This window comes from Physella acuta, unplaced genomic scaffold, assembly GCF_028476545.2.
Source record: "Physella acuta isolate Inbredline_101_S28 unplaced genomic scaffold, ASM2847654v3 ptg000129l, whole genome shotgun sequence".
Classification (NCBI taxonomy): domain Eukaryota; kingdom Metazoa; phylum Mollusca; class Gastropoda; family Physidae; genus Physella; species Physella acuta.
The window spans coordinates 560,583-632,671 of record NW_026731648.1 but is presented as its reverse complement, the minus strand read 5'-3'; the positions used below and the strand labels follow the sequence as shown (position 1 = coordinate 632,671).

The 72,089-nt window shown below is 33.4% G+C and overlaps 6 protein-coding genes across 6 annotated transcripts in view; 4 read left to right on the top strand and 2 right to left on the bottom strand.

The window, feature by feature from the left end:
* Nucleotides 1-2,255, top strand: part of LOC131935045 (MMS19 nucleotide excision repair protein homolog) — an 11,623-nt gene extending 9,368 nt beyond the window's left edge. The window contains exons 21-26 of the mRNA XM_059291323.1: nt 1-117; nt 234-423; nt 838-920; nt 1,080-1,247; nt 1,343-1,503; nt 1,761-2,255. The exon at nt 1-117 is cut by the window's left edge and continues 50 nt beyond it. Coding sequence (XP_059147306.1) covers nt 1-117; nt 234-423; nt 838-920; nt 1,080-1,247; nt 1,343-1,503; nt 1,761-1,788 — 747 coding nt within the window. The 3' untranslated portion in view covers nt 1,789-2,255. The remainder of the gene's footprint in view (nt 118-233; nt 424-837; nt 921-1,079; nt 1,248-1,342; nt 1,504-1,760) is intronic.
* A 9,755-nt stretch (nt 2,256-12,010) lies between these two features.
* Nucleotides 12,011-29,548, top strand: LOC131935037 (ATP-dependent translocase ABCB1). The gene is made up of 24 exons (XM_059291312.1): nt 12,011-12,130; nt 13,348-13,544; nt 13,660-13,730; nt 14,053-14,224; nt 14,488-14,659; nt 14,836-14,960; nt 15,080-15,251; nt 15,542-15,655; nt 15,845-15,955; nt 16,360-16,485; nt 16,764-16,967; nt 17,886-18,056; nt 18,428-18,589; nt 22,219-22,323; nt 24,514-24,591; nt 24,869-24,952; nt 25,104-25,234; nt 25,597-25,669; nt 26,256-26,497; nt 26,847-27,009; nt 27,597-27,794; nt 28,072-28,278; nt 28,867-29,013; nt 29,333-29,548. The coding sequence occupies exons 1-24, from the start codon at nt 12,011-12,013 to the stop codon at nt 29,546-29,548; spliced, it is 3,561 nt and encodes a 1,186-aa protein (XP_059147295.1).
* An 8,478-nt stretch (nt 29,549-38,026) lies between these two features.
* Nucleotides 38,027-46,361, top strand: LOC131935038 (nucleolar complex protein 3 homolog). The gene is made up of 21 exons (XM_059291314.1): nt 38,027-38,142; nt 40,461-40,789; nt 40,890-41,080; nt 41,177-41,415; nt 41,513-41,674; nt 41,917-42,010; nt 42,147-42,223; nt 42,398-42,517; nt 42,673-42,744; nt 42,850-42,906; nt 43,066-43,185; nt 43,282-43,362; nt 43,493-43,593; nt 43,772-43,844; nt 43,969-44,104; nt 44,465-44,535; nt 44,773-44,883; nt 45,088-45,216; nt 45,344-45,441; nt 46,017-46,098; nt 46,189-46,361. The coding sequence occupies exons 1-21, from the start codon at nt 38,140-38,142 to the stop codon at nt 46,297-46,299; spliced, it is 2,457 nt and encodes an 818-aa protein (XP_059147297.1). The 5' UTR covers nt 38,027-38,139; the 3' UTR covers nt 46,300-46,361.
* An 819-nt stretch (nt 46,362-47,180) lies between these two features.
* Nucleotides 47,181-54,122, bottom strand: LOC131935039 (lanosterol synthase). The gene is made up of 18 exons (XM_059291315.1): nt 54,069-54,122; nt 53,357-53,586; nt 53,082-53,220; nt 52,793-52,901; nt 52,547-52,668; nt 52,291-52,387; nt 52,018-52,153; nt 51,710-51,818; nt 51,232-51,350; nt 51,043-51,140; nt 50,744-50,771; nt 50,559-50,615; nt 50,277-50,399; nt 49,973-50,119; nt 49,619-49,715; nt 48,714-49,140; nt 47,857-47,935; nt 47,181-47,603 (listed from the first exon to the last, which is right to left on the bottom strand). Exons 2-18 carry the CDS (start codon nt 53,546-53,548, stop codon nt 47,475-47,477), a joined length of 2,208 nt encoding a protein of 735 aa, XP_059147298.1. The 5' UTR covers nt 53,549-53,586; nt 54,069-54,122; the 3' UTR covers nt 47,181-47,474.
* A 63-nt stretch (nt 54,123-54,185) lies between these two features.
* Nucleotides 54,186-58,931, top strand: LOC131935040 (transmembrane protein 180). Its single transcript, XM_059291316.1, has 7 exons — nt 54,186-54,214; nt 56,087-56,744; nt 56,880-56,994; nt 57,100-57,196; nt 57,468-57,639; nt 58,034-58,227; nt 58,640-58,931. The coding sequence occupies exons 2-7, from the start codon at nt 56,101-56,103 to the stop codon at nt 58,870-58,872; spliced, it is 1,455 nt and encodes a 484-aa protein (XP_059147299.1). The 5' UTR covers nt 54,186-54,214; nt 56,087-56,100; the 3' UTR covers nt 58,873-58,931.
* Nucleotides 58,932-62,751: 3,820 nt separating this feature from the next.
* Nucleotides 62,752-72,089, bottom strand: part of LOC131935036 (neuronal acetylcholine receptor subunit alpha-10) — a 21,580-nt gene continuing 12,242 nt past the window's right edge. Inside the window, exons 5-7 of the mRNA XM_059291311.1 lie at nt 69,896-70,096; nt 66,082-66,218; nt 62,752-63,846 (exon numbers count right to left, since the gene is read on the bottom strand). Of these exons, the coding sequence (XP_059147294.1) occupies nt 63,062-63,846; nt 66,082-66,218; nt 69,896-70,096 (1,123 nt within the window). The 3' untranslated portion in view covers nt 62,752-63,061. The remainder of the gene's footprint in view (nt 63,847-66,081; nt 66,219-69,895; nt 70,097-72,089) is intronic.

Genomic DNA, 72,089 nt, shown 5'->3' with positions numbered 1-72,089 from the left:
ACTTTGACTGCCTCTAGTGATCCTGCAGCAAAAACCAGAGCCCTAAGGATATTAACATGGCTGACCAAAGCTTTAGAAAGTAGAGGGCATTCTGCCACTACAAATCTTTCATCCTTTGTAAGAACATTTCTTAATAATAATACAATCTCTGTGTAATGTAGGTTTATTGATATTATCTTTTATATAAAATTTTCATTCTTATGTGCTCACTTCGTATTTATTGTTTGTTGCAGTTAATTTCAATCTTGAAGGATGTAGACTTGGGCTCAGAAGTAGCTAAAAACTTGGCTCTGATTGTACAAGACATAGATGATGTGTTCAGTATCAAATTTCATAGCAATATTACCCCACTATACAAACAGAGGTTTTTTACTCTAAACCTGAAATCCTTGTTAGAAGGCTACAAAAGTGCCACTTTGAAAGGTATTTTTTACCTGTTAAACATGGTATTTAAAAATGTTGGTTTCATGTTTATAATCAATAAAATATTTATTTAAATTATCTAAATTTTGTGGAAATAATTATGCTAAAAATATATTAAAATACTAATTATGTATCAAACTTACTGCTTCTGTACTATAAAGTAAAATAGTACGCTTTAACATGCATGATTATACACGTGTGTCCTCCAGCTTCATCAGTATTCATGTGTGCACTGTGAGACATACACTATTTAAAACAAATTACAAATTTTTCTTATACAGTTATCTTTTATTTTTACATAGCTCAATATTTCTAGTATAAAATTACTTGAAGTTACTTCCTGTTCTGTTCTGTTTTAGTTCTTGCACAGTTACTTCATATTTCATGTACTGTTGTGTTTTATTTCTTCCACAGTTATAAAAGAAAATCATCTGATGGCTGTGTCCCTGATAACATCCAACCTTCCTCTTCAAGTATTGAAACCCCATTTAGGCAAAGTAAGTTCACATCATTCTTATAACATTCACTTTCTGTGTTGAGAAATAGACTTATTAAAGAAGTAAATTTTTGAGCTTTTACTTGTATAATTTTTACTATTTAAAATCTATACAAATTTCAGTTGCATTATAAAATGTTTACATTTGATCTATTTACAGTTGGTTCCTATCCTGCTCTTATCAATTGATCTTCAAGAAAATGAAAGCCTTGATCACATCTTATCTACTTTGGGTACTGCTATATTGCATTCACCTGATATTATCATTCCAAATGTTGATAATATTATTTCACAATTTTTGGATCTTGCTAAAATGCATTCTTCAATGGTAAACCAAGTTTTTTACAAGGTGTAAACGTTTGTTAAAGATTATTTTTATTTTTAAGTCTGTTTAAAACAAAAAGAATTTTTTATATTTTCTAGAAAGTACGGATCACAGCATTGAAGTGTTTGGAAAATCTGACTTCACTACCTGTTCACATCATCACACCTCACCAGAACAAAGTTGTGCAAGCGTTGGCTAATACACTAGATGATAAGAAGAGATTAGTGAGGAAACAAGCTGTGGACACCAGATCGTCATGGTAATTCATTTTTTCATTTGCTTTCTATTTTCTTATGAAGCAACGTGTTATATAATAGTTGAGCTTTATTATAGTATTTATTTAGTATATTTTCTCTAAAAAAATTATAATTCTTAGAAGTACTAAATGTTTTACCACATTTCTTTAGTCTCCTTGCCCCCTACTCAATATTTAATCAATATCTTAATAAGTGATCAGATAGCCCCTCCACCCCCAAGTAAGTTATTACATTGTTTGTTTTAAATTTTACTTTCCAGGATCCTTTTAGAGAAGGCAGTGAAGTAGTCTCATACATCAGAGTCTAGTCATCAATACATTATTTTAAAAAGAAAATATTTTAGACGATGGATTGTCTGTTTATTTATACTTGTGTTCTCATTGATGATGTTTTAACTTGAATTAAAAAATTATAGCATTATACTAAACAAGTATTTCACATGTGGCCAGACTTCTGTTTTCTTCAGTATCAGAAACTATATTATAACATCTTTTTGTGGCCCTGACATCATAGAGACATATAAAGTAAATCTCTGTAAATATATTCATGCATTTTGTGTGTGATCTTGGAAAAACTAATAAAAGGAAAAAAATGTCACAAAGGCATAATTTTTTATAATTACTGTTTATATTCTTTCAGTTTATAAACCTATATTATATTTTAGTATGATGATATTACATTTAGGAGGAACCTGTTTTCAAATAATTTATTTTTAAAACATTGCTTTTCACCTACATTTACAATAAATTCTTTGATAAAAACATGGGTATAATCTTGTTACTTAATTAATAGTTGTAACTTTATTTAAAATTTCTTTTATTTTATATTTTAAAGTTCCTAGATATTAATAAATACTGACCTGGGCGCTGGGCATTTTCCCAAAAGACACTTTCCCAAATGCCGTTTGGCCATTTTCCCGAATGCACACTTGACCGGATGCTACAAACGCCTGAATGAACACTTGGCCGAAAGGACAATTGCCCAAAGGCTGTTTACCCGCAAAAATGCTAATATTATATATTACCAATTAGACATTGTTAATAAATCTGAATTTCTCATTTTGATAATCAGCACAAATCTAAGCGTAAAAACTGAAAAAATGTATATTAATTACCAAGTAGACATTCATAATTTATTTGCATTGTAAGAAGTGTAAACAAAGAGAAACAGACCATTTTATCTCAGAATTTTTAATGTGAATCTCTATTTCTTTCTTAAGTAATCGCTTTAAAAGGTTTGTTGAATGGCGATGAAATATCAGCGACTACATGTAGTATTTAAATTTGTCATGTAGACAGCCTCATTTTTTAAAAGATGATCTCCACTCAACACAGCTGAACAAGCTGAATCAACTCGCCTTTGTTCCATTTTGCGAGACACCGTATGGCCTAAACCTAAATTTGTAACCACCGCAACACTTCAACCAATCAAGGTGCTCAAGACAGTAATTAAAATAATGTAAAGAAACCACAGACAAAACAGCCCTTACAAAGTTTTAAAGAATTTTTAAAAATATTTTACAGCAATTACTCATTTTTCAAAAATTGAACTAAATTTAAAAAGTATAAACACATTTCTGTTTGTTATGCTTAGAATTGTTTAGATTATCAAAATTTCACATTTAATAAGAACTAGCAGTTGCTCCAGCAATTTATAGCCATGTCCAAACAGTGGCGTAGCTACCGTAAAGCTAGCGTAAGCAAGGCATAGGGGCCCAAGGCAAATAGGGGCCCTTTTTCGAAAGTTTGAGGGGGGGGGGTGCAAATCGAAAGTTTGAGGGGGGTGCAAATCGAAAGTCTGAGGGGGGGGGGCGCAAATCGAAAGTTTGTCCCCGCTACGCCTCTGAGGGGCCCACTAACACTTTTTGAATAGGGGCCCAAAAATCCTAGCTACGCTACTGTGTCCAAATGTTAATGCACATGAATATGTTTGTTTAGAAACTGTTTTAAGAAAAATTAAAGAGCATAACATAATGCTACGCTCAAAACAGTAACAGCATGGGATTCTAAATATAATGGATTGACGAAAGAAGCATGTGGTTGTATATAAAACGTTTATTGGGTCTAACTACATGTTGATAACCAGAGAGGAAGGAAATGACGAGAGACAACTATTTATATATATGTAAGGGACATCACTCAAGATAACAATATAAATATAATACTAATACAAGAAGAGTGAGTTCCCTTGACCTCACAAATCCCAATATGTTACATCCCTTTACCCTTAGTAAACACAACACATCTCTCAATAGAACAATTGATAGTATCCTAAAATCACCAATTATATTGTAACATGAACACTATGGTAGATTACATCCTTACAAACAATGCACAATATGCTACAACATAATCAAGATACAAAACAATGATGTCAAAGTCCTTTTGACCTTTAAAATCATAGGTCTAACTTATTTGGGACTTTGATTGTCCTGCTTGACCTTCTCAGTGGCTTTTGATTTGGTGACTCAAGATTCTGACCATCTGGATTCTCTATCTCAGGAGGTCTAGGATTTAAATCATTAACTCCAGAATTTACATTTTCTGACTCCAGACAACTTGGTTCACTCATATCAACAGAACTTGGTTGTGGAACAAACTGAGTTGGTGTGAACTGTTCAGATTTGGTGGGATTGACAGATTCACACTTATTATCTGCACAAGTTATTTTTAACTGGTCTGCATGTCTACGGACAATAAGTCCATCATTTGTTTTTACTTTATAAGACACAGGTCCTGTACATTGAACAATTTGACCTGGTATCCATTTTTCCCTTCTCCCATAATTTCTTAGATACACATTATCATTAACTGCAAATTCTCTTTCAATGGATGATTTGTCATGATTTAATGGAACTATTTTTGAATTGGCATCTGAAAGTATTAAATGGCAAAAAATCTTTTTTTTTTTTTTTTTTATGTTACCCTTTTAGTTTCTTTAAGTGCTAATGATGTTAGCAAAGTTGTTTGATGATCACATTCCTTCTTACTAATGTATTCTCTCTGAAAGCATTTGAAATTGCCATATCACCATAATCATTTATCAAGTTACAAATACTTTGTTTAGGCAACTCTAACTGATAATGGACTGCATCTTCTCCATCTTTTATATTATCTTCACAAAGGTTTTTATTTCTTATTTAATATGGCCTTAAGTCATCATTCACAGACTCTTCAGGCCAACCATTCTTACAGTACTCATATACTTTTATTAAGCACTCATCTTTTTGTGTTTCTCTTTTAATATCATTCACATTAACATCATTCACATTTATATTGGAGTTATCCATGATAGTGAAGAGAACAAATACTTCTTCTGGTACATAGCTCAGGCTTTGGTTTTTTAAAGGTAATCTACTCAGACTATCTGCACTATTCTCAGATCCAGGTTTGTATTTCAATTCATAAATGTATGCAGTTAGTGTGATAGCCCATCTTTGAATTCTTGGTGAGGCATGCTCAGGTAGGGTTTTGTTTTCTCCAAATAAACCTAGCAATGGTTTATGATCTGTAAAGATGGTGAACTTCCTACCAAACAGAAACTTATGAAATTTCTTAACACCAAAAATGATGCCTAAGCCTTCCCTATCTAACTGAGAATAATTTTTCTCAGCCTGGTTCAAAGATCTACTGGCAAAAGCAATGGGTCTGTCACCCTTCTCATCCATGTGGGACAAGACTGCTCCTACACCATCTGGTGAAGCATCACATGTCAATACAAGTCTTTTCCCTGGGTCATAGTGAGTTAGTAAGGTGTCAGAAGACAAAGCCTCTTTTGCTGTATTAAAAGCAGTATCTTGTTGTTTACCCCAGTGCCAAGTTGCATTTTTCTGTAGCAGCTTGTACAGTGGTGATAGTTTACCAGACAGATTTCCTATGAACTTTGCATAGTAATTTATCAAGCCCAAAAAAGCTCTTAGTTGTTGGGTATTTTCAGGTTTGGGTGCTTCTTTAATGGCTTTTGTTTTCTCAGGTTGAGGTCTGATGCCTTGCTTGCTTAATATATAACCAAGAAAACTAATTTCTGTCAACATGAATTGACATTTATCTTTGTTTATCTTTAAATCTTTTTCACCAACAATTTTCAAGACTTTATCAAGTGTTTTAAGATGTTCAGTGTCATTCTTACCAGTTATGTACACATTGTCAAAGTACACACAAACATTTGGAATGTCCTTAAAAATACTGTCCATGACAGCTTGGAAAATTCCAGGGCTAGATGATATGCCAAAACATAGTCTTTCATATTGGTAGAGTCCTTTATGTGTGTTTATTGTCGTATAGACTTTTGAATCTGGATGCAGTTCTAGTTGAGTGTAAGCATGACTAAAGTCTAATTCAGTGAATTTGTCTCCTCCTGCCAAATTCAAAGAAATTTCCTCAATGTTAGGAATAGGGTACCTATTTAGCTCTATTTGCTTATTCAGTGTAGTTTTATAATCTCCACAAATTCTTATAGAACCATCCTTCTTTAACACTGGCACAATGGGCGTTGCCCAATCAGAATAGTCTACCTTCTTTATGATGCCATTAGATTCCAATCTACTTAGCTCATTTTCAATTTTATTCCTCATTGCATAAGGTGGAACTCTAGCTTTGCAGTATCTTGGATTTGTGTCTTTAATGCTTAACTTCACTGTTCTATCATTTAGTAAACCTGAATTGCCAAAAACACTTTTATTTTCAGATATTACTTTATCTAGTGAAGTAAGACTAGATTCTTTTCCATTGTTCAATGAACAAATACTCTCCCAATTTAACTTAAGATTACTTAACCAGTTCCTACCTAGTAATGGTGGTCCATTTCCTTCAACCACAAGAAGAGGAAGTTTAACACTTTGACCATTATAACTTACATGAACCATACACTCTCCTATTACCGGAACATTGTCACCAGTGTATGTTGTTAGACACTTGTGACATGGCTGTAGAGGCACTGATCCTCCTGTGACAGCGTCAAAATCTTTCTTTGTTATGACTGTTAGAGATGCTCCAGTGTCAAGTTGGAAGCTGATGCTCTTACCGTTGATATTAACTGGTACATTGATGGGAGCATGACTTATTGATTTCACAGAGAACAGGTTGAAATCCGGCTGCGAATCAGTTTGAGCATTTTCACAGGTAGAGTGGTTCATTGGTTGGGTTAGGTAGTCTTGGTGAGAGTTAACATAGTGCTGCCTTTGGTTGCGGTACTGTCTTGACTGGCTAGATTTAGCAACAGACGAAGACTTTGCAAAGCAGGCCTTGGTAATGTGACCTTGCTTACTGCACTTATAACAAGTTGCAGACTTGAACTTGCACCGATGAGATGCATGGGGACCTTTGCATCGATGACATTTTTGATAATTATTACTAGATTTAGATCTAGGATTTGAACGAGCAGGCTGTTTAGCATAAGTTGGAATGCTCTGATGGGGTTGGTGTTTGTTGACTAACCTGCTGTTTACTGCATGGATCTCTGAAGGTGCTAAAGATCTCGCCGCATCTGATGACTGCTGGAATGAAGTTGCAAGTTGTATTGCTTTTTCTAATGTTAGATCTGACTCGAGCAGCAACTTTCTTTGAATATCAGGGCTGTTTACACCTGTCACAAACTTTTCACATAGTCTGTCAGACAGCGTGTCTCCGAATTCACAAAATTCACTTAGATGACGTAAAGCAGCAACATATTCTGATATTGACTCGTTTGGTTGACGAGTCCTACCGTCAAATCTAGCTCGACATAGAAACTTTGATGGGGTAGGCGCATGGTGGTCTGTTAGCAATTTGCTCAGCTCGTTAAAGCTCTTGGTAGTTAGACTAGCTGGTGCGCATAAGTCTTTTAGTAGCCTAAATTGTTGAGGCCCTATGACTGTTAACAAAATAGCTCTCTTTTTGGCTTCTATCGTCACGTTGTTTGCTTCAAGGTAAAAGCTTAACCTATCTAGGTAATCTTGAATGATTTCATCATTAGAATCAAATTCTTTTATTTGGCCATACAGCGCCATTATTCTAGAAATACTTAGCTAATAAGCTCTAGCAAACCTCTTTTTTGCGTAAGTAGGTGCTCTTTCTAGTAGATGTTTATCCTTCGTCGCCAATATAATGGATTGACGATAGAAGCATGTGGTTGTATATAAAACGTTTATTGGGTCTAACTACATGTTGATAACCAGAGAGGAAGGAAATGACGAGAGACAACTATTTATATATATGTAAGGGACATCACTCAAGATAACAATATAAATATAATACTAATACAAGAAGAGTGAGTTCCCTTGACCTCACAAATCCCAATATGTTACACTAAAAATAAAACTTCACACCACCTGCCGTTTCTTATTATCACTGTTTGTTACACAAATATAGTGAGCATCAGAATGCAGTGTTTCTTCCAATTTTTTTTCTCCGGGGGGGGGGGGGGGGCACTTCTTAATTTTCTATATAAATTCCTGGAAGAAACTCTGCATCAGAGTTCAAGAGAAAACAGCTTATTACTTTTCTTGTGGACAATTTAAAAATATATATTTTGTCGTTTCTCTTTTTTAGCATTGAATCAAATCGATAAGTAATTGACCCCAGGATTGATTTCGAGAGAGGAATTGGCTTCCTGAGGGTAATTTGACCGTGTGGGGGTGGGGGGGGGTCCTAGTCCTGAGTACATAGAGGTAAATTTAAAAAGATTTTACATTCTTATTTCTAAACGACAATACACACTCTTTGATTTTTATAAACAACATATCAATAAGCAGCCCTAATCGCTCAATGTGAGCTGTTGTTAACATTAATTACATTATTTGATAATATTTTCGATATATAGATCTATACTCTTTTTCGAGAAGTCCAGAAATAAAAGACGCAGTCCATTGTAAACACAGAAGGTCGTAGACCAGCATTGTCTTCTGTGGACTCTCCCCCTCTTTTTTTCATTCGGCATAGGCTAGTTAGTTAAGTAACAAGCAATACAAGATTAAAACAGCAACCTAGCCAATAAATTTTGATAAAAATCATACAGATTTCCATGTTAATGCTCTAAACACATATTAAGTTAAAAAAAAACAATGCTGAAAATATAAGAATGGTGAAAAAAAAATCTAATCGTAATTACTCACACTAAGGCAATACATACATTATTTTGATTTAAATTGAATATGAGAAATATAATTAAAGTCTTCAATCTTTCACAGTGTTTTTATTTTTAGTGTTTAAGAATCATATTTTAAACCAACGCTTTTAGTTTTAGTAGTTTAATTCCTTCGCTCGTGGATTACTGAAACTTAGGAACGCAGACCAATATGTGTTGCAGCTTAACGTACATTGAGCTAAATCAGTTACATCTGCATACATTTGAAACAGAGAGCAGCCTACATTTACTTGACTTCTACATCACCTGTCATTCTATTGTTACATTTTGTCCATTCAGCACATTTATTATCCCACCCACGGCGGCATCTGCTAAATACAGTTCTAATTTTGTGATAATAAATTCTCCCGACCAGGTTATACTGGATAGAAACCACAAGTTAAAAATAAAATACTTGACTATTGATTAGAACTGCAGCATTCTATTGCCTGGATTAGTGCCACCTCACTCGGACTGTATGATTATCTTTAGCGCAGATCGGACATGGGATTATCACAAGACTAGAACAGCTAGGGGATTATCTTTAGAGTTATAGGCATTGCTTGTTGAACAATTGACATAACGGCAGCTGGAAATACTCCATTTCATTGTGCAATGTCGCTACTTTTGTAATGTCATTGCTTCTCTAATTGGACCAATTTTGTAGTGTCATTGCTAGTATGGTGTCAGGTTTATTTTGTAACGCAAATAACAGTGAACGGTAGTTGTCTTAATTCGATGATTAAATTTAAAATTATCCCTTCATCATTTCTTTCCTTTTCGTTCCTCAGCTTCCTCCATGATTGTCTTCCTGGATCGACCCTCAAGTCACTTGCCCCGGGGGTTCTACTCTAGGGCCTTTCTGGCTCTATTGCCAAAGTCCTTTTTTTTGCCCAATCCATCGTCATTTCCTCCATGAAATCATAAGAATACATTCAAATTCATTTTAACACCACCTAAAAATTTGGACCATATTTTATGTTTAATTTTACAAAAAATAATAATAATAATAAAAAAAAAAAAAAAAAAAAAAAACAATTTTTGGAGGAAAAATGTTCAGACTTCAGTGTAATATGTTAATAAAGTAAACAACGAAGACTTGTGATTGGTACACACTAAATTTTTTTTAAATATATTCTTAATTTTTGCTTTGAATTCAACTTAAAAATAAATTTAGTCGATAAAGTAAAAAAAACAGTGGAATCACCACCAATAACAAAAATAATTAATTACAATTTTCAAATATTAGCGGTCAAAACTAGTTTGCTGTTTTTCGACGTTGTAAATATTTTTAGAATGTATTCAGTTGTACAAGCTTTTATTTAACTTGTCTGTCTAACTCTCTTTTGGGCGTTTGTCGTGATGGATCGAAACTGCCGAGCAAAATTTCGATTACTTCTAAATGACCGATTCGTTTCAAACTTTTCTTTTTAGCTATTTAAATAGTAGTTCAAGTGTATATTTTTGCAGAAAATTACTTATTTTCTCATTTGTAATGCATTATTACATAAAAGCTTGTTATTAAAACCTTTTTGATGCATTTTTACAAGTTTTGTTCAGTGGAGGTTAAGCAGTAGACCCATAAGAATATGTAGCTTTATTTCGGTATCTATTCTTGGATTGGGGTGGAGGGGGGGGGGGGTGAAGGGGGCTCTATCCTTGAAGCGCATGCACCCTCAGGACAAATTAGAACAAATATTTTATATAGAAAATATATAATCTAACTAGTGTCCGCCGACACCTCCACCCCATCGCTGGAATTTTAATTGCACCAACTCCCTCTAAAATTTTAATTGCCACCCCCCCCCTCCACAGACAAAATGTCTGAGATAAACACTTTGTCAAATTACTTTAACATTATAGTTATATGCGTAGCAATAACATATTTCTGCCGTTTTCTTTATGACGAGAGCACTCTAACACACACAGTACTAACAAAGGCTGAAAAATTAAATTGTCCTAATTATTAGAGATGGATTAATTAAGCCTAATTAAATTGTCGCCAGCTGTCTGATGGTAGAAAAAGGTAGAAAAGATATAATAAAGCCGCTGCCGCCAATGAGCTGTACTAATACTCTGACGTAGTCGCGGTTCACAGAACAGCCGCTTAAGTTTAGTATTTTAAAAATTGATGTTATAAAAATATATTTGCTTTGATGTAGGCTACACTTCATTCGCCATTCATGGTGAATTAGAATATCGCATAGATGTAGTAATTCGTCAAAATTAGATTAGTGTAAAATATTATTTTCTACTGTTATGAGAAATCCATAGATGTATCTTTTTACAAGCTTTCATTTTACTTGGTTCTACGTGCTTAATGTTTTTGTCTGTCGTGATTCGCAAATGGCGAGTGATATTTCGACCACTCCTATCTGACCGATTTCTTTCAAACCTGGCACGTGGGTCAAAATCCAATGAATATTCAACGTGGCGTCAAACTTGACTTAATTGGATGCTTAATTAATTCTTTATGAATAAATTAAAGTTTCATATATAAAATACTATTTTACGAACTAATTAGGCCTATATGAACATTGTTTGTGTTCATTTGGTGAGCACTTCTTTTGCATAAAAACTTATTAAGTATTGAAAAAACAATTAATAAAAAACGTTTTAATAACATATTTTCATACACTTATGCACTAAAAACGAGAAAATATATGATTTTCTTTAACTATGTAATAACGAACCACTATTTAAATAAAGAAAATGAAAAGCGTGGGTCGTTATATCATGTAGTGAATTTTAAGAAGCTACCTACTCTTTTCTTTTTAGTTATTTTAATAGTGATTCATTATTATATATTTAAAGACAATTATTTTTAGTGCATAATTATATGAAAGTCTGTTATTAAAAAGTTTTCTATGAATTTTTTTAAATTACTGCTGTTCTTTAAGAACAAGACTTTGACGATGAATGGAACAGTATACCAGCAATACAAAACTTCGTAAGTTATTTCGTATTAGTTAGTTAAAGTTATTTGGAGCAAGTTTAAGTTTTTTTTTTTTTAACTTACTGAAACTGGCTACTGCTAAAATATAACACTATTACATACATGTTTATGTTCATGTTTGTTAATGTTCATAGTTATGTTTAAGTTTATGTGTTAAGGTTAGAGTCAGTTTTAGGTTATATAGGTTATTTATTTTCTCAAATGTCTTTATAGCTAATTAAATAGTGGTGCATTATTATATTTAAAAAATAGTTTATTATTACAAGTTTTGATTTATTCATTTTGGCGATAACAGAGGAGAGGGAACCTATCGACAAAAAGGTATTATATTTTTCTTGAACTATACCATTAGGTACATGATCATATTAATTAAAAACACACATTATTTTTAGTATAGAATGCAGTTTAAATTAAGAGAAAAATAATAAATTACTCTTGTATTCTTTATAGGAATGTCCAATCATTTCCACAACAGCAAACCTTCAGAGAAAATTCGAATCTTGCAAAAAGATAGTTCGAATAAAAGAACATTTAAGAATGTTTTCAAACTTTTAAGCAAAAATGAGGAGAAGGTCAGCTTTTCTGAACTGGTACGAGTTTTCAGTCTTTAATAAAACAGTTTTGTTACTTGCAATCAATTTAAAACAACACTAGTGTTTCTAATGTTGTTCACAAGTAAGTTTTGTAATAGTAATAATTTTCACTAACCATTTTATATTTTGAGATTAGCACTTGCACTAGCGCACAAACTGTCATATACTGTCACTAAATATAAGCCGCAGTAGTCCTTACACAATACACCAATTGTAATCTTTTCGGTGCTTATACCTATTTTGTGTATAATATAAATGCAAAGTGCGGAATGTATGTCATCCTATTCCTTATGTACAAATTAGATCGGGAATTTGCAGGAAAGCTTCAGGTTCGTAAGGGCGATATTTAACCTCGATCTAACGGGAAAAATAAAACGATCTTAAGATTTGGGTTAAAAGTGAGAGAACACGGACATAGAATGACCGTGGCTATGCATTTTTTAAAAAGTTCTTGAATTAGATCGACCCCTTGCAGATGTTACACAAACTTGATATATGGTACCGTGGACACCTGGAAAAAAATCCAGATTCTTTGAAATATAATATTAGGGGTTGAAAATTGATGTAATTAACCTCGCTGTTGCACGCAAATGCGTCACGAATTTAAACATTAGACTAAAACAAACATTATTTTATAATTTATACTAAACGGTTTAGAATAATCCTTTAAAATTAATACATAACGACTAACAACTAATATCTGATTAATGGCTTATGTAAAAAAAAAAGCAAACACGTCATTGAAAAACAATGTAAATGATGTAACATCGATATTTATTATTTTTAAATGCTAACATATTGGTGTTAAGAACGGTATTACTGACGTATAGCAGAATGATGATGTATAAGTTAATATTCTGATCATTAAAAATGTGCGTTTTACTGTTTTAGGCGTAAAATTATGCGATGCTCTTAAATTTGTCTCAAAACATTTTTTAAACAAACATACATATCTGCATAATCATATTTTGACGGCTATAAATGACTGTGGCAAAGCTAATCAAATATTGTCTAATTTTTATTTAAAACTGCTTAGAATATTGACATTTTAAAAATACATTTGTACTTTTCAACAAAAAGAATTCTATATTATTGAATCTTTCCAAGAATTTTACTTTTGTTTGTGATGTACTATCATCATTCTCCGATTCATATTCTTACCATAATTAACTGGACGATTCTTCTCCATTGTTTAGTTTCGGTTCGCTGACACCCGTGACATCATCATGATGGTAATTGGTTTTATACTGGCAGCAGTCAATGGTGCTATGCACATTTTAAACATGGTCCTGTACGGTCAGTTTGTTGGCTCATTGGTTGAACAAGGATACTATGACAACGTCGCTAAGACTAATTATATAAACTTGACCTCCTCACACTCTAACGGGCACATGTAAGTTACCTTATCACAAATTTTTAATCCTACACTGCAAAAGTTAATTTTATTTTAATCTACAATGTCATCGATTGTTGTTTTTTTTTTACTTGCAATATAATTTTTCTCCTAGGTATGACAACCAAAGCTTCGTCGGTGCTAATGGGAGCCATATTGTAGCTAATGATAGTGCCTCTACTCGAGGTTCGCTATCAGACAATTTCAGAAAATTCGAAATTCTTTTCTTTCTAAGCCTTGGTAAGTCTGATACAAACCAAAAACCCCCAAAATTAGTTAACACTGCCTGGTTTATAAAACAAACTGTGTAGTCTATAGCAGTAAGTGTTTTTTCGACTGGTTAGAAATGTCAGAGGTCACAATTGTTTGAGATACGTGTGACCCCTGAGTTGCCCCACCCCTGGGCAGAAGACGTTTACTTCACTGCTGTAAGGCAAGATATTCTGTGATTAATCTATAGAACTGGATGTCCAATTGATCCCTCCCCATCCCTCTGCCCGTGTTTTAGCTCTGTCTGTGTGTGCCTGGGTGTGTGGAGCGACCAAGAAAATTTTGTTCACGGTCTCAGCCCAGCGCCAAGTGATCCGACTGAGGAAATCTTTTTTCTCCAACATCCTTGTCCAGGAGATTGCCTGGTTTGATGACCACAAGACGGGAGACTTGTCTGTTAGGATGACAGAGTAGGTGTTGTTACATAATTAATATATCAAATCTGGTTGGATGACAGAGTAGTTTCTTTTTTTTACACAATTGATATACCAAATCTGGTAGGACGACATAGAAGGTTTTGTTACACAATTAAAATACCAAATCAGAAGACCCACTGGTAGGATGACAGAGGAGGTTTAGTTGTACCAACAATCAATGTTGATTGTTTACGATAACTTGCCACCATAATATTTACTAAAACAAAGTAGCAAACAGCTTATACCCTCTTCCCCAGGGACGTGAACCTAATATACAGAGCTATAGAAACAAATCTACCCATGGCCTCACAATGGTTCTCCTGTAGTATTGTCAGCATAATCATCACTTTCACCTTCGGTTGGAAGCTGACATTGGTAGTTTTGTGTGCCTACCCCGTTATCATTGGTGGAGCAGCAGCAGCCAACTGGGTGAGTCATGTGACCAATTGGTTGAGGTATGTTTTCAATTGGGTGAGTTCTGTGGCCAATAGGGTGAGTTATGTGGTCAACAGGGTCAGTTATGTGGCCACATAACTGACTTGGAAGGATAAAATCAACATTCGGTTAGTAAATTATTATTAAAACTCTGTTATTTCCATCATCAGAGTATCGGTAAAACCACCATGAAGGAAAGAGAGGCTTACGCAAGGGCTGGGGCTGTGGCTGAACAAGCCATCTCCAACATAAGGACAGTCGTGGCTTTTGGTGGGGAGGAAAAAGAGGCCAAGAGGTTAGGCAACAAATACGTATATCTAGCGCTATATGTATACGTGTCTCGGGACAAATTTAGCAAACTAGTTGAACGAATATTCTTGACGTTTGACAAACAGTTGTAATATTCTGCTCTAGATATTATGAAAACCTAAAACATGCCCGAAAATTCGGAGTAGAAAGAGGAATAGCTAACGGTTTAGGACAAGGAATGCTATGGTGCAGTATATTTTTTGGCTATGCGCTGGGCTTCTATTACGGCGGTCAGCTGATCAGAAGCGGCGAGTACACAGTCAGCTCTACAGTTGTGGTGAGTTGTCTGTTGCTCAAACTCTTTCAATTTCAAGCTTTTCTTGACATGTTTCTTGAACATTGTATTTTTTTAAAGTTCAATATACGTTCTGGTTTTGAATATGGATGTTAGTTGAAAAGACAATTTATTGAGAGAACTTAAGTCCATATCACGACACAACAAGTTCTGCAACATGACAGAAGTTTAATGAATTCACTAATCGTTTTGGTGGTGAAAATCATTCCTATTTTTTAAACGTGTAGAAATGATGTTGAGGTACAAGATTACATCTAGGCTATCTGTTCCAGGTGTTCTTCTCCACCTTCATCAGTGCTGTGTATTTAGGTTATGCTATACCAGCAACAAACGGCATTTACGTTGCAATGGCTGCGGCAGTCAAGATTTATCGAGTTATTGATAAGGTGAGGTCGACTACATGTTAGTACATTATTAAATAAAGATATTATTAAGATATATATTATTATCTATTTGTGCTAAAAGACTTCATTTGGAAAAAAAAAACAATTTTAATTGTTATTTTTTATTTAAAAATTAGAACATCTTTATTTATACTCTATCTATCCTACGCAATTAATTTTAAATGTCTGCAGAAATCGTTGTGTGACAGCAGCTCAGCAGAAGGTGAAATGCCGACACAAGTAAATGGAGAAATTCTTTTCCAAAATATCTTTTTCTCATACCCATCAAGACCCGCTGTACAGGTACCACGATATCGTTCGCCCATTCATATTTTTAAAACTAATTTGAAAAATGTATGCTGACTTATTTTGCGATTTCTTTACTAAATTCTCCCTGGCGTTAAAAATCTTTTCAGAATATGCATATTCTTTATAATGCAAAAGAACAATAAAAATGTTTGAATAATTTAACTAAACAGGACGTAATCATATATTAATAAATTAATATATTATTAAATATAACTTATATTTATATACATACGTTTTAAATACGAAATAACTGGTTATAAAATAATTATCTTCAAACTCACTACGTAAAAAATACAGCTTTTATCTATATAATTAGTTAACTGTGGCTTAATGGTCTTTTGAAAATCAAATTAAAGAACAAGCAATGATATAAATTTTTGCTTTTGGAAACTCCGTAGGTGTTGCGTGGCATTGACCTCCATGCACTTAAAGGTCAAACAGTTGCTTTGGTTGGGGCTAGTGGCTCAGGAAAGTCTACAATCATACAGCTCTTGCTGAGGTTTTACAACCCGACAATTGGCAAGGTAAATACTTTAGGGCAATCACAATAGGGCTTGAAAGTAGGTCACCAACCAGTTCTATGGCTCATGCAGGTTTTATTGAGCCGTTGAACTGGTTGGTGACCTAATTACCAGCCCTACTGGTCCGTTAGACACTAATGTAACAACGTATCACACTGGTCAGGTAACGATCAATGTCACATCACAAAACAGTAAATATTTGTAAAGCACTAAAAATAGCTTTATTAAAATATTAGATTAAAATGTAGTTGAAATGTTTTTAACATAACATGATATAACAGATATTAATAGACGGCCATGACATTGAGAGCTTAAATCTCCGATGGATACGTCAGCACATTGGTCTAGTCAGCCAAGAACCGGTACTCTTTGCTACGACAATCGCCGAAAATATCCGGTACGGTCTGAGGGATGTTAGTATGGAAAAAATAATAGAAGTCAGCAAACAGGCCAACGCATACGACTTTATTATGGCACTTCCACAAGTAAGTCTTATCAATAATTATTTGTAAATATGTAAGCCCTGCTAGGTGGGGTGACTACACTATCTACCCTTCCTAGGCTTATCTAACTAATCTGGTCAGTCCAATCGTGGTGAAACCCACGGTGGTTAAATCTTATCCTTAACCTTAGTCTAAATAAAAACAAACAAACTTTAACAATTTACAGAATTTATTGCATGAAATAAAATGGAACCAATAAAAAAGAATGTAAATAAAAACAAGATCTACATCAATCCAGGCAAAACAACTAGACCAAAAACACACAAAACAAAACAGCACTTTAATTAACGTAACAAAGCCTGACTAAACAAAACACCCAATTTCGGACTACCGTCCAAGCTTAAAAGAAATAATTTCACAATGTTCGACTATTTGATGGTGCTGCACCGACTTATGATGTCCAGGATGGTCCAGGCTCTGACACACAGAAACCTCCCTTCATCCGTTCTCGACATCCCAAAGTCCACACCAAACAAAACACTACGTGCAACCACTACGTACAACCACTACGTCCAAAACATTACGTCCAAAACATTACGTACAAAACATTACGTACAAAACATTACGTACAAATCATTACGTACAAAACAATATATACAAAACACCCAGCCAAGTTGCACAAGCAACCTCACTTCACGCACGAGGTGCGTCACAGAGAGACTTACCCGACCTACATTCTTGCCTCGGGTCAAAAGAAAGACTCCGAGCGGTCAGTCGGCTTTTATACCCCCTCAGACGGAACGGGAAACCCCGTAAACGCTGCCCAGTGGACCATTCATGCACAGATTCGCACACAATAAAATAATACAAAATAAATCATCCATTCACCCGCTCACATATACGTACATATGTAATTTTTTCCTATTAAATAACAACTTTTATTTTTGAACTATCTTTTAGCAATTCGAGACGTATGTAGGCGAACATGGCGCCCAACTAAGTGGAGGACAGAAACAGAGAATCGCCATCGCCCGAGCTCTGGTCAAGGACCCAAAAATTCTTTTGCTGGACGAGGCGACCTCAGCACTGGACACTGAGAGTGAGGCCATCGTACAAGATGCTCTAGATAAGGTACGTCCATAGGTAATACATTCAAGATGGTAAGGTTAAAGTAAGGTAAAACATGCTAGATGCTAAAGATAAAAGTATATTAACGAGCATAAATGCTTAGGATGAAGAAAATAATCGATCTTAGATGGTTAGGTTAAAGTAAGACAATCTTTCTTACAATAATAGGTAAAAGTAAGTTAATCCATCCTAGATGGTTAGGTTAAAATTAACATAATCCATTTCATAAGATGCTCTAGTTAACGCAGCTTATAAACAGCTCTTGGGAATATAGGCAAAAATGTTCTCACTTGATTACTAAAAATAATTATTTGACTTCGTTAAATAACTGTTTGTTATAAATAGTTTTAAATGCGCCGATAATTATTTTCAAGGTCAGCAAAGGCCGAACAACGATAATCGTCGCTCATCGACTTTCGACCATTCGTAACGCTGACAAGATAGTGACGCTGTCCAAAGGTCGAGTGGTGGAGGTGGGCACCCACACGGAGCTGATGGACAAACGGGCAGTTTACTACAACCTCGTTTCTTCACAGGTCAGAACTCAATTATGAGGATGGTTTAATATTCAGAGATTATTCTTATTGCGGATTTTATAGCCAGAGCTTGCCATATAGAAGCTTAGTTCTGTGAGGAGTTAGGTTTTGGTTGCTCAAAATTCACATTTGTCGAACAAGAAATTGATGTCACCCTTCTTATTGTGTAGATGTGCATACAAGCTTTAAAGATTTATGGTCATAAGTAGTATTAATAAACAAACTTCAAAGTCACGCACAAGCAGAATTCTATTGACGAGCCGACCCGCGGCGTATCATACGCCGCTATTTAGTTGTTTTATTTTCTACTTTTCAGTAATTCATAATTTGTGAATTCGACAGTACCAATGCTGCCACTGAAAATATTTGCTTTTAAACACTAACCCCCCCTCCCCCTTTTCCCCTAACCCCGACCCTACACACCCCCCCCCCCCCCGTGAAAGCAGCCTCCTCTTAGTTACCTCCTGTAAGTTTAAAATCGTTTCAAACTAACTTATCTGCCCCTAATAGCCGTCACTAAACCCGGCTCTACGATTTGTAAACATTAAGCGTGACCACAACTCACCAGACCATGTGGGGGTGGGGTGGTAGTGATAGTGATAGTGATAGAGAGAAAGAGAGGGGACTGCAAGGAGGCGCTTGCAGCTTGTTTTCTAACGTCTCCCAGAAGAGAATTATATATATAGATTAACTGAAAAATTATACACATAGAAAAGTACAGTTGTCTTTTAAACACAATAACGCGGTCAGCGCAGTATCATTTGTTTATAGACTATGAAAAAGAATGTCACAAGTTTAGATTAAAGTGTAACATTTCCAATTCACACTACAGGGAGAGTAACTTAAAATGTATTATATTTTATTCACATGGCTGATAATATTAAATATTCTTTTGTCTCTGCTGCTTATCAGACGCAACAAAGTAAGTACCTGTACTCGTGTCATAGACTTTTTACAAACATTTAACTTTCTTCCTCTGTCTGTCTGTCATCCGTCATATATCAAAACTGCCGGGCGAAATTTCGCTCTTTTCTTATTACTTAGCACGTTGGTTAAGGACCGATGACAATGCAATCTGACATCAATTTGAATTAATTGGACGCCTAATTAATTTTTATCAAATTAAAATTTCCTATAGGCCTATAAAGTAATAATTACCGCGCTATTATATGCGCATTTTTCTTAATCGTTTTGAAGCGCAAGAGTGGTTTAGTCATGCATCTCTATTGTATTAAACATGTTAAATACTGAAAAAAAAACAACATAAAAAACGTTTAATAACAAGCTTGTTCAGAAGTTGCATAATAAAAAATTTGACTTGTATGTTAGCTTAGTGGTTAGAGATTTGGTACATATGAGTGTTTAAAAAATGCTTTTTATTTCCTCTACGATAAGTTTTAAAAAACATCACATTTTTTTGAACGGTTGGACGAGTAAATAGATTCTCTGTGTTAAACAAAAAATAAAGTTTCGCAATTAATATTTACAAAGAGTTAATTTTCTCTATAATTTACTTTTAAAATTCCCAAAAGTTCTATTACAAATCTTTGTATGATTTGTTTTAACAAATCTAGGAGTGGTTGTCTATGTGTATGTATAACAATATTTTGGGTAAATGTAGGTAAAGCAAATCCAATTTTACTGTTCAACTTGCGCGTTACTTTACCTCATACATCTCACAAAATTATTTTCTTATAAACATAAACATATTGATTTAATTATTTGAATTCATTTATCTCTCCATCTATTTAAACAATTGTCTGCGTAGTTAAAGCGTACTTTTTATATCAGAAAGATATTTTTTTAATATGACAACAATGTGTTGATGTTAAGTTTTTTTTTGTTACTGTTTAAGTTTAAAAGTGTAGAAAATTATTTTTGTTGCTGTTAAATCTGCCTCAAGTGAAACAGGCTGATGAATCAGTAGAGCGTGACCATTTAGACAATCAACCAGCTCAGCTTATCACTAAACAACTGTCTGTTGAAGTCACCAACATTTCACCTGGACAAAATGTATGTGTACTGCGTCTATCTGTGTTTGTAACTAGTAGTATAGAAACAGTCAATTTTAAAGGCTTTTATTTGACTCACTTTGTATTTGGCAAACCTTGGACTATTAGTTAAACCCAAATTGAGCTAAAATTTAGCATGATGGTAGATTTTGGATGACAATGCAAGAATGTCTAATTTTCAATCTAATTAGATAGACACAAAATCATTAAAATTTAATTTAAGAATGTAAAATTACCGTATTTCAATTGTATTTTTCACAAATCTTGGAGTATTAACATATTGCATCAGCCCGCGGCAGCGCGCGGGACGGGATCGCTAGTATATAGAAAAGCTTGGGCTGTGACGTATGGATAATATATTCCTTTTCATACGGAGCTCATTAAAAAGCTTACGTTCTATAACATATTATAAGACCTATGTTCAACTTTTATTTTAATCATACCAGCATACAGCTTTAGAAAGGGTACACCAAACTAATTTTACTTTTTACTCTTTAGTGCATTAAAAAAAAAAAAAATTTAAGTTTGTGAATAAAATAAAAGCCTTTTGGGGTCATCCATAAATGACGTCAAGCTTTTTTTGACGATTTTTACCTCCCCCCTCCCCTCCGTCAAACGTCGTCACAAAAAACCAGACCCCTCCCTAAAATGACGTCACACCTCAGCCTACAACCCCCCTCAAAATTGCAGTTGAATTTTTTTTTAAACAGCTATATTTTTCCTAATATTGTCTGAACTGTCAAAATAGAGTATTTTAATCAGTTGTTATTACAATTTATTAAAACAGTTTTCTAAAACGCAAAATAACGTCTAAAACTCGTTTTCTAACATTGCTTTTTTATAATGCAAAAGTGTGACGTCGCACCATCTGACCCCCCCCCTCCCCCTCATCACACACCGTCACAAAATTACGGACCCCCCCTCCCCCTACGAGTGTGACGTCATTTATTGACGACCCCTTTCCGAAATTTAAAAAAAAAAGTGAGATTCATTATTTTACTTAAAATATACAGTCTTATTTGTAAGAAAATATTTATAAAATACTTTTTTTTAGGCGATAGAAAACATTAACGGAAATAAACCCATGTCAACTACACACATGTTCTTACGTTTGATCAAACTTAACTCGCCTGAATGGATTTTCATCCTCATTGGAACACTGGCCAGTATCATCTTTGGGGCTGTGATGCCGCTTTGGTCAAACCTGTTTGCCCAGTTCTCTAAGGTTGTTACCATGTTGTGTGCCTACATGTTAAGACTGCAATAGAACAAATACTTAGGGTGCTGGCACTGTTTACGATAAAGATACCCAAGTTAATATGTTCAATTGTTATAGACTATACCGATCCTCTGTATCATAATTCGATTTTCTCTCAAGTTATTCCATCTTATGTGATTTTTTTCAATCATAATATTTGAAAACCATAATTAGATTACGTTAACGATGTATTTGCTTCACCACATTTTAGCTGTTATACGACGAATTTGATTTGCTTCAAGAGCTTTGACAACTCGTATAAATTTTGAATAATTTAATCACCTTTATCTTTGTACTTTAAATTTCATTGTTTCTTGGACTGATCTGTACATACATTTTAAACATGCTACATTGTCCAGATCTTGTCTTATCCCGACAAACGAGAGCAAGAGACTTCTATCAACACCTTATGTCTTCTGGTCGTCGGGTTGGCGATCCTGAACTTGAGCGGGAAATTTGTACAGGTGAGAAAAATTACATATTTTACATGTTAAACTTATAGGGAAATTATCGTTATTTGGTTTTAAATCATAAACTTATAATAGACATTTAATAGGCAAGACACAACTTGTTTTAAATCCCTTGATTTTTATCGGACAAGCTAAATTACTTGAAAGAAATTTAATGGACAAGATCAAAACCTTTTTTTTTTTACAAACCTTAAACGTTATAATGCAATTTACTCTAGAAAATTTAAAATAAGAATCCTATTTAAGGACATGTCATAATCAGGTGCGGAACTACGGTGCGGCCAGACCCCGCAATGCCGGGGGGGGGGCACGCCATTTAGGGGCCCACAGCCGACCAAAAAAAAAATTATATTAAAAACAAGTAATATTTTTCTTGCATTTTTACTTTCTCGATTAAACGAAGTATAGAGAAAGTCTTGTAATCGTGCAAAAAAAAAAATCGAGATTTTTACAAATAACGACGTTTTACATCTCGCTGATACGGAAAAACATAATTTTGCAATCTTGTCCGTATGTCTGTGTGTCTGTCTGTGTGTGTGTGTGTGTGTAAACACGATAACTTGAGTACCGTTACAGCTAGGTTGATGAAATTTCATATATAACTATTTTATCAAAATCGTAGATCCGTATCAACTTTTGTGCAATTTCCGATAACCAGAAGTGGTACTTTATCTACTTTGAAATTTTCAAAAGCTTATAAATTGAGTACTATTTCAGATAGATAAATGAAATTTAACATATAAGTAAAAGATCTAATTCCCTACCTTCTTTCAAATTTTGATTAATTTCCGTTGACCGGAAGTACTAATTTACGCCATTTCCGATTTCTCAAAAAAAACGCATGTAAATTTATAAAGTACTAATAATATTGCGCACTATTATGCACTTTTTTTATTTGGCGTTTACTTGGTGTGCAATTCTTTTGTCTACGATATTTTATTCTATTTTTAAAACTTTAAGTATTTAAAATGGATTAAAAATCATGTCTATAGCCCGAGTTCCCATCCCCTGTTATTTTACATAAGCATATTCGAGAAAGTTTAGGGGAGATCACTCCCGGTTTATTTACTTGATGGTTGTTTTGTAAAAAAAGATTACCGTAGCTTCTATAGACACCATCCCACGCTCTTGTATATTTTCCCATTTGTTTTTAAACCACTGTGAAAGCCGAGTCCTCTTTCTCCTACAATCAAACTTATCAAAGATAAGCAAACGTTCAAACCACTTCCATGACTTATTTCCCTTTTTTAAATAGTCAAATAAGGGTGCTCATAAGCTCCTTATAATAGATTTGTACTAAACAAATTAAAAAACAATTACCTCTCTTAATTATTATTTTTTGTAAAGTACTTACTAATGAATGACATTGTATAAAAAGGAAATATATTTAAAATTAATAATATAAATTCGAAAAAACATAAAAATAAACATAACACGAGACACCATTACTTATATACAAAGCTCTCATATTTTATATTCTTTTGACCAACTAGAGGTTAAAAAGTCTTACAGCCGCGATAATATTAACCTGATGTACACAAAACACACTAATGCACTTACATACATGATGTTGTAACTTGTTTTAATTGAAAAAAAAAACATTTTTTTTCAAAACCCGAACAGGCCAGAAATGAATATCCTATGTTCGTATGTCGTGTATATATATATATATATATATATATATATATATATATATATATATATATATATATATATATATATATATATATATATATATATATATATATATATATAAGGTATGTATATGTATATATATATATATATGTATATATATATATATATATATATATATATATATATATATATATATATATATATATATATATATATATATATATATATATATATATATATATATATATATGGGGGCCTAAAAAAATTTTTTTGCGGGGTGGCGTATTTTTTCTAGTTCCGCCACTGGCCATAATACTATAAACCACACAGGAAATGTAATAAATTAAAGGATATTAGATTCATTTACCAAAAGTTAATTTCTGTCTACAGAGTTTGTTGGAAATGTTAACTAATTGTAGCTAATCGTAAAATATCGTTTATGCCTTGCTTCAGCGTAAGTTCTCTGAGGCTAGTTTTAGAAGTTTGATTTATGACCGTTAAATAAAATTAAACGCTAGTAGAAAATATGCACTAATCTTGATTTGGCAGGACTGGATGTTTGCTGTTTCAGGGGAATCTCTAACAACTCGTTTAAGGGACATTCTATTCCGGTCATCTCTTCGACAGGTATATTTTAAATTATAACTTATTAATGCATAAAAACTCTTCTGGGATGTTATAGTTTTGATCTGATTAAAGCACTGGTATCGTCAGTGGATTGGGCATTGGGGTACATGAAAGTTATAAGTTGCAAAAATCAGTATTTCTCTCTGTATATCAAAAGAAATAATGTAGCTATTAAATAAGAACTAATTTCTCCTAGTATTGATAAAACATCAGATGCTTTAGAGTTAATTTTTAAAAACAATAATGCAAATTTAAATGTTGTTAATTAAAAAAAAAGAAAATGAGTTGGTTTGACGACCCGAGGAACGCTATTGGTGTGCTGACAACAAGACTAGCAACAGAAGCTTCCAGAGTGCAAGAGGTAATGACATTAGTGGCTTTTAGAGTAATTTTAGTAGTCATGACTTTTGTCTAAACACGTAGGTTAAAGAACCTCACCAGCTAAATTAGTGATTAAATGCATTTAATGGATTAAATTAAATTTAAATAAATTTAAATAACTTATGTGGCAGACTTTCACCTCCGCCATGGGTCTGACCATCAACTCAGTGTCCTTGATCGTGATTGCCCTGGGGTTCGCCTTCTACTTCTCCTGGAAGATGGCGTTGATTATAGTGGCATTCGCACCTATCGTCATTTTTAGGTATTCTAAGTAATTTTTTTTCGTTTTTAATTAAATAACCATAATTGACCCTAATTGAATTTTTCTTCTGTTATTCCAAACCTACCACCTTAAATTATTATTATTAAAATTAGTATAATGTAAACAAATAATACAGACACATTTATTTAAAATGTTTTTACTATGTACTAATGAAAGTAATTAAGTGAGCACTCAATGATTCTAACAACAACGAATCATCTTAATTAGTCTTTTATTTAAAGACCAAAAAAGAGGGCCCTGAGATAATTTCTCACCTCGCCAGTTTTTTGAGTGATATTAGGTTCTTAACTCAAATTTTTACAATAAATATAATTGGCGGAATGAAATTATTTGTTTCACAGTGGGTGGGGACAAATGGTTTTAACCAGTCGCATCACAGACAAGACCAAGAAAGCTTTGGAAGAGGCTGTGGCGGTAAGTAACATGTAGTGGATATCATTGTACTTTCGTTAACTTAGCTTTGGTTAGACTTACACACAATGGTGATAAGTACGCGAGGTAGGTTAGTGTTTTATTCAGAAGCGTTTCCAGGTTTGCAGGTTAGGGGGAGCAAAAATATTTTTTTAAAAAGACGCCGGATTTCAATATATAATAAAAAATTTCAGATAGTGTGTCATTCTTTCCGTCAGTAATCGATATAGCATCTTTGTCTTCGCCTGCGTGGTGCACATTACGCGTTTCATGCTGTCGAAGATGTCTCCAGTTTGGCCCATTTGCATGATGTTTATTGGCAATCTGAAATACCTTTCAATGTGTCATTCTGAATATTTTTCTGTAATGGTTTTCTTTCCATTTGATAATCTCTTAAATAAATAATTCTAAGCACTGCTGTTGATTTTCTATTTAGTTTAGGCTACATCCATAATCATAGAATCATGACAAAAAAGCGTACGTTATCTTAATAAATTTTAGAAATTTCTATCTATTTATTATTGTTTTAAAGAACTAACCGTTAAACTACTATGTTTAAGCTACTACATTAAAATGTCTATTTCTCCAGCATGCCGTCCAAACCCTCTCTAACGTTCGGACTGTGGCCGCCCTGACACTGGAACAGAAATTCTATCAGATGTTCGTCAATAAGCTGGAGAAGTCGCCACACACGTTTAGTTCAGACGTCATCGGCAGTGGCGTTCTGTACGGATTCTTTCTGGCACTGCCGTATTTCTCCTTCTCTGTGATGTTTGCGTGTGGGTACCTTCTAGTCCGGACGGGGGAGTTGCCGTTTTATGATATGATACGGTAACCTTTTTTGTTTTGTTTCTTTGTTTACAACTAACGTACCGGTCCCGCGCGTTGCTGCGGTCTCTGAAGAACGGATGGTTATTAAGACGCGCCAGATTGGATGTAGTGAACGATTATAATAGCCTCTTGTATCCAAAGTGTATGGTACTTTTTAAAACGAACGTAGGCGCCATAGAGCTAACGTGGAGTCAGGGGTGCAAAGTTCATGTCGATCGCATGAAAGGTGTAGTAAAGCATAAGGGACACATATAGGACGGGGGTGCGAAATTGAAATTCGACACTGGCCTCTGAATTATTTTACCCTGGCTGTTTTAAAATCAAGTTGACATTGTTCTTTGTTTTTCAGAGTTTTTTCGTTTGTGACTGTATCTGTGGTCACCCTAACACGGATCGTGGTCCAGATACCGGACACCACACTCGCCAAGCAGGCGGCCAAGACCATTTTCGAAGCGGTGGACAGCACTCCTAGCGTGGCGGACAGTCAAGGGGGATCTGTGAAACTTGACGGGGTTTGTTTTCTGTTGTGGTTATATTTCCTTGTCTAGCAGCTAACGTTCAATATTTTTGTGTTTATAATGTTAAATGAAAAGTTGTTTTTTTTTCTTCATGGTGGAGGAGAAAACATTAGGAACTTTAGAGGGGGGGGGGGGGGTTGGTTTTGACCCTGAAATATTCGAGTTTTAAAAATGTTTTAATCTCATGTCACTCCCGCTGGAAATTGTAATAAAACAAATATAAAAAAACTTTTTAGCAACAAGCTCTAAAATGCACCGAAATGCTAAAATATGTAAAAGATCTCATGAGTGATTAAAGCTTTTATTTAAAAAATGCAAATTACCTTAATTTTCTTATTTTCAGTACATTTAAAACACTTGTTGCCATAAAGGTTTTTAAATTTGTTTTATTTTCTACTTTTTGTTTTGTGATTCCTAACTTATGATGTCGGCACGGAACACAGAAAATTCAATAATGCCTTATTTGAATTTTGGGCCCCCACCGCCCCCCCCCCCCCTCCGATCCCCTACCCTATTGCAGTTTTTTGGCACTACACTATTTGTTTTCCACTTACAATATATTTAATATTTTCTTTTAAAAGGATTCGTTTAAAAGTTCCATTCAGTTTAATGGTATACGATTCCATTACCCCATGCGAAAAGAAGTTCAGGTATTAAATGGCCTTGACCTAGAAGTTCGTCCCGGACAAACGCTGGCGTTGGTGGGTGGAAGCGGATGTGGAAAGAGCACCATAGTGCAACTAATAGAAAGATTTTATGACGCCCAGGAGGGCAGCATTGTAAGTAGCGACTTTGTAGCGTTAGTGTGTAGTGTCGCCAAGTAGCTTCAGAGTGCAACAATTGTAAGCAGCGTCAGCGTGGAGTTTCTTTAACAGGGTCGCTGCTCATTGCTGCAAGTAGCACAAGGCGTCAGTATTGTAGCGTCATTGGCCACACTGTGGTTTCAAGTGATATGATTATAAGTTTAGTAAGCAAAGTAAAGACACACGTTATTGCATTAGAATATTTAAACAGAAATGCTAGAAATATTTAATTTGGTTTATTGAAAAAAATTAGCTTTTGGATAATCACAACATCCTTGACCTTAACGTTCAATGGCTGCGTATGCAAATCGGCCTGGTGTCACAAGAACCAGTCCTGTTCGACAGAAGTCTGGCTGAGAACATCGCTTACGGGGACAACACGAGGGACGTGGGCATGGAGGAGATCATAGAGGCAGCTCGGACAGCTAACATACACACGTTTATACAGTCTCTGCCCTCAGTAAGTTTATACAGTCTCTGCTCTCGGTGAGTTTATACAGTCTCTGCCCTCGGTGAGTTTATACAGTCTCTGCCCTCGGTGAGTTTATACAGTCTCTGCCCTCGGTGAGTTTATACAGTCTCTGCCCTCGGTGAGTTTATGCAGTCTCTGCCCTCAGTAAGTTTATACAGTCTCTGCCCTCGGTGAGTTTATACAGTCTCTGCCCTCAGTAAGTTTATACAGTTTCTGCTCTCGGTGAGTTTATACAGTCTCTGCCCTCGGTGAGTTTATACAGTCTCTGCTCTCGGTGAGTTTATACAGTCTCTGCCCTCGGTGAGTTTATACAGTCTCTGCCCTCGGTGAGTTTATGCAGTCTCTACTATCACTTTCTCCCATCGGTAAGTCTAGGGTTGCACAATCATTTACAAAACTATGCTATAATTAAATAAAATAATCACAATAGTAGATCTAAATCCTAGAGTGTGACTTGGTCTTGCATACACGGACATGGGTAAGGAAATATTTACATACCAAAAGTAAAACTAAATATTAGCGATTGTAAACAGAAAACTCCTGTAAGTCTTTTAAATGTTTAAAACTCAACTCCAGGGCTACGATACAAATGTGGGGAATAAAGGAACACAATTAAGTGGAGGACAAAAACAAAGGGTGGCAATCGCGAGAACTCTGCTGAGAAATCCAAAGATTCTTCTACTAGACGAGGCCACGTCAGCTTTGGATACTGAGAGTGAGAAGGTGAGTACTCTTTTTCATACAAAAACTCACCTTAATAAGTTGTGCATGTGTGTTTTGTTTCCAATATATTATTTAACTATTTGCTGTTGCAAATACGCAATTAGATGCAATCAAAATACCCCTCCCCCCCCCCCCCCCCCGACTGGTGGTAAAGTAAATCTGTGAAGGAAAGCTAGGTACTCCATTGAACGCTTGAACGGTACTTGTTCTACATATAATGGTAGTTTTGTAAATGTTAATATAGGAGTATTTCCAGGTTTTTGAACATGGCTATTTTTAAACTGTGAAAATGACCAAATTAAATGACAAATATGACCAGGTGGTGTTGGAAGCGTTGGACAAGGCCAGGGAAGGTCGCACGTGCATCACCATAGCCCACAGGCTGAGTACCATCAGAAACGCAGATCGCATCGCAGTATTAAAGAAAGGCGTGATCCAGGAGTTGGGCACACACGAGCAGTTGATGGCAAGTCGTGGGGCGCTGTATCGTATGATGAAAGCCCAGAGCAAGAGATCTTGTGATGACAAGGTTTAGATCTCGCACAAGATAAACTTATCCAGATATTCTTTGGATAACTTTACGATATATACACATGACATATAAACACATGACACTTGACCTAATGTTTTTTCAAGTGAAGTCGCGAATTGTTATATTGTTTGGCATTATATAAACATTGAATTCAAGCTATCGTTGACCTCATTTTCTTGGGTATATTTGAAAATTAAAAATAAATATTTAATTATAGTCTATATGGCTTCGGTACTGTGTATTCTTCAAATAAGACACATCTTTCTTATAAAAAGTAAATAGAAAAACAGAATTGTTTTTATCCTTTGTGACATAATTTTGGAAAACCCGTTGTGCGTTTTTGTACACAGTGTGTCGCATCCGAGAAGTATCAATAACAGGTAATTTTAACTTTCTCGTATACTGAATATAGAGGAAGTATTGTAATCGTACACAAAAATCACCTGAAATTAGGACAGTTTTCACCGTTTTATCACATACGGAATATAGGGGACTTATTTTAATCGTGCAAAAATTATAAATGCAGATTAATCAAAATGTCAGCGTTTCATGCGTATTCAAGTCGGAAAAACTGGGCTTTGCAATTATGTCCGTATGTCTGTGTGTGTCTATATCAAATTAGTAGTTCTGTATCAGCTTTTCGGCGATTTCCGATAACTGGAACTGGGACTTATATTACTTTTAATTTTCTAAAAGACTTTAACTTGAGTACCAAAACAGATAAATTAACTAAATTTCATATATAAGTAAAAGATCTGATTCTCTGCCTTCTATCAAATTATGAGTAATTTCCGTTGGCAGGAAGTAGTAATTTACGATATTTCCAATTTCACAACAACAACAAAAAAAATTAATTTATTAAGTACTAATAATATTCCGTACTATTATACACATATTGTTCGCTATTCAATTTTTTTTACAAGATTCTATTCTATTTTAAAAAGTTTCAGTATGTAAAAAATTATTAAAAATCACGTTTATATCCAGAGTTGCCATTCTCTTAGTGTTATAAAAGAATATTCAAGAAACGTTTGGCGAGAGAAATCACGCTTTATTTAAAAAACATTCTTGGTGATTTAAAAATTTCGGAAGGTAAACTGGGCAACTGAAAACTGCGCAAACAGAAAAATCCGCAAATACAAACTAATTATACTGATACACTTTAATTTTGTCATTTTTCATGGAAATATATTTTATTATTCTACAATACATATATTCATTCTTTTTTCATTTTTATAAATTCTTGATATTTTAAAACAAAAATGCCCTTGCGCAGTTTTTCGTGCGCAGTTTTGGGTTGCGGAGTTTTCTGTTGCGCATCTTTCCGGTCACTGTAACTGCGATATCTTACTATCTAGCACAATGGTTCTCATCCTTTTTTGGAGGTACCGAACCGCACCAGGTTTATATCAGCATCAACCTAACTCTTCTCAATAAGAAAAATAAAATATGCCTTTTTTTACTTTCTCGTATATACGAAGTATAGAGAAAGTCTTGTAATCGTGCAAAAAAAAAAAATCGAGATTTTTACAAATCTCGACGTTTTACACCTCACTGATACGGAAAAACGTAATTTTGCAATCTTGTCCGTATGTCTGTGTGTCTGTCTGTGTGTCTGTCTGTCTGTCTGTCTGTCTGTCCGTGTGTAAACACGATAACTTGAGTACCGTTACAGCTAGGTTGATGAAATTTCATATATAAGTATTTTATCAAAATCGTAGATCCGTATCAACTTTTGAGTGATTTCCGATAACCGGAAGTGGTACTTTTTCTACTTTGAATTTTTTCAAAAGCCAATAACTTGAGTACTATTTCAGATAGATAAATGAAATTTCACATGTAAGTAAAAGATCTAATTCTCTACCTTCTGTTACATTTTGAGTAATTTCCGTTGACTGGAAGTAGTACTTTACGCTACTTCCGATTTCTCAAAAAACTAATGTAAATTTTAAAAGTACTAATAATATTGCGCACTATTATGCGCTTTTTTTATTTGGCGTTCACTTGGTGTGCAATTAATTTGTCTACGAGATTTTATTCTATTTTTAAAACTTTAAGTATTTAAAAAAATTCATAAAAAACGTTTTAATAACAAGCTTTTATGTAATGATGCACTAAAAAGTAGAAAATAAATTATAGACTACTATTTAAATAACTATAAAGAAAAGCGTGGGTCACTTTAGTATCTATTGGATACCTTTACAAATGTTAAGGAAGACACCCACGCTTTTCTTTATAGTTATTTAAATAGTAGTCTATAATTTATTTTCTACTTTTTAGTGCATCATTACATAAAAGCTTGTTATTAAAACGTTTTTTATGAATTTTTTTTTCAGTACTTTACATGTTTTATCTACAATAGAGTTACATGACTAAAAACCATTGCGCGCCTACTGAATATCACGTTCAGCAGGCGCACAATGGTTTTTGAACGCAGCCATTACGTGGTCGTGATGGCGCAGCTATTGATGACGCGTGTGGTGTGGTTGGCTAGACATGCCTACTAATTCGGTCCAAATTTTAATTAATTCATAAAAAATCAATTAGGCATCCAATTAAGTCAAATTTAGTTTCAGATTGCATTGTCTTCATGTCTTGACCCACGTGCCAACTGTGAATCGTGTCGGTCAAGTAGAACTGTCCGAAGTTTCACTCCTGCGTTTCCGTCTAGACAGACTGACGACAGACTGACGACAGACTGACGAGGAAGTGAGTTAAATAAAAGCTTGTAAAAAATTCATAAAAAACGTTTTAATAACAAGCTTTTATGTAACATTGCACTAAAAAGTAGAAAATAAATTATAGACTACTATTTAAATAACTATAAAGAAAAGCGTGGGTCACTTTAGTATCTATTGGATACCTTTACTAATGTTAAGGAAGACACCCACGCTTTTCTTTATAGTTATTTAAATAGTAGTCTATAATTTATTTTCTACTTTTTAGTGCAATGTTACATAAAAGCTTGTTATTAAAACGTTTTTTATGAATTTTTTTTCAGTACTTTACATGTTTTATTTACAATAGAGTTACATGACTAAAAACCATTGCGCGCCTACTGAACATCACGTTCAGTAGGCGCGCAATGGTTTTTGAACGCAGCCATTACGTGATGGCGCAGCTATTGAAGGTGATGACGCGTGTGGTGTGGTTGGCTAGACATGCCTACTAATTCGGTCCAAATTTTAATTAATTAATAAAAAATTAATTAGGCATCCAATTAAGTCAAATTTAGTTTCAGATTGCATTGTCTTCATGTCTTGACCCACGTGCCAAATGTGAATCGTGTCGGTCAAGTAGAACTGTCCGAATTTTCACTCCTGCGTTTCTATCTAGACTGACGACAGACTGTCGACAGACAGAGGAAGTGAGTTAAATAAAAGCTTGTAAAAATGGATTAAAAATCATGTCTATAGCCCGAGTTCCCATCCCCTGTTATTTTATATAAGAATATTCGAGAAAGTTTAGGGGAGATCACTCCCGGTTTATTCAAGTTTAAAAACATATAAGCCTATAGATTTTACTGGTGCACAAAGTGAAGCGTACAACATCACCGTGTTCAAAGAACAAAATCATTAAAATTGATAAAAATCGATGTGAATTCTGTTGTTGCCTTTCAGTTTCAAATTTTAGGTGTCATAAAACTAATTTAAAGCTAAATGCTATTTTCTTAAAAACATTATTATTTATTTTGGAACATAATATATAATAAATAATTGTTTATTAAAAAAAATTAAAATGGACATGGGTTTCGAAAATGTGGAGGCTTTGTATTGATCTTATTTGATTTTTTTCACGCAATACTTCTATATCTGTAAGAAATATTCATACCTTTTTTTTTCATTAAATTACCCTCATTTAGATTCTAACTAGACTTACCCGTCATCCCTTGGATAACTGTGGGTTTCGGGGGTCATCCATAAAAAAAACATCACGTCTGTCACTTATCGCCACAAAAAACCAGACCCCACATTAAAAAAGACGTTTATTTTTATTTTTTAAAAACACCGATTTCAGCTGAGCATTGGTCTGACCACACTATCCCTTCATATACTGACGTCACAGGTGAATTACTCAACTTTACTTTACCTGCCTTGTATCCCGCCAAATTCAGATAGGCAACTTTATCATTCACATCTTTAAAAAAAAATTGAAATGTTTTTTTTTAACATTGACGTGATGTGTCTAGAACCCGTGTCACCCGCATGAAAGCCTATTTCACTAACAACTATTTAGACTCGTGACGTCACTGATGTTTTTTATGGTAGGCCCTATAGTTTAATACTTTGAGTCTCCTTATGCAACTTGATTTACGCGCATAGGCCCTTTCTAGATCTAGAATAATCTAGATCTAAGTCTAGCAACTTTCAAATTAAATTTTATCTTAAATTAGCCAATCCCATAGCTAAACAAACAAAGATGTATATAAAATAATGAAGGTCTGAAATAGTTTATATAGAAATTCATTATTATCTAGATCTAGATAGAATTATCTAGATTCTACGACTCGTTTGCTTAAGTCTAGTTTTTGCGTAACTCTTGCTAGATCTATATTAGACCTATTCTAATCAACTGTTTAAGGACTAAAGTAGTTTTATAAAGAAACTCAAAAATATATTATGATTTTGAAATGGATTGTAGTTTTAACTAATTAATCTTTGGTTTGACCTAGATTCTAGATCTATAAATAACTTTCTTGGACAGGTTGTAGAGCTAGTGAAATTTATTGTAAAACTAAATGAAAAAGACAGTTGAAAATTTATATAAGTGTTGGAACTTAATAAAAACAGCAAATTGACGTATTGTTAAAGTTATAGCCGACAGAAAATAAGCTTTATAATGCGTTAAAGATCTGAATAAGCAACGAAATCTTGTATTGGAGCCGCCATTTATTGTACTAAAAAGTAAACAAATCATGTGACGTCACTATTCACTCAAAGTAAAGTCGTTTTTCTAAACTTTTAAAATTAATGTGGTTAATCTGCCAATGAATAAATCAATAAATTAATTAACGTCTTTAAATAAATTTGTGATTAACAGTCTGTCTGAAAACAAAAATTGTTCTCTACCTACATACTATTTTACAGCTCTACACATAGTGCAGATTCGCCCCAGTAGCCAATCAGACAAACAAATAAATATTCAAACATGTAAACAAACTTGAGTTTTAGTAGTATTTAGATTTGAAATCTTAAAAACCTATGATTTTAAACTTAGAAAAAGAAATATACTAGATGTAGATCTAGATTGGATAAATAACAAAAACGTGCAGTTAAAGCTCAAGCTACAGAGAATATGAGCTTGTTGAACGGCAAAAGATTGATCAAATTTACAAGTGCAAATATATGATTCACTTGATTAAAATATGAATATTTTTATCCTAAAGGAGTTATAACTAAATTATCAACTATTCCTATCTAGATTGGTCTTTACACATCACATTATTGAAAATAATAATTGAAACAAAATATGTTTAACTTGTATATGTGAGCGGCTGGAGGGCTTACATATAGTATTTTCACCAGGCAAACAACCTAACCCCCTTAACGTTAAAATGCTATTACTATATCACACACTAATTAAATATTTAAAAAAAAAACGTATGTGCATTATATTACCCGTAGGAGCGCTTTGTATATTACATATTGCTTGTTGGATGAAACAGTTTCAGATGTACTAATTACGTGTATATTATTTTTAAAAGAGATAAAAATTACTTTTTTTAATGATATTCATCAATATCAACACATTTATTCTGAATTCGTAGAAGCAAATAGCTACATAATTTTGAAAAATGAAACTGTTTAATATAGTGAGTTATGTAGTGTGCATGTAAGTGCACTAGTATCTCCTTTGAGTACTATTGCTTCAACATTCGTTTTAAAGATCGCTCAACACTAGGTAAATAGTGGGTTACTACAATCGATGACGAAAACTAATCAGCGGCGGCACACGACGCCCGCACTGCACTGAAACTACCTGCTTATCCTCTATTCATTGCTATACCATTAATTATTAATGTAATCAACATGGAGTTTTAGGTAGTGGATGAGAAAATTCCCACGAATGTTTCTGACTATAAACAGTATTTAAACTATCCGGCGATAGTGTCCGATTGAACATTCCAAGTTCCACAGCGGCAAACTTAACGCCTGCGAGTCTGCTGACTAGGTGTCATGCACAGGAGGTCTAGAATAATACTCATCTTCTTCTTCTTCTTCTTTGTTCTTAATTATTAGTGTTGAAGGGGATCGAGAATTATCTGCCAGTGCGTTTGAACTCGAGACTTTGTTCAAATGTATCAACCATGAGCTTTTTGCCGACTCGACCACGCCTCCAACACAATTAAGCGTTACGTGTCAACTGGTTATGCGCCATTGAGGCCATTGACTCCGATTTCAGCCTGCTTTTCTTTTTGGAGTTGCTTCCATAGCCTTTGTCCAACCAAGAACAAACTACAAGGCAGCAGTTGTTTAATTTTGGAGTTGTCTCTCCTAGAAGAGTGGCTGTCCCCAGCTAACGAGCCTCATCTGCCCGAGGGTTCGAACTCGAGACTTTTCGGTTTAGCAACCATGAGCTTTACCGACTCGACCACGCCGACCCCAATAATACTCAAATCAACGGTGAAACGGAACCAGGTCCGTTCTCCGGTACAACGGTGGTTCTGTGACCCAGAGCGCCATGTATCCATAATCCACTATCGTATAAAAGAGTGTCCTATACTAGGGATACTGTGGGCTTCTTCTTTCTATGACTAATTCTAACCGGGGGTGGCACTTGCAGCCACTGAGGTCATGTAGATAGTTGCTCTAAAGAGCGGCCGGGGAGTGTTCTATGTCACCCTTACAGTACATCTTTCGGTCAACCCTTACGTGCTTGCCGAGGGCTAAAATCGGACCGTGATTGAAATGCTCCTTATTTAAGCTATATATATATATATATATATATATATATATATATATATATATATATATATATATATATATATATATATATATATATATATATATATATACATATACATATATACATATACATATATACATATATATATATATATATATATATATATATATATATATATATATATATATATATATATATATATATATATATATATATATATATATATATATATATATATATATATCAGTGGCGTAGCGAGGTCGGGTGTCACCCGGTGCGGCACTTAATGTTGTCACCCCCCCCCAGCCCCCCCCCCCCCTCACACTTTCGATTTGCACCCCCCCCCCCCTCAAATTTTCGATTTTCCCTATATATTTTGCTATTTTTTGCCTTGGTGTCACCCCCCTAAATGGTGTCACCCGGTGCGGTCCGCACCCCCCGCCCCCCCCCTCGCTACGCCCCTGATATATATATATATATATATATATATATATATATATATATATATATATATATATATATATATATATATATATATCAAAAACCTTCCGCACGTCAAAACAGAAAAAAAAGAGCAAACATTATTTTTTAAAAATCCCACAACTCCCCAGTCATAAAATTAGTTGGCTTAAATTAAAAATTGTAAATTAGTTTGCCGATGAGGGGCCATATTTGTTGATTGTGTGGTCTGAGCCTAAATCGTGTGGTTGAAATGGATTCAACATTAATTACACGATATGTTTTAGGAGTCGCCCATCAATAGCGTCACAATCGTAATGGGTGGGGAGTTGGGGGGGGGGGGGGTTAGGTAGTGTGACGTCACATTAAACAAATAATGTTAAAAACTTAATTTTAGCCGTAATTTAGCAGTTTTTTGAAAACTATTTTTGTAAATTGCAATAGAAGATTATTAATATGATCTATTATAATTGAGCTCAGTCAATATTTCTGAAAGGAATCGATTTTTAAAAATAATTAAACTGCAATTTTGAAGAGGGAGTTGAAGGCTGAGATGTGACGTCATTTTAGGAGGGGGGAGGGGGCTGGCTTTTTGTGACTGTTGACGGAGGGGAGAGTAGAGGAAAAATCTTCAAAAGTGTGACGCCATTGAACTCCACACTCTTATGTATGGAATTGCTGTGTGTTATACCAAAACTCAGCAACATTTGAGTACAGCCAACCTATGTGGAATAAGTTCTAGGGAGTAAGTTCTGAAAACTGAGAGAGAGAGAGAGAGAGAGAGAGAGAGAGAGAGAGAGAGAGAGCCCAGAGTTTAGTTATGGTCGGCTGCTTGCTATAGTTGTTATTTATTAATATTAACTTGGATTGTCCTATTTACTATTTTTAACTATTTAGTATAGCTAGGCTACTTTTAATTTTTTGCAAGTTGATTTTGACAAAAAACATTGCTTTCAATTTTAGCAAATGCGAACATAATTATTATAGATCTAGTTACATATCATAGTTTAGTTTACAACAAATTAAAAAGAAAAAGACAACATATTGAATATTATGATCCCAGTTCATGGACCAATATAAAGTGGACTAATATTCTAACCCCATTCATTGGAAATGGTGATGGTGTCCCCTAGTTAAAATGGCGACCTCCACCAATTTCATGTGGACTTTCTGATCGAAGTCTGAGTGGTTAGATTTTAATTTTGTGTGGGTGAATACCGATCGAAAACATGGTAATGTTACTTTAAAATGTGTTTCTTAGTGTGTTACGCTTTGTCGCTTAAGTAGACTGATTCTACAATATTTATCTAGATCTAGAATCTAGTCTGTAACACTGGTAACAGTAACAGCAATAAAATTGCAAGACAGTGAAAGACAGTCTCAGCTCAGAGTCTCAGACTGAGTCTGAGTCCTGAGTCAGTACGTACAGTAAAAGTACAGTTGAATACTCTCTAGTGAAGTCTCTAGTCTACATACAGTCTATACTCTACACTCTACACTCTACTAGATCTAGTATTACTCTAGAAAACGGCATTTTTAAAATGAAAATAAATAAATTATTTATTAGGCCTAGGCCTAGTACTAGTAGAGTAGCAGATGATGTTGGGGTAATCTATCGTTTTAGTTTTAGGTACGTAAAATCGCCCGCGACTTGTAATGTGAAAAACAGGTGACTCCTTAAATTTTAATAATTATTTCACATTTTGAAGAGGATTTATGATTTTTAAAATACAAACATGTTCCTTGTTTCATTTTTGTACCTGTTTTTAAACAATTGAATTAAAACTTTTCCGTAATAAATGAAGACTAGCGATGTTTCCAACAGATGCAACCATGCTCATTTACTATAGCAGCCATTTTATTTAAGTTTTATTTTTATAAGCTTATAGCGCGAGATTCAGGGGGAAGCCACTCTATTTTACAAATGGCTGCTGTTTATATAGTAATATATAGCAAATCTTGCTCTCAGACACTGCTGTTTAAAGTTAATTTCTGGCCCATATCGATATATTTAGCCATTGATTTAGGTTTATTATTCATTTATCTATAGTATTTGACACAAACATATGACAAATACTTCTATTAAAGCCTTGACAATGAGGTAACGTTTTCATACATTAATAGCCGCGGGCGATTTTACGTACCCAAAACGATAGATTACCGTTGTTGGCATGTATACTAGATCTAGCCATGTTTAAAAAATAAAACGAAAACGTCATAAGCTTTCAAAGGTAAAACTCCATTTTAGCGTATTTTATTCCCCGCTTCACGTTCACCTCCAGTTGAGCGTATTTTTTTATAAACACAACCAAAACGCACAAAAACGTTAGGCAATCACTCTGCCTATTTGGAATATTCAATTTGTACTATTTAAATGTAGATCTAGATTCTAGAAGAAACTCTGCATGATACTATAAATTAAATTACTTGAACTCATAATGACCTTAAGCTATGACGTATGCTGATTATTAAAGTCAATGTGAACTCACGGTGAACCCTTTACCATGTATTGTATTGCAATGTACTGTAGGGATTTTAATCCTAGTGTTTTCCTAATGTTTTTGTGTGTTTTGGTTTTATAATGAAATACGCTTAACCGGAGGTGAGCGTGAAGCTGCGAATAAAATACACTAAAATGCAGTTTTACCGCTTTCAAACATCTATTTTTAGCCACATTCTAGTTTTAAGAACCTGCGTTGTTTATGAATTAATTTTTTTTCATTTGCCTATTTATTTAATATTTTTATTTAGGCCTAATAATCTAATATTTTCATTAAGAAAGTGACTTTAACTTTTCTTTGGACATCTAGTCTACTAATATGCTGCTTGCAAGATAAATATTGAATAACTTAATAAACTATAATGAGGTCAAAAGTACACTACCTGACTATTCTTAATTAACCAAACTTAGTAGTTTACTACAGTTATTAAAATTAAAATTGACGATGTTTTTGCAATCTTTAGTTTAGTTTTACCTCTCTTCGCTACCAGCTAGACTTTTAGACCTAATGAAAATATAACTAGTTGCCAATTATCTTACCGTAACCTTAGGCAGTGAGATGGATATAAATAAGCAACCCTGGCAGTTAATTGTTAATCTAGATCTAGATTATAATGACATCTACCAGGCAGGCCTTCAGCATTGATTTGGTGACTTTCATCACATTACATTATTATTAACATGATCCAGAGAATTTTAGTGTACTAAAAGCTTTGTAAAAGCCTAGGCCTATTAAAATTTGAAATACAAAACAGCATTTAATATTGATAGATCTTCTAATTTCTAGTATTGAAGGATGAGAAAATAAAAAAAAAAGGGAGTTGTTTTTGTTTTCTACTGTTGACGATTTCACCCCTCAAATTTCACGTTAACAGGCCTAAACACTTTATTTTCTGAGTCAGTGTTATACAGCGTTTACACTTGCGACATGTATACTATACATAACAGTCACAACACCCCTTTTTTAAGAAGACTTTATTATCGGATACTGGTATAAGAAATCCACAAATTTCTCAAATTGCTAGGCTAAATATTTTTATTTTTTCATAGAAGGCAAATATTAAAAAGAAGAGCTCTCAAAAAACAGGCCTTAAAAAGAAAAGCTCCCATAAAGCCAGCATTTTGAAGCTTGCTAACAAAAGAACCAACCGTTTAGCAAAACAAGGAAAGCTACATAAAGCTGAAAAGAAAAAAACAAAAAGGCAAATTCTTCAAGAAAAAGCCAATAAGAAATTACAGGAGCAGCAACAAAAGGAGGCTGCCACTGTAAATAATAATGTGGAAGATGAAGAATCAGAGGATTACACTGATGAGGACACTGAGCACTTCCAGTTCCTGAAAAATGCCTCGGCATTTGCAAGAACTGATCTTAATTTTGAGTAAGTTTGACCATCAGTGAATAGATATAACAATTAGTGCCAGTAATAAGTTATAACTACTAATAGCACAGATTTTAATAATAATTTTCTGTTCTGTTAGAAACAAACCCCGTGGGAAAAAAAGAAAAGCTACAGATGATGAAGAAGAGGAGTATGAGAACCAGCCCAGGTCATTTTCTTCTGATAAAGATGCAGAGAAGATGAAGATGATGTTACCAATAATTGACAAAGGAAAAGTAATTAAAAGGATGATGAAGCAAGATGAGGCTGTCACTGATAATTCACTAAATGGTTGGTGGTTACACATTTATTTGACTTCATGTTTTGCATAAACACAGCTTTCAAATGTTTCAATTTAATTAAAAAAATTATGTTTTAAAAATCCAGATAGTAATCAACAACCAAGTACTCCTGCAGTGCAGGGAAAAAAAGATGAAGCAGCAGAGGCTGAAAATAAAGAGAATGAACCAGAGGGAAATTCTGCAGACCAGAAGGAAAAAGAAAAGGCCATGCTAGCATCCATGACAGCAGCCCAACTGTTTGTCTATAGAAAGAATAAACTGGCTGAGAAGAAACAGAAAATATCAGTCCTGTCTCATGCTGTTCTGGAAGATCCTCAAAGCAATGTAAATAATCCTTGAGTTTTTACATGACATTATCTACATCACATCTTGACTAGCTGTCATTGAAAAAGTGTTAATTGTTTTAAAATTAATTCTGCAGATGAAAAAGTTAAAGGAACTAAGGCTGATGCTAGGAGAGAATGATGCAGGAGTAGCCTTGACTGTTAGAAAGTATGCGATGGTGTCTTTGATGGAGGTTTTCAAGGATATTGTACCTGGTTATCGCTTGCGTATTCCTACAGAGAAGGAGAAAACTCAAAGAGTAATGTGGCATTTATTATGTAGATATACATAACACAGTTTTTTTTATTCATATATACACAGGCTATTGTACTCTCATATTTTCCATATAATCAATGTTTAATCTGCAAATTATAAAAAAATTTTTTTTAAAATATCAAAAAATAGTAACTATAGCCTCATTTTTAAACTAATATGTTGTCTGATGTTAAATTGTTGTATCTTTGCCTTCAATATTAATATACAAAATTATGACTTGTACAGGTTAAGAAAGAAACAAAGAGTTTATGGGACTATGAAGCATCATTTTTACTTAGTTATAAAGTTTATTTGGAGTTCTTGGAAACAATGGCAAAAGGTATTTAAGGATATGAAATGTTACTACCTTAATTTACATGTTAATATGATTCTACATAGCATTTAGAATTTTTGTTATCCTGTTTTATTACAATATCAGATATTTTGTTTTAAGTTATTCTCCTTGTATTTTTTAGGCAAACATATTGAGGATAAGAGTTTTCTTACCAAACATGGAATACAAGATTTAGCACTTCCACAGTCAAGCAGAGTTGTGAGTTGGTCATTCCTAATTTTCTTACCATTCTTCCATAACATTTATTTTTTTCCCATTGTATTTTTCTTAATATGTTGATTATACTAAAAAATTAAGCAGTATTCAATAAACTTTACTTTTTTGTTTTTTGCTGTTGAATAATTACTAATTAGTTTCATTATTTTATGACAGGAGTTTGGAAAGCTAGCACTTCGATGTTTGTGTGAAATGCTGGTGAACCATCCACACTTTAACTACAGAAATAATATCATTGCCATTATAGTTCCATTTAGCAATCACAAAAATATTGAGGTATCATTAGTTTTTACAATGCTGCAGTTTCAATATTTCTCATTAGAAACCTTAATCTTTTGCTTACTACTTTTTTCCATTTTTGAAATCTTAGAAAATATAAAAGCAAGTATTGATTTTCTGTTTAAGAAAAAAAAATCTATCTGCTTTTTCAGTATTCAACAGTAACATGTGATGCGTTGAAGAATGTTTTCAAACAAGACAAATCAGGAGAAGTATCTCTGGAGGTTTGTTAATTAACTTAAAATAGACCTACAGTCTATTTTTTTTATTTGGTCACACATTATTTCAGAATTGTAGGAAAAACATTATGCTTTTATATTTCTTTTCAGGTAGTCAAAAACATTGGTAGGATGGTGAAGAAGTTAGACTTTGATGTTCAGCCTCAGGTCATTATGCATTGTTACTATTTTTGTTTATGCACTAGTTAAAATTGTTGTTTTTTTATCTTAAAGTATTTATATTCTTTTGTTTTCCATACAATTTGTCTAAATCTGAATACAGTAAATATGGTTTTTTATTTATTTAAGTTTCATTTGCTCCATTAGGTTCTAGAAACATTTTTAGAATTACAGATAAAGGAAGTGGAGTTAGACTCGGATGAGTACAAATTAAAGAAAATGAAGAGGAAAGAGAAGATGTTGAAACTTTCACGTAGAGAGCGTAAGGTAGGTCTTTGTATTGGTGCATTACATTTATTTTTGTAGACTGAAAAATTCACTTTGGCATTAACATTGTTTTTACCATTTACCTTGTTTTTTCAGAGATTGAAGATGAAAGAGGCACTAGATAAGGAGCTCCTAGAGACCAAAGCAACAGCAGATAGACGACAAAAATTGAAAATGGTAAACAAATTTAAATAATGTATTACATATTTGATATTTATTTATAAAACAATTATTTAGCATTTTGAAAGCTATTTACATTATATTTTATAGCATATATTTTTATTGTTAAACTTTTTTCTTCCAAAAGCACACTGAAATAATTCAAGCAGTTTTTGAGACTTACATAAGAGTGATAAAACTGGCCTCTGACTCTGCCCTTTTACCAGCTGTGTTGGAAGGACTTGCCAAGTAAGACATTTGGATGTTTTTTTTTAATTAAATTTTTTTTTTTCTTTCTAGAGAATAAATGTTAACTTAAAATAGACTTAAGGTCTATATTACAAATGCTAGTTAAGGTGATTATTATCTTGTATGATTCATTGATTTTATGTCAGAATTTAATCACATCAAAACTTTTTTTTTCCAGGTTTGCTCATCTGATTAATGTGGAGTATTTTGACAGTTTATTTGCTGCATTTAATAGTCTCATTGAATCAGGGGTAAGGAGAAATATCGATTATTAATAGCTAAAGCCTTAACCATCACCCATTACCTTTTTTAATAAGTGATTTAAAATTATTTTTCTAGGAAATATCTTGTCATTGGGGAATCTTTTTTCCACAGCTTTTGACAAGCAGAGAAACTCTCCACTGTATGCAGACAGCCTTCACTATTCTGTCTGGTCAAGGCTCTGTAATAAACATTGATCCTGCTAATTTCTACAGACATTTCTACTGTACATTGCTCAATGTCCATGCTGGTAAAATCTTTATTTTAAAATTTCAAGTTAAAGAACTGATTTTAAAAGACAAATTAATTTCAGAATTTATTAATTAACATAGTAAGACATTATCAGTCTGTAGATGCTCTTTGTTAAAAGTACTATAAAAACTAAAGCTGGAATGGTTAAAGCCAGCAGCATGTTAATAACTATCACAATACTTGGATTTTTTTAAAAAAAAAAAGTCAGTTTATTTTAGATCCACAGTTTCTGTTTACATACATTTTTTTTTTTTATTTAAAAAAAAAAATATGCTGTATTTCATTGTTTGATTAAGCTAGTTGTAAACTCAAGTCACTTTTTTAAACATTTAGATCTATTTGTATTGTATTATTTCAGGTTCGACATCTGAATGTGCATCTATAGTTCTAACTTGTTTAGACTCGATGATTAACAAAAGGAGAAGACAGGTGAGCTAGAAAGACCTATAATACATACTCATCATTATATTTTTCATTATTTACTCAAGCATAGGTTACATAGAATTTACAATAGCATTTATCTACCTGTTTTTGGTAAGAGTATTATTTATCAGTTTAATAACAAATTGGAATTGATTTAGATTAATCAAAGTTCATGTAAATGAACCAATGTTATGAAATGAAAATAAATAGATACAAATTTTGTTTGATGCCTGTGATGTGTAGATCTCAAAACAAAGGATCTTAGCCTTCATCAAGAGATTGTCAACACTGAGTCTACAACAGACATCAGCTGCTGCTCTGGCATACCTGGCCTCTGTCAGACAATTCTTACATGTAAGCCATTTGCTCTTCTTCTTCATCTTTCTTAATATTATTTATATTGGAGGGTCAGACATGGACGGTGGTCTCCAGATCTGCTGGCAAACTCCAAACATTTTTTTTTCTGAGTGAAATGGTTGTAAAAATATAGACATTCTATAAAATGTTGTTGTTTTTGTTTGACCTCACTGGGATAATAAAAATCTGACACTTCCACAGACCTATAAATACAGTGATATCCTGTTTGATACAGAAGCCCAAGGAAGTGGAGTATATTTACCTTATCTAGAAGATCCTGAACACTGTTGTGCTAACACTGCAAACTTATGGGAGCTACATTTATTAAGGGTAAAGCTTTGAATAGTAATTATGTATAAATCATGTTTTATAAATTCTATAAACTTTACAAACACAATAAAGAAATAGGTTATATCTTTATGCTTTTATAGATTCTAATCTATTGTTCTCTCGGCAGCGTCACTATGATCGAAATGTACAGTTGTATTCCAAACATTTAATTAAGATGGCACCTCTTGCAGGAGAACATCAGTTGCCACAGGACCTTGCTAGAAAGTGGGTTTTTAAAAAAAGATAATTTTAAACTGCTTTTATAAGTCTATAATCACCTTGCTTAGATTGATTGTTATTGTGTAACTAAAAGAACATACATCAAGTAATACTAAACTGAAAGCAAATATTTTAATCTGTAGTTATGAAAATAAAGTAGTTGTAGAAAAACTCACAAATAATTTATCCCCTAATTACCCTAAGCACCAGAAATTTTTCTTATCAGGTTAATTTCAAGACATCAAAATTAAATCTTAAAAGTTAAAGCAATGCCTCTGCTGATAAATCTCTTAGATTTTAATAAACTTATAGTGACAGAAAATCTCGTTACAGTTGCTGTTACATTTTTAAGCATATAGAATTGATATTTTAAAAAAAATATCAAGCTATTTTTTAAGTATTTTGGTAAAACATTGAGGTTGATAATGTTGCACTATAATAGATGAGAAGTATAAATGCTAACAGTTCATGATGTTTCTGTGCAGTACTAAAAAAAAAGAGCATTTTATTTAATTGAAGATAGGTATAGCAAGCAGTAATTAGGTTTTTATGTCTTCATACATTTTCTGCTAACTTTGTAGGTCACCACAAGAATTATACCAGTCTAAAAGTACACAAGATATTTTTCACAAAATACCTGAGAAGAGTGCCAAGAAAAGAAGGGTAAAGCATTATGTTTAACTTACTGTTTTAAGTACTGAAATTAAAATATTTAAAACAAATGTTGTAAAATTTCTATTTAATAACTTCCAGGTTATGACTGATTTTTCAAATTCTGAGTTTGGTCAATACACTACTTCAGTCTTAGAGTCTGTTTCAAGTTTACCTTCCCCAACAATAGAAATATCTATGGACACAAGTTGAAAGAAAATATTTGTTTTATTGTCATTGAAATAATATACCTTGTATATATGCATTAACAAATAAAAACATTAAATAAATGTCTTGTTTTCCCTCCTCTATCAAAATAGCACACAATTCACCTTTAAACAGCAACAGTATAAAATATTTCAAAATTAAAGTAATTGAAAAAAACAAATAGCAGTACATTTTCAAGGATTATTTTGGCATTATTGTACTACATCAAAGATTTAAAAACAGTCATTTAATAGTTTTATTTTGCTTATATGTTAATTTTCCCCATCCCTTTGTTAGAGCTACACTCCCTCCATATGAAAAGAGTAAAAAGACAATGACTAGAAATTAAGTTTTCATCCTTCCAGCCCTAAGCGTTTCCCTTCCCATCAAGCGCAGTCCTGTGAATCTAAATCAAATGGGTAACATTTGTAAACTTAACTAAGTATTTGATCATGCATCTTATAATGGGGCATTTAGCCTGTTACTTTATTAGAATTGACTAAACCGCTTCCACCTGCTAGTCAAATTACCTGATTATGCTGCTTGAGGCTGGCACATAAATTTGATTAAATTGTAACAAAATTGAAATTAAAATAGGAGATGAGTAACAATTACTTTGACATTGATAAACTGCTCAAAAATGAGGTTCAAACACCTATATTGTTATCCACTAAAATATTTTTGTGATATATAATCGTGAATGGTGTTAACACATTAACTACATTCATTTCTAAAATCAATACAATTCTAATCTAATAGTTCTCTGCATGTCATCTGGTACTACAGATTAATCTTTTTTTTCCAAAAGAACCAGGTGGGATTGATGGAACTAATTGTAAAAGATTGTCCAGGCTGAGGGAATAGTGACACAGGGTTGTATGGATTAATTTATTTCTGTAACTACTATTACATAATGCTATTGAATGCAACATGTAATTAACTACACAGCAAATTAAGCATGGATGAAGTATAGACTAATAAAGTAAAAAAATACAAAGAAAACAAATATTGACAAAAATGTTAATAGCCTTTATAAAAAGCTTATAATATAAATTAAACTTTAAAAAAGCTCATAATACAGCAAACAGGCATACAGTTAAATTAGCAACACATTTTTGTCAACACAGTGGAACAGCTGGATTATCCAAAGCTAGTTGTGGTTTTGAGCCATTTAATATCAATTAGCATTTGAGCAAGTCCTCCTTTGGATAGTGGTGAGCAAATCTTCCAAGGGCCCAGATAGGGAAGACATTTCTGTAGCTTGTGTAACTGATGGCACAGGATTTATTAAAAACCCCACTGATGTTTTCCTGTGGAGAAAAACATTTCAATAATAGAAATATGACTTTGAAGAACAATTTTTACTTTGCATGTAAACAAGCAAAAATGATTTACAACTGCATGTAATGTCATACATTGATGGTCAACAATATACATAGTCTGATTTTCCCCACTAGTTACAGTTTCAGGTACTTATCAGAGCTGAGTAGACATATGGGTATTTTAAAGTCCTGAGCCCATAACTCTACAATTTCAACTTGACCTTAACTCTAATGAGCTTACTTGTGGCCAGTCTCCATTAGGAAGTTGTCTTGACATAAGAAGTTTTATTCCTTTCTTTATAACTTCAGTATCAGGATATCTGTGAACAGATAGGTTATAACATCTTTTAGTCATAGTAAGGTCAAATGAAATTATATAAATATTAAATCACACTTCGAGCATGATATTGTTTCTAGCCAGACATTGTGAATTAATTCTTAAAATATATTAATGTATAGCTGTATGCTTCAATGAACATAAAAAAGAAAATTTTAATCTAACAAATCTGCAAGTAAGCATTTCCTAGATCTAACTTTAAAAATCAGTGGTTTTTAACCTTTATTAAGGTACCAACCCCAATAGTTGGATATGCACATTCTCAGAACCCTTCTTAATAGTTCTATCGTCTGCACTGACCAAAGCCTATTGTGAATTTTTTGCGTTGTCAGATGTGTCTAACCTCAGGCAAGCCCAGGTTATAAACCTCTGCTCTAAATTATAATTTTAAAGTAATCACTTAGAGCGGATACTGAATCTTAAACTAGTTTGTGGTAGGCATACATATAAAAACAAAAAAGGGGTAAAATATTTATCAAATAAGTGTTAAAACAAACATAACAACCACACTATCATCAACTGACCAACACACCAGAACAGCAATGTGAGAGCTATATTTTTTAGAATACCTGACAGCCAGTAGCTGTGAGCTATATTTTTAGAGTAAAATAAACCTACCTGACAGCCAGTAGCTGTGAGCGATATAGAGTAAAATAAACCTACCTGACAGCCAGTAGCTGTGAGCTATATTTTTATAGTGAAATAAACATACCGGACAGCCAGTAGCTGTGAGCTATATATTTAGAGTAAAATAAACCTACCTGACAGCCAGTAGTGCCAGCACAGCCCAACTGGTGTTGACGACCTGAGATGTCTCACTGTTCACATACTCCCTGAGTTCACAGGATTCGAAGTTCTCTCCCCAGCCACCATCTTCCATTTGTTTACTGACCAGAAAGTCACAACCTTTCTTCACAGCACTGGGAACTTTATTCCCACTTCCATAGGTGTATCCCATGCAGGCATAAGCCTCCATAGCAAACCAGGCCCCATATGTAAAACACACGGCCCAGCTGCCTTCCCATGAGCCATCTGGTCTCTGTTTATCTTCAATGTATTTTAAGCCCTCTTTTAGGCAAGTTTGGATCTCATGTTTACGGTATTCTGGATAAGCTTTGGAGAATGTTGTAAAACACTGCATACATGCAGAGGTGCATTCCACATAGGAGTAGTCAATCATGATGTCACCTATTCAGACAATGTCATTTTTTAAATCTTGGTAGATAAAATAGAATTACATTTAAAAAATAAAATGACAAATTAGCATTTTATAACTTACAGAAATATTGTTACTACTGAAACAGGAAATATTTATCTGCTTTAGCAAAACTAAAAGTGAACAGTTTAAAATTTGGTTTACTCCATGACTAATAACCATATGTGGTTTTACAATTTTTTCAGAGTAGCTCACCAATGATATGCTTCTATTTATCAAATTACAAAAAAAATTACTATGGAACAAACAGCAAAATGTACAATACATGCTTCATCCTTTTGTTTTACATTCAGAACAACTGCTGTATGCAAAGTAATTATTTATACCTGTGTGTTGCTACATTTCAGAATTTGCCAAAGAGGGTTAACAATGTGCACTTTATTTATACAAATGGTTTGCGTACTTTTCTTAAATGATGTAGTGAGATAATAAAACAATGTATCATCTTACCAAAAACTTCAGATGCATTCAATAACTCCAAAAGAGCTCCGCCCCTTTTCTTCTCATATGTTGCCCAGCCATTATCATCACACCTCATGTCTAGCAGCTGTAAACAAAAGTGTTGTTATGGGAGATTTGATGATGTAATTTTGTGGAAATATAATAATTATAATAATTTAAAATTTAGGCAATAAATATTCCACTCAGGCACGAAAATAAAAATGAGCAAATTTACAACAATGTAACCATACATTCAAAACACAGCATGTATATGGATCATGCTATTAAGAACATTGTAAGATGAGAAATATATTACTATATTTTGAATCAAGCTAGGAGTAATTCATGTAGTAAATTACTAACCACATCAATGCCCCTGAACAGTTTTTCTTTAGGTATAAGGTTGGTCAGTTTACATTTCTCCTGCAACTTGATCACAGCTTTAATCCCCTCTGCTGTACAATCTGAGACAATCCACCCACAGTCTCTTGTACTGAAGGGGAAGGCACCCTGTCATTTAAATGGATCAAAAGCTAATAAAAAAACACAAGAAATAAGTTCTTATTTTATGGTGTTAGGACACTACATGTTCTTTGGGATAATCAAGAAAATAAAACAAGAAAAGATAAATAATTTATAATACACCATTAACTAAAAAAACACATACTTCATTCATTTGTCTGTAATACTTCTGGTAATCTGGTGGATTTTGAGGGATTTGAGTTATTCGAAGAAATTCATGAACAGCAGCCAAGCAGTCTTTGAATTCATCCATACGGTAAGCACCAGCCTAAGGCAGATTATTTAAAGTTATTATTTAAAGTTATCAAAGTTTTTTTTGTAAAAATTGTCATACTGAGACTTATAGCTAATTGAAAAAAATATATATAAATTAATTTTTAAAGAATATATTTAATTAATCTTAAAAAGAAAAAATGTAAAATCTCACTTCTAAGTATGCATGCGCAGCAAATGAGGTGTCCCACAGCTGGCTGCCATTGGTACCCTGCACAAAAAGATGACAGAGTTTAATACTGTGTTTGATGATGATTTTGATGTAGTAGCAACTATATAGTGAAACAACACATCTTTCTACATTTTAGTTAGATGAAAAATAATTCTGTTTTCACTTACTGTCATTTTCATGCCATCTAGTCCAATCCTGTTAAAATCCAAACAAACATCAATTTTAAAAACTTAAAGTTTTATGAGCAGATATACCTAAAACATGCTGATAACTATAAGTGTAGTTAATGAAGCTACTTCATGGGGACAAACCCATTTAAAATAGAACTTCCAACAAAAACATACAAAAAAGAATGAAATAATAATATTAACAGTTTACAGAAATGTATATTACTTCATAAAGTTATCACCTACAAATAAACAGATTCATACATTAAGTGTTTAACTGGAATAATTTAGGAGTTTACCAGAGATAATCTTGAACTCTGTACTGATGCAACTGGAAATCTTTACTAAGTGGTCCCTCCTCATGATAACGTATCAGCATGTTGATTGTCTTGGAAATCTGTGAAAAAGCCATATTTAAAAAAAACCAAGTAAACACACACAACAGCTAGTCAGTACCTGGTTGAATGAAACAGTTAACAGAAACTTACTGGGCCTATGCTAATACACTTGGTAAATCTGTCATCTGCTGCTATATGGTCATACATGACACCTAATGCCTTTTTTCTAATGAAACCAATGTGAATCTTTTCATACACATTCAACACCTCTGGAGAAAAAAAAATAAATACTTACGTCAACTCAGTCTTTTAGCACAATAACTGCCAACATTTCAATCAAAATTAATCCTTTAAAATATTGAATAAAATCACATATATAGTGAACATTTTTTCAAGATATTTAACTGTCAAATGGAGTAAAAACCTGCATTCTTTACAAAGGAAGGCAATTTTTTTATGTTAAAGTTGATTTTAGGGAACCAATAAGCATCTACACTTTATTGTAAAGTTAGATTTTTAGTGAGAAAACAAAAATAATTGAGCCATAACTTTATTAAGATATTAAGAACCTCTTGATATATATATTCTTTTAATAAATAAGGTAATGATGGCCATAGTGAGTACTTACTGTAAGCTAAATCTAAAAGCCATGAGTGTGGACTAAATAAATCAGCAGCAGACACATTGTTTCTCTGATCTGGCCAGTTGATTGTATTAAAATCTTCAACATAAATCTCCTGAAACAATGCACAAGGTTTAAAGAAATGCATTAAAATGGTTTATCAAGTATGTAAAAATAAATGGGTCATATTTTAGTTTATTAAAGATTTTAAATTATCAAAAAATATATATACAAATCCTAAATGATAGTTTAAATTAGCCAATACAAAATTGAACGTATTTTATATTTTATTTGGGATGTAGTGGTAAACAAACTTTTCTAAGTTGTCGGATAAGATCATCCTCAGGTGCAACTATCCTTCTACCAAAGCAATAAGCCATGGGGAGGTAAACTTGACGACAATGACACCACAACTTTGATGGATGGAAGGGTAGCCAAGATGGAAGAATCCTGTTAGATTTTCAAATTTACACTTTTGAAATTTTTAAAATAACTTTTTAAATAAAGTATTGAATCTATTAAACAGGACTTTAAAACACCTAGTAACACCTATATTAAGTATTTACGTGTAAAGAATAAGAGCCTACCACATCTCAGGGAAGAGTGAATTTAAGCCATCCCAGCTGTATACATTAAGAACAGCAAGCCAAAATTTACCCCAAGATGGTATTGCTGCAGCGCCACCTATTTAAAAACAAAATTTGATTAATAATCTCACTCCATTAGAGAAAATCAAATTTCAATAACTTTTTTCAAAATTTGATTAAGAATCTCACTCCATTAAAGTAAATCAAGTTTCAATAACTTTTTCAAAGCTTAATATGTGATAGATAAAAATCATACCTAATTTATGAAGCAATTTTTTAGTCTTTATTAAATCCCCATCATCAGCAGGGACACCTAACATACGCATAGCACAGTAATTTAATGTGCAGCCAAATACTGTTGGTGGACCCTCTATATGCCTAAAGAGAATAGACAACAGAAGTGTATCGACTGTAAAAGGACAACAAAAGTAAGTAATATTAAAAAAAAAACATGGTAATTACAGTAGTTGTTAATGATTTGGTCTACTGTTATTGAACTTACAGTCCCCATCCACCATCAGGACACATGACAGATCGCAAGTAGCGGATCATCTCTAGTCTCTGGGCTTCAGTAAAAGGTGTCTTTGTAATATGGCAAACAATGATTATACCTGAAATTTATTGATGAAATCAGTCATTTAAGTCATGAGGATGCAGAAATTAGTGTTAATGAAATTATGAGAATATACCAGGCATGATGAGGATGCAGAAAGTAGTATTAATGAAATGATGAGAATATACCAGGCATGAGGATGCAGAAAGTAGTATTAAAAGAAATGATGAGAATATACCAGGCATGAGGAAGAGTGGACCACCATAATCTCCAGCCCAATGGCCGTCTTCTGCCTGTAGCTTTGTATAAAAACGCATTCCATTGTTAGCAGCTTCTTGGGGAGTCTCAGCTTTCGGTAGGTCTGGTGCTTCCTTGCTCTTTGACAGACAGAATATTAACATTAGAAGTTTACTAGGTAACTAGGTTATTTGAAACAAATGGAATTTTTAATAACATACTAGATACCAAAATATCTTACTGAACAACCAGATGCATATAAAAAAATGAACCTACTGTATCCAGGCCTAAAGAATGTTTTTCTAACATAGTCTGTTCACGTGGGACATCTTCTTCTTTAACAAAATACTGCCAAGTCTGACGGCCTTCCACATTCGACAAGCGCCAACGAGTCAGATCAGTTGCTGGCTCGGTTTTGTAAGGCCCACCTCTATTTCTCTTCATATCATTTACATACTTAAACGGCATTTTTAAATCTCTGAACTTCTTGAAATCTGACAGCAATTCTGAAAAAATTATAAAATAGTTAAGTGAAGTGCTATTCTTCTGGGCATGGTGGTCTATGAACAGGGCAGATGAAATAGAGTTTATCTGCTTCTGTGGTCCAACACTCTAACTGTCCTAAACCTAAACACTCTAACTCTAAGTTACTCTAAGTAATAATATAATAGGCCTAATTAGCCTAATAACACTAATAAAAATAATATTTTATAGGCCTACTCTCATTCATTCAGTACTCACAGTACTCAGACTCAGACGACTCAGTAAACTTGTAAAAAAAAAGTGTAACAAAAAATGTGAAGTCAGTGAGGGTAAAGTACTTAAAGTAATGAGTTAGATCTAGATCTAGATCTAGTTGTAAAACTAATTTACTAACGCAATCTATTTCCCTTAAGTGTGTTTATATTTATTTTGTCTAGATCTAGGCCTATAGCTAGATCTACATAATTTTCTATAATCAAAATTCAGATCTAAATAAAAATATTACCGGCATCAGCTGTCTTTTGTCTATCCAATCGGTACAATGAACTATTTGTAACTCTTCTGCAAAAGAAAAATGGAATGCTTAGTTGTAAACATCCTTTTTTATCATGACATTTTAGAGATCTAGTCCCGTGTAGATCAGTTGAAAAAGTAAGACCTTTCTTTACAAATATTAATTGTAAATCTTCTATGGCCCAATAAAAATTAATCAAATAGGCCTACTGTAGTGTCCACCATTTCACTTTCTTTCGGTCTTTCACTGTTTGACTGTAACACTACTGTGACTTAACTTACTACCAGAGTGTCTTCCAGGCATCTCTCGGGGGGGGGGGGGGGGGGGGGGGGGGGGGGGGGGGGGGGGCTTAGCCCCCCCTAAAAAATTTTTACCGCCCCCCCGAACGAAATGAAATTTATAAAATTTATATAGAAAGGTAATCTATCGTTTTGGGTACGTAAAATCGCCCGCGATTTGTAATGTGAAAAACAGGTGACTCCTTAAATTTTAATAATTATTTCACATTTTGAGGAAGATTTATGTTTTAAAAAATTCAAAAATGTTTCCTTGATTCATTTATGTACCTGTTTTTAAACATATGAATTAAAACTTTTCCGTAATAAATGAAGACTAGCGATGTTTCCAACAGATGCAACCATGCTCATTTACTATAGCAGCCATCTTGTCAAAGTTTTATTTTTATAAGCTTTTAGCGCCAGATTCAGGGGGAAGCCACTCTATTTTACAAATGGCTGCTGTTTATATAGCAAATCTTGCTCTCAGATACTGCTGTTTAAAGTTCATTTCTGGCCTATATCGATATATTTAGCCATTGATTTAGGTTTATTATTCATTTATCTATAATATTTGACACAAAAGTATGACAATATACTTCTATTAAAGCCTTGACAATGAGGTAACGTTTTCGTACATAAATAGAGCCGCGGGCGATTTTACGTACCCAAAACGATAGATTACCTATAGAAAATATATACTTTTTAACAGTGTCCCGCCCCCCCCCCCCCCCGAAGAAAGTTTACCGCCCCCCCCCGACGATTTCAAGTGCCCCCCCCCTCCCCCCCCCCCCCCCGGAGAAAAAAAGTCTGGAAGAAACACTGCTTACTACTGCGGTAAAACTCCATTTCAGCGTATTTTATTCTCCGTTGCTTGTTTACCTCCAGTTGAGCGTATTTTATTATAACAAACCGAAACACACCAAAACATTAGGAAAACACGATTTATTTTTTGTATTGTATTTGAAGTTGAAAAAGTAAATTCTGACAGTCACTTAACTTAGTAATTTTGTTCTATTAGGTTATTCCTGCATTGTCACAAACATCTTATTTAATATTTCACTATTGAAAAGCCAGAAGACCATTTAATATTTAATTTTTTTAAATACACATTTATGATTGTATTGCTTGGTTTTACACTGCTAATTAATTTGTGGTGTAGTGTGTAGGCTATGGGCGGCCTGGTATGTTATTTATTAATTACAAATCAATATTTTTATAATACTCATTACTAATTTACTTACAGCCACTATCATTAATTAGGTTTAGTATTAGATTCACATAGAGAGACTATATAATTTTTTAAATTTACAGTTGATAATTTAAAAATTGATCTCAGTAGAATCTGGAGATTTATTTAAATGGAACTATGTATCAACATAATGGTCTAGAATTTATTTTCAATAAAGCTTTAAAAACAGGTCTCTCTCTCTATATATAGATGCTATTATTTAAGAAAACACCTATACAACTACTTTTTATTGATTTTCTAGCTGCCTCAGGCAAAAAACAGTTAGCCACATTTGAGTAGGAATCATCAGTAACAATTCATTTCTACAATTATTGTTATTGATTATTTCTACTACACTGGTTACAGTTTAAACAACACTTTTGTGTTGTTAAGCTTCGAATAGATATTAAATAAACCTTTACTTTCTTTAATTACTTTAACATGTCATGTAGTAGCTCTTTTATTTTCTTTGTTTTTGAGGACAACTCTTTTTTTTTCAACAGATCAGTCATCGGAGATGGAGACAGCCTATGGATCACTAACACTCTTTACCTCCATTCTTCACAATGTGTTTTTACTCTATCATGTTGATATGTTCGTCTCTGTTTACAAGATAGACAAAACATCCTTCTGGCTTGGAGAAACAATATTCCTGCTGTGGAACTCATGCAATGATCCTTTATTTGGTTGGTTCAGTGACAAGAAATTGTTAGTACAAAATAAAGCTGGACATGGCAGAGTTTCTGATGTAGTATGGAGCAGGTTAAACGCACTTCACATTTATGGGCCTTTGTTTGCTGTTGCTTTTCTTCTATTCTGGACACACTGGGCCTGGCCTGGTCTTCAGTTTGCAGTTTGTTTATGTTTGTACGACGGGTTCCTAACTATGATTGATCTACATCACTCAGCGCTGTTGGCTGATTTGTCTTTGTCTGCTGATGTTAGAACTAAACTTAATTCTAGGTGTTCAGTATTTAGCGCCATAGGCTCAGTGTCAGTATTCTTATCTTACTTGGTGTGGAATAAATCAGACTTGACAGCTTTTAAAATCTTTTGTTCTGGTCTTGCTATCCTGTCACTTGTTGGTTACATCACCATGGTGAGAGTATTAAAGGCAGCATATTTAAAGCATAGCAAGCAATTCAACTATGATTCTCAAATGTAAGTATTTCAGATGCTAATAATTGAAACCTTAATGGAACATTAAAAAAAATTATAGAATTACCTATTGCTTCTATTATATATATAAATATGTTGTTCCCATTTGTCAAGGAAAACTAATTTATATCTTTGCAGGAGCAAGTCACTAGATCCAGATGAATCTAAAAACAATGCATCTGTTGTCAAATTTGGAAAGCAACTTCTTTCCCACAGAAACTTTCTTTGGTTTGCATTTATGAATTTAGTACAAGTAAGCATAATTACAAACTGTTAAATTAACTTTTAATTACTTATTAATAAATATAAAATTTATGAATACACACTCCAATAAGGAAATATTGTCTAATTTGTTTAGGTTTTTCACTGTCATTTCAACTCCAACTTCTTCCCATTGTTTTTGGACACACTTCTGGGGGAATCAGTGAGCCCTACTATGGCATCTTTTTTGTTGAGTGAGTATTTTCTTATTTTCATGCTAGACCTCTTGTGTTATTTTTCCCACTTCAATAAAATTATAAGATTGATATTACAATATAAATACAAGTAGTAAACCAAAAATAATCTTCATTTTCATCTTTGTTTCTGAAAGATTTTTTTAGTTTAACAAGCTACTCACTCAAAGTAACTTGTTATTGTAACTTTAATATTGCTAGTATTGCTATTACTGTTATAATTGTATTAAAACTTTATGACAAGACTATAAACATGTATTTCTTGATGCAGGTATATCATTTATTGCACCACATATCAACAACTTGTACTTCCTGAGCTTGTGTAAGAAATATGGTGTTTATGCTGTTATAAGGACTTTATTCCTGATCAAACTACTGCTGAGTCTTGTCATGTATGAGGCAGGTCCTCATCATGTTTGGCTGCTGTGTTTTTTTATTGCCAGGTAACAAAGATTGATATGCCACATTGCATGAGTTTATTATGTTTTTTTATTAATCTAGTTGAGATTTTGATGGAGTGGTAGTATGCATACATTATACCTTTGATTGTTGTTAGTTCAGTCCTGTAGTCTCTATTAATCCTCGTACCAAACTAAATCTCCTCTTCTACTTGTAATCTATTATTGTGGTGGACTGTAGAAGAAAGGAAAAGCCTGGTGGAAATTAACTAGTTGCTGACATCATGAGCCTGCTAGTTTATATGTGCTTAGCTCACTATGTGCTTGTCTAAGAAAGAAAGAGAGGCAGAGAAGTTTTGCTTTGTATTTAGAATAGTTTGTCTTTAAAATAAAAATGTTTAAATAATTGCTAAAAAATTATTATTTTTTTCATTTTTAGTAACCGTGTGTTTACAGAAGGTACTTGTAAACTGCTGAGTTTGGTAATCAGTGATTTGGTAGATGAGGATGTTGTTTTACACTCGCGGCCACAAGCTGTGTCTGCTTTAATATTTGGAACGGCTGCTCTTGTGTCAAAACCTGGCCAAACATTAGCTCCTGTTATAGGGACCTGGATTTTAGCTCTACAGACAGGTAGTTTTTAATGCCTATTTATCTAGAATAATATTTATACTTAGATATTTCTGTAGGGGCTGCAGTAGTTGGGCCATTAACGCTGGAGCTTGATTGCTGGGGACAGCTTTCCTTCTTGGAGAGAAAACTCCAAAATCAAACAACTGCTGCCTTGTAGTTTGTTCTTGGATGGAAGCAAATATAGTATAGCAGGTTGAAAGCAGAGTCAACAGGCCATATGACATATAACATGCTGACACCATAATACTTAACTGTGTTAATTCTGTCGAACATTACAAAAAAATTAGAACGAAGAAAAAGAAAAAGATTTTTCTGTACTGATTTAATTATTAAAAGAATTTTTTTTTTATTACTTATAATTGCAGTATGTTTTTAATCTGGATACTAAATTAAATTTGTTTAAATATTTCAGGTCATGATATATTTCAATCAGGAAATGAATCAGGTTCAATAAAACTTGACCTGTCTAAAATGGATCATATGACAAAATCAGTTCACAAACAAGGAGTTTTCCTTATATTGATATACGTCCCTGTGGCCTGTGCATTGCTGCAGCTATTTGCTTGGTCACGCTACACACTCAAGGGTCAACGATTGTTGCAGGTTAAAGCCATCAGAGAAGGCGTATTGCATATACCAGTCTAGAAAACCTACATGCAGTCTTAAACTTACATTCTGTCTCAAAAAGATGCATGGAGTAACTTCATGAATTTCTGATGCTAATCAAAAACTTGTAAGCTGTTCCATCAGAAGTTATTATATTAGAACTGATAGGTGATAATATGTTTGAAATAGTTTATTAGTCATCATCAAATATTTTCTATTAACAACTTTCAGAAGTTTCAACTCTTGTAATAAAAATGTGTGTAACATGTTAGAATATAAAGAGTAATATTTCTCCTTTTCAACAATGTACAGAAAACTAAAAATTCCTTAAAATTACATAAAAAATATTTGTTCACGTACATTTATATATATATATATATATATATATATATATATATATATATATATATATATATATATATATATATATATATATATATATATATATATATATATATATATATATAAATAAAACCACATCTATTAACTGTTATATTGGATTATATCTCACATCATTCCAAACCTAACTATTTATACAACAGCAAGCAAACAAAAGTGCCACTTTATATTTTGTTTCACCTGTCTGCTACTGTTATTTTTTTTACTTTTATTTGCTGCTGATTATCTTCAGACTTATTTTATTTAAAAAAAATAATTGTTTATTTAATTAATTATCTCTTTGATAGATGTTTAGTCATCTAATGTTTTATTAAAACTTAAATTGTTTATAAACGAGAACTTAAGAATCAAAATATTAATGAGAAAAATTAAAACAAAATCAAACAGTGTTTTTGTGAGATTAACTCAAAGCAACATTATTTTAATGATTTATTCTTCTGTGATACATAGACAGATTATGTATGTATACAGTATAGTATTATCTTTTAAAGCTGTACAAATTTTAAATAAAATATTTTTTTAGTTTTAATGAAATTAAAAAGAATTATAATTAATAATGTTGATTTCAATTAGCTGGAAAATACATAAGCTTTTCTGATGTCAAACAGTTGTTCTATATTATTGTCAAAGAAAATTAAATACAAAATATGGCCATATATTTTTATTTTATTCATTGTTACTTGTGCTCTGCTTTTTGAGTTTTCATGAGCTATACTGATTTATTTACAGTTTCTGTGTTCTGCTGTGATGGAATTTCATCATTGATGTGTTCTATAAATTCTATTGTTCAATGATTTTTCTTTATGGTTCATTATTAAATGATGTCATAGGATTAAAAAAATTAATTGATAAACAATAATCAAATATTATACATTTCTACCAAATAATCACATGAAAATGTAATATTCGAGTTGAATCTACTTTATATGAAAATTAAACAAATTTGAATTTTTACATTAATCTTTATCTTGCTTAAGATACAATTCAAAGAGATGGTTTTTTTGTTTATTTTTTTGTGTGAAGATTTATGTTTTCTAAAAAATGGCAACTTTGAAAAACTACTTTTAAAAATGTAGTATTTAAAACCTGGCTGGCCAGATCAATGAAACCTGTTGAGTGTCAAATTGTTTTAGCCATGTGTAACAATTAAATAATTCTTTACCCAACCACAGTTGCAAAATATTGGTACGAATTCTTTTCATTTGTCATTAACTGTGTTATTGTGTATTTGCTATTAATCAAAAGTATCTCATTTACACTGCATAATAATTAAAACTTTACATTTATGCCTGTAGCTACATTCATTGCATCTACAGCACTGGTAAATAGTATTGAGAAAAATAAATTGTGGACGTAATCCATTAATTAAATACTGACTGCTGGCTTATGCTAGTACTTTATGATTCCAATGACTTATTCAAAACGTCCCTTGTTCTGACAAATTTCTTTTGGAAGTCCAAATATTGTACATTTTGTTACAAAAATTACTACAATCTAAACAAACTTTTATTTTCATTTAAAATAAACAGGTGAAGTAAATTGGCCAACACAAATGTTCTGGAATTAATTATTGAATATCTGGTGCAGTTGTTTTAAAGCTTACAGATATTTGGTTAAATATTCATGGTTTGGTTAATGAAAATGTTGAACTCCGTTTAGATCTTTGCACACTCAATCTTCTAATTGTCTAGATAAACTCATAAATATTTGTTTTCTCAGTGCTATATTTTTGATGCATTATTCACAGTAACAAAATATTTTTTTTAATGTGCTGGATTCAGAAGAGGAGACAAACATGAAAAAAAAATATTGAGTAATTTCCTTTCAGAGGTTGCACTAAATTTATTGTTACCATTAATATTGTGATTAGCATTTTGCATTAAAAAAACTTTTAAAACGCATCGTCTATAACATTGTTTCATCAAAATAAAATGTATTATTATTGAAGTCTATTTTTCTTTCTTTTTATTTAAAAAAAAAAGGCATTTTGAAAAAAAGTGTGTGATTAATATTGAATTATTGGGATCTATTATTATTGTTTCAGGAAGCCGGAGTTATCTTCCCTAAGCTTTGTCACCTATTAGTGTAAGACTTTGGATGGCTATAGAAGCGGTATCGTTTTTTAAACAAACGGACGAAAAATTTTTAGAGTATGATAATGATGATAGAAACTTATACATTTTGAAGGCTTCAGTGAAACCAGAAATAAAGTTACGAGTAATTGCTCGAAAGTTGATAGAAATCACGTAGAGATTCTGGAATTTACGGTTCTCAAGTTAACGTGTTCACGAACTCACAAATCTGAACGTTTTAAACCTACCTGAGTTGAAGAAATCCCAGTTTGCAATTTTGTATCACTGCGTGATTTTAATATTTTTCTTTTTGTGTCTACTCCCCCTACGGCTATTCCATGTAGATTCACATTAGCCCCACTTCCCCAGGAAAAAAGTACTAAGTGTGCATAAACCACACAGCATGTTTTTCATTCATCATTGTGTCCCACATGATTAATAAAGCATTGACCTGCAATCAATTATATTTTTAAAAAATCAGTTATGAAACCATTTCAACCAAGGTTTTCTCCGTGTCTAAAAGAGTATGTCGTCGATATTCCCCATCATATGGATTGTTAAACAAATTCATAGCGCTCATTTTCACCAGATGCATTGTTACTTCTGATATTTTTTGGCTCTCCCCCCCCCCTCATTCGTTACACTGATGTTATATGCCTTTATTGTGATGCACACCGAAGTTATGCTCATTTGAATTGAACTGTTAGAGCCATAGTGCCTCCCCCACCAACACCTTTTTCTTTTTCTTTTTTTCTTTTTTTTTTATTTTACACCTTTTTTACATGAAGACGAGATTTTTTGCAGTCCATGTAAATGTAACACTCTATCTAGTTTAAAAACTAAATGTTTAATGTATGAACGTTTAATAATCTTTAAAGTGTAGATTTAATAACTAAATATTCAATGGAGATTTGTGTCTTCATTGTTTAAAGTTGGGCATTAGATTATATAACTAAATTTTAAACGGAACATAATGTGGACATTTTAAATTTTAAAGTATCGACCATAGTATAAATATCCCAAGCCAAACAATTTATCTTATAATTTAAAAATAAATAATTGAGTTGCTTCCCTTTATATAGATATGTGGCCAACACAAAATTGAAATACAGCTACATTTAATTGTTTGTTTTTAGCTGGATAAATTTTTTGCCACAAGGCATTGCTTAATAGATATTTAATGCTAAAGTTTTAGCAAATCCAGATCGAGATTAAGTACATTGACTTAATTTAATTATAATTTACAAACAAATGTTGTTTACAGTGCGGTGGTCGCTAATCGTGGAAAATCTCGCCCCTCCCAGGACTGTGGCGTCTTTTTTGACAACCACTTAAAAGACCGTGCATACCGATAATTCAACATAATTTATAAAATATAAAAAGATGTTTTTTGAAAAAAATAGTTTAATCAAATAATTTACAATTAACATACATAGTAATCATCTGCAATACGCACATTTTCATTTAACGCAAATAACTTACTACATAAAATAAAATTGGACATACATTCCGTTTCTTTGTATTATTCCTAAAATAAAAGACTCCGACATAATAATATTTCACTAAGTGGCGTTACTAGGTGGTGTAATCCCAACTTAGGGCGTCGCCCCACCTAGAGGCGCCACTGTTTTAGGTGAATAAAACCAACATGTGAATAGAATTTCGCGATAAACACAATATGAGATGAAGAAAATGAAAGACCACAAACGTAAAGATGTAAGAATGCAGTGAAGTAGAATGGAACATTCTGGAAGAAACTATACAGCAGGGGGTTTCATTAGCGGTTTGATGACAAGAATCGCCAAGGATGAAACAACAGCAACAAAGAGAAACAACCAGAACAGCAGCCTGTCCATGACGTGGGCTACAAACTGCCACTCAGACACCAGCTCCTGGTATTTGTCAAACTCCTGGTCGTTTTGGTACATGGACTGTCCGTTGTCGATGTTGTAGTTCACAGATACAGGAAACCCAGCTCTAAACGAGCCGCGGAAGCGATTGTCTCTTCTGAAGCTCGACCTTAAGCTGGACCTGAAGTTGTTGGAGAAAGATGAAGGCATCTCGTAAGTTCCTTGAGGGAACCCGTACTCCGAGCACTGCGCTTGCTGGTACCCCATAGTTTGAAGGTTGAGTTCGCTACTCGTTGGGGCTACCCTGTCCCCGTTACCACTGCTACGTTGGAGCAACACCTCGCCGTTACAGTTCCGCGCTGTGCACATACCACCACCACCACCACCACCTCCACCGGGGCGGTAAGAACGTCTTTCCGACACGCTGGACTCACCGCCGGAAGCGGAAACATCGTGAGAGGGCTCGACGATCTGTACCGTGTGGCTGGCGGTGATTTTTGCGTGTTCTTGCGTTTTGAACGTCTGAGACGCCTGGCACATGCAGACGAGACGGGCGATGACGCCGAAGACGAGAGACCGCAGCCAGCCCGGGACTCGCCTTTTGTGTGGACCGACGTGGTGCAGCTGTAGAACAAACACTGTCAGGATGATGGATAGTGACGTCATTCCCATCGTCACTGTCAAGTAAATACCTAGAAGGAAATCAAATCACAACATTAGTATTGTCATTAGCCAGACAAAAATCACCTTAAAATGCCAAACGTATTTTTTTTTATATTTTGAAGAAAAACCCCGAAATAATTGTATGGAATTTCTTGAGATTCACAGACGGCTGTGTTTTACCAGCTTAATTGTTGTTTATTGCTCATGTAATTGTTGACATGGTCTGCATCGTGCAAACACCGCCCAGCGCAGCAATTAGTGGCCAGATTATTGCGCCAGTTTCTATAGAGCCAGATCACTGACCTGACAATCCGCTGTTTCCCATCAATTTAATAAAACCTTATTTCTCTCGCCAAAAGCTAACCAAGTGTCGTTTTACACGTCTTTTTTTTTCTCTCTTGTCATGCCTTTATCTTGATATAGCTGTTCTGGTTTCTATTTTTTTTTAAAAACCTGCTTGAATTGATTCCGTTTCACATTTACAATTTCATGTTGGGCGTTACGTAACAAAATGACAAATATGGGTACACGATATGCTGGGATTGTAAAGACATCAGGCAAGGGTTGGCGATATTGCTGTTTTTTATATGCAATAGTGAAGGCATCAGGCTATGGTAGAATACCATAGTGAAGGCATCAAGCTATAGTAGGATACAATAGTGAAGGCATCAAGCTATGGTAGGATACAATAGTGAAGGCATCAGGCTATAGTAGGATACAATAGTGAAGGCATCAAACTATGGTAGGATACAATAAAGAAGACATCAGGCTATGGTAGGATACAATAGTGAATGCGTCAAGCTAGGTTAGGAGATATACAATACAGAAGGCGTCAGGCTATGGCAGATGATATACAATAGAGAAGGTATCATGTTAGGTTAGGAGATATATGTTATCAGGTACACAATAGCGAAGGCATCAGGCTATGGTAGGAGATAATGATACAGCTACATAACATATTAAAAAGTAAATACATGACTGCTTAAAGTTCCCCTTTCAGAGCTGATGAAATAGAGTTTATGTTTCTTGACCTTGGCATATGAAGGAACGGAACTATGTGGTCAATACTATGCCCAACCGCCTTTACCTTCCCTAATGTGAATTAGATGCCCATCGTTTCCTTCCCGCCCCTTTAAGATCGATGGCTTATCCTTAAACTAAAAGTACCCAGCTTTCTCTAGCGACAAATCTTATAGAAACTATTTTTGTAAACATTTAATCGACTTCAAATTAGATCATAGGACTAATCTTGGCGAGTTAATTTAAGATTGGTTGATTTATTGACGCCTTATCGCTTTAGTTAACGAGTAAATTGTGATGTACCTAATGTCGATATTCTACTGGACCGTGGCTGATTGGTCAGACAAGGAATATATTGTAGAAGTGAGGAACTTAACAGTTCTGTTAGTTCAGATCAGCAGCAGTGGCGGAACTACCGTGAAGGCAAACACCAAATTGCTAGGGGGGGGGGGGGGGGGGAAAGGAAAAGGGAGGCAGTTTGTATACTGGCTCAAAATTCGACCAAAAATAAACAATATCCTTGAAAGGAAAAACAAATAAAGCAGTGATTATTCTTGTCACTAGCTCATGCTTTTGCGTAGAAAAAAATATTTAAAACCACTCAACGAATTCTAGTATGAAAGACAGGCAAACGTCTTAAGTGATTCAATAAAATATTGCACTTCTTTAAATAGGTTACTAGGCCGGGGGGGGGGAGCATTTATAAAATAATTACGCATATTATATATATATATATATATATATATATATATATATATATATATATATATATATATATATATATATATTTATATATATATATATATATATGTGTGTGTGTGTGTGTGTGTGATTTTATACATAAGAAAAATATCTCACGGACAAATGATCTCAGGACCAATGATCTCAGGACTGAGATATATTTTGTCCTGCTATCTTTTGTCCGTGAGATTATTTGTCCTTGAGATCATTTGTCCTGAGATATTTTGTCTGAGATATTTTGTCTGAGATCATTTGTCCTGTCACCACATATATATATATATATATATATATATATATATATATATATATATATATATATATATATATATATATATATATATATATATATATATATATATATATATATATATATATATATATATATACATACATACATACATTGAGCGGTTGAGCCTCTTTTTCTAGTTCCGCCGCTGATCATACACGTTTTATCACAGAGCTGTCTTGAAGAAAAAAAAAACTTGCGCATAGATACAACTTACCAATAAGGGGAACGAACTCTGAAGTGGCCGGCATACTCTCTGCTATCAATAGCATGAAGACAGAAAAGGCCAAAAGAACGGTAATCCCAAGTGTGATTTTCTCCCCTGAATCTGGGGGCAGCCAGAATCCTAGTAAACTGGAGTATAGAAATAAATCAATAAATGCAGATCTCTCTCATACAACAAAACTTAGTCCGGCGTCGTTTTTCGGTATAATACAACTTAACATGACGATCAGAAAAAATAGATTAAAAATTAGCCGTGTTGAGAGTAAAGTTAAAAATCTATGTCATTATATTTTTTACTTTCTCGTATACGAATTATAGAGGAAGTATTGTAATCGTGCGACATTTACTCCTCCCTGAGTCGGAAAAACATAGATTAGCAATCTTGTCCGCATTTCTGTGTGTATGTGTGTGTGTATGTGTGTCTGTGAACACGATAACTTGAGTACCGTTACAGCTAGGCTGATGAAATTTCATATATAAGTATTATATCAAATTTGTAGTTCTGTATCAACCGGAAGTGGAACTTATTCTACTTTCAATTTTTCAAAAGCCTGTATCTTGAGTACTGTTTCAGATAGATTAATGAAATTTCACACATAAGTAAAAGACCTTTGCCTTCTATCAAATTCTTAGTAATTTACGTCGACCGGAAACATTAGTTTACGCTATTTCCGATTTCTCAAAAAACTAATATGAATTTATAAAGTACTAATATTCCACACTATTATAAATATACGAGCCGACCCGCGGCGTATCATACGCCGCTATTTAAATGTTTTATTTTCTACTTTTCATAATTTGTGAATTCGACAGTACCAATGTTGCCACTGAATATATTTGCTTTAAAACACTATTAGTAGCTTGTTAATGACGATAACCCTCCCCCCTCCTTTCCCCAACGCCTATCCCCCCCGTGAAAGCAGCCTCCTCTTAGTTACCTCCCCTAAGTTTAAAATCGTTTCAAACTAAATTATCTACCCCTAATAGCCGTCACTAAACCCGTATTGTAAACATTTAGCGTGAACCACAGCTCACCAGACCATGTAGAGGTGGGGGTGGTAGGGAGCGCGCTTACAGGTTGGTGTTTTCTAGGGCCTCCAAGAAGAGAATTTATATATATATATATATATATATATATATATATATATATATATATATATATATATATATATATATATATATATATATATATATATAGATTCTTTGGCATTTACTTGGTGCGCAATTATTTTTTTTCTACGAGATTCTATTCTATTTTAAAAAGTTTAAGTAATAAAAAATTACTAATTAAAATTACTATAGACATGATTAAAAATTATGTCTATATCGCGAGTTGCCATCCCTCGTAGTGTTATAAAAGAATTTTCGAGAAAGTTTAGGGGAGATCACTCCGGTTTATTTTATGCAAGCTTTTACTTGGGTCACAATATGTGCTGATTTTGTAGTCAATTCTAGTTCTAGTCACTGTCGTCACATTCCTGATAGAATACAGTTTTCAAAGTTTGCAGTTAAGCGAATTAGTTCTAGTTTCTAAACTAATTAAATGAATTTATATATTACTATATTAAAAACAATAAGTTTTTATACATTTGGTTTTTTTACAATAAGCATTTTTGAAGCGGCAAATCGATACGTTGAAGAGGGTTACATTAAGGTTTTGGAAATACAAAATGAGATGAAATTCATGTAAACCAGCTTTGTTTTCGACTATTCTTCCATATGTTATACTCTTCCACCTCTTTTGTTGGCAAACATGTTTCAAACCAGCTTCTTCTCAATTTTTGAACCAACAAGCTTTTAAATTCAATGTATCTTTTGTATTCATTTACATATTTCGCTATTTATTTACTATACTCTGTACACCAATGTAACTATCTTGTAAATATCCACCCAAACGGCGTGGAATGTTACTGTATTTGTTTGAAATTGGGAAAAAAAAAGTATTAATTAAAAAAAAAGAGAGCGAAATAAAATAAAATAAATAAATTTGGAAATACAAAAAAAAAAAAAAAAAAGAAATTAAAAAAATAATAAAATAGACGGGACAGTGTGGCCGTCTCGAGTTCGAGTTCGAATCCGGGTTCAAGTCAGCAGCCCGTCCATGAGTCCACCCAACTCTGATGGGCACCTAACTCATGTTAGGGAAAGTAAAGGCGGCTGGGCATAGTACTGACTCTACTTCACTTGCCCTATAGACCGTCAGGTTTGAAAGGGAACGTTACTTACTTTACTTATTTGTAACATATGTACAAATAAACCGGGAGTGACCTCCCCTAAACTTTCTCAAATATTCTTATATAACTTGGAATATAGACATCATTTTTAATTACTTAAACTTTTAAAAATAGAATTGAACCTCATAGAAAAAATAATTGCGCACCAAGCGAACGCCAAAACAAAATGTGCATAATAGCGCGCAATATTATTAGTACTTTATAAATTTACATGCGTTTTTTGAGAAATCGGAAATAGCGTAAATTAGTACTTCGGGTCAACGGAAATAACTCAAAATTTGATAGAAGGTAGAGATATAGATCTTTTACTTACATGTGAAATTTCATTTATCTATCTGAAGTAGTACTCAAGTTATAGGCTTTTGAAAAATTCAAAGTAGAAAAAGTACCCCCTCCGGTTATCGGGAATCGCTCAAAAGTTGATACGGATCTACGATTTTGATAAAATACTTATATATGAAATTTCATCAACCTAGCTATAACGGTACTCAAGTTATCGTGTTTACACACAGACAGACACACACACAGACACACAGACATACGGACAAGATTGCAAAATTATGTTTTTCCGTATCAGTGAGGTGTAAAACTTCGAGATTTGTAAAAATCGATTTTTTTTTTGCACGACTACAAGACTTTCTCTATACTTCGTATATACGAGAAAGTAAAAGAGGAAATAAGGTTGTTTAAAATTATACAGTTCTTACGATGTGTGCTCTCATCGAAAAAAAAAGTAAATTATTTAATACTAAAAAAAGAAAATTAAAACTTTGACAGGCACTATTAAATAATGTGCTTTTTAAAGAACATCATCAGCATTATAATATACTGTATGTTGCATGTGAATTAATCCTGTTTAAAACGAATAATTTTTATAGGGTGGGTGTCCATGATTTTAAATTCACTACGAAATAGAAAATAGACATATTGTACTAAAAGCAATAAAAGTCATTCTAGAAATCTTTTCAATATACAATATAACGACCAACGTTTGAATTATTATAACTATAAAAAATAATGATTATTTTGTTATATTTAATGTTTTAAAATGTTTGTTATTAAAATATTTTTATACATGTTCGTTTTTAACGATGGAAAAATATGCTAACCATCTAATGTACACCCGTTAAATATATAGTAGATAGTGCTGGTAGAAATAAATCGTTGCTTATTGATTTAGTCGTCTTTGCATTTTCATTTAGCGTGGAGTACTCGATAATATTTCAAATCTTCAGTTCTTCCTACGACTAGTATTGCGTTTAGATGTGTGTAGGGCAGGACTTAAGATGAGAGTTAGGTTAACAATGTTTACATGGATACCAAGCGTATGAGCATTTAAGGTAGAGGTAATCGAGGGGTACCATTATAACTTTTACTTCTAAACGTATTTATTTATTTATTTCTCGCACGGAACGAGACTAAAACGAATGTAATATTATTCCAAACAAATATATCTGAAGAAACGTAGTATTTATAAAATAGCATAATTGAACCGTGTACATTTTCCGGACAATAAGTTTACATCAATCATCTCAATCATCACACAAGCGCCCTTTGATGGCTAAATCTTACCTCAGTATTGTAAGCCATAGACAAGGAAATATAATGTTGAATAAATAATAGAGAGTTTTGCGTCGTATGACGATGGTGAACCGGACATCCGGGTACGGCTCTATACAACATGCGTACTTCATCTCGGTACGGCGGATCCGGACGTCGATCAGTTCCCACTCGCCACTGAATACGTAGTTCGCTAGGTCCACCTTCGATGTTCTGAAAGGTCATACAGAAATATATGATTGGATCATAGATCTACTAGGTCCACCTTGGATATTTTGAAAGATCAGACAGAAATATATTATTGTATCATAGTTCTACTGAATACATAGTTGATTAGGTCCACCTTGGATGTTCTGAAAGGTCAGACAGAAATTTATGATTGGATCATAGTTCTACTAGGTCCAACTTGGATATTTTGAAAGATCAGACAGAAATATATTATTGTATCATAGTTCTACTGAATACATAGTTGATTAGGTCCACCTTGGATGTTCTGAAAGGTCAGACCGAAATATATAATTGGATCATAGTTCTACTAGGTCCACCTTGGAAGTTCTGAAAGGTCAAAGATAGTTACATGATTGGATTATAGCCTACTGAACATGTAGTTCGCAAGGTCCACCTTCGATGTTCTGAAAGGTCAAACACAAATATAACATTAGCTGGATCTAAAACATCATCTGAGTACTTAGTTCACTTGATCCACTTTGAATATTCTCAAAAGTTACCCAGAAATTTAACATTAGCTGGATCTAAATTTCTGATGAAAACGTATATTGTTTAGATTCACTTTGGATGTTCTAAAAAGTCAGACAAGATTTTATCATTAGTTATCTAGTTAGACTGGAACATAATTCTACTAATGTAAACAGCCAAGTATATATATTTATATTTATTTATTATTTAAACAACAAAATATCATATTGAGGCTATTTTTTTCCGATCAGATCCATTAGTATTAAAATGATTAAAAATAAAAATATACCCGTGTTTTTCAGAAAATAAAATTGATGAAGTTAATTTTATTATGTAGAAGTGATACCAGTATACTTTGGTATTTATAGAAACATGTCTTGGTACATTTAGGTCGATGTAATTAAAGAACATGGAAAAATAAAAGTTTTTCTGATTGTAAGTCCCATGTCTAATTGACAAGATTTGAGATATGAATATGTGGCCGGCACACAACATCATACATTGTGATACAAATAAATGTACAAACAGAGCAACTAATCTTAGCTCAGAACAGAAAAGCTTTGAAGAGATGAGACGTTCAAGAGGATTGTTTCGTTTCATTAAAGTCTGAGTTCAAGTTTTGAAGGGGATTGTTTATGTGTACGTGTGATTGTGTGGATACGTATTTGTGTGCGTGTGTTTGAGGGACTGTGTGTTTATGTGTGTACTGTGTGTGGGTATGTGAGTACGTGTGACAGTGTTCATGTACATTTATGTGTGCGATTTATTATATGGTTGTTTGAGTTTGTGTGTGTGTGAATGTGTGTGGCTGTAAGAATGGTTGTGGTTGTTTAAGTGTTTAGATGTGAGTTTGTTTATGTGTTTAGATGTGAGGTTGTGTGGTTGTTTGAATGTGAATGTGAGTGTCTGGCTGTGTATGTGGTTGTGTGAGTGTGTTTGAGTGCGTGTGTGGATGTGGATGTGTATGTGTGTGGTTGTGAGTGTGTTTGTGTGAGTGTGTTTGTGTGCGTGTGTGGATGTGTACGTGTGTGGTTGTGTGTTGCGTTTGTGAGTGTGTGGTTGCGTGCGTGGCTGTATTTGATTGTCTTGTTGAGTGTGTTTGCGTATCTGTATATGTTTGTGTGATGTGTGTGTGTGTGTGTGCACAATATGTGTTAAAGTACAATTTACTCATCAAACTCGCTGACTTTGCCATTACGCCAAGGAAGCAAAAAAAATACACCTTACAAAAGACGGATGATAATGATTTGATTTATCTCTATTGACGCTCTACATAGACTCGGCTTGTTTCGACTATGTTTAATCATGTCTTTAATCTTCCTTTTGTTTCCCCATTTTCCTTTCTATTTTCTCGATGAATATTGAAATCTTGGCAGAATATGTATAGTGTTCTACATTCTGGACTTCTTTGTACATTACTTCAAGACTAACTTTCACACTGAGAAATATATTCTACGTTTTCTCCGGAAAACACGTTTGTTTTTCCATTTTTGCACTTCTTATTTTTAAA

Coding starts and splice junctions, on each gene's coding strand:
- LOC131935039 (XM_059291315.1), bottom strand. CDS start 53,548: ATGCCGTTTAAGTATGTAAATGATATGAAGAGAAATAGAGGTGGGCCT. Junction 52,154..52,290: donor TCACTCTTCCCTGAGATGTG/GTAGGCTCTTAT, acceptor AAAATCTAACAG/GATTCTTCCATCTTGGCTAC. Junction 51,141..51,231: donor AGTGTATTAGCATAGGCCCA/GTAAGTTTCTGT, acceptor GCTTTTTCACAG/ATTTCCAAGACAATCAACAT.
- LOC131935038 (XM_059291314.1), top strand. Junction 45,217..45,343: donor GGGAGCTACATTTATTAAGG/GTAAAGCTTTGA, acceptor TTCTCTCGGCAG/CGTCACTATGATCGAAATGT. Junction 45,442..46,016: donor CCACAGGACCTTGCTAGAAA/GTGGGTTTTTAA, acceptor CTAACTTTGTAG/GTCACCACAAGAATTATACC.
- LOC131935037 (XM_059291312.1), top strand. CDS start 12,011: ATGTCCAATCATTTCCACAACAGCAAACCTTCAGAGAAAATTCGAATC. Junction 15,956..16,359: donor CATCAAGACCCGCTGTACAG/GTACCACGATAT, acceptor GAAACTCCGTAG/GTGTTGCGTGGCATTGACCT. Junction 16,968..17,885: donor TTATTATGGCACTTCCACAA/GTAAGTCTTATC, acceptor ACTATCTTTTAG/CAATTCGAGACGTATGTAGG.
- LOC131935040 (XM_059291316.1), top strand. CDS start 56,101: ATGGAGACAGCCTATGGATCACTAACACTCTTTACCTCCATTCTTCAC. Junction 56,995..57,099: donor CATTTATGAATTTAGTACAA/GTAAGCATAATT, acceptor TAATTTGTTTAG/GTTTTTCACTGTCATTTCAA. Junction 57,640..58,033: donor CTGTGTTTTTTTATTGCCAG/GTAACAAAGATT, acceptor TTTCATTTTTAG/TAACCGTGTGTTTACAGAAG.